The sequence below is a fragment of the Engystomops pustulosus genome, chromosome 4, assembly GCF_040894005.1.
Source record: "Engystomops pustulosus chromosome 4, aEngPut4.maternal, whole genome shotgun sequence".
Taxonomy (NCBI): Eukaryota; Metazoa; Chordata; class Amphibia; order Anura; family Leptodactylidae; genus Engystomops; species Engystomops pustulosus.
Genome location: NC_092414.1, coordinates 68,522,881 through 68,594,969, shown reverse-complemented (window position 1 = coordinate 68,594,969; position 72,089 = coordinate 68,522,881). Strand labels below are relative to the sequence as shown.

The 72,089-nt window shown below is 41.8% G+C and overlaps 1 protein-coding gene across 1 annotated transcript; it reads right to left on the bottom strand.

Annotated features, from left to right (window-relative positions):
* Positions 1-50,735: 50,735 nt before the first annotated feature.
* STC2 (stanniocalcin 2) lies at positions 50,736-66,975 on the bottom strand. The gene is made up of 4 exons (XM_072146165.1): positions 66,663-66,975; positions 56,254-56,396; positions 54,323-54,534; positions 50,736-53,228 (listed from the first exon to the last, which is right to left on the bottom strand). Exons 1-4 carry the CDS (start codon positions 66,817-66,819, stop codon positions 52,826-52,828), a joined length of 915 nt encoding a protein of 304 aa, XP_072002266.1. The 5' UTR covers positions 66,820-66,975; the 3' UTR covers positions 50,736-52,825.
* Positions 66,976-72,089: the final 5,114 nt, after the last annotated feature.

Sequence of the window (72,089 nt, the reverse complement as noted above, 5' to 3'; positions counted from 1 at the left end):
AAATAAGCTCCGGCACCAGCTCACCCTGAGCTGGTGCTCGGTATGTCCTTCTTATACCTACCACTTCAAGTGGTAGGTTTCCTTTAAAGACATCTACCAACGAATTTACTGGTAGTGGACTGTCCCCACTGTCATGCTCGTTACCTTAGGGGGTTTTCAGATTCTTTGTAAGGTCCGTTTGTCCAAGAAAATGATTTAATAAAAATATGGTAATGAGCCAGAGGCGCTCAGGTATGTGTCAGCCAAGAGTCACGCCCCCATAATAAAAATTCATTTAATGGCCCCCTGCAAGCGCAACAGACAGCCACCGGCTGTCTGAAAGTCTTGCGTATGCGCAGTAGCATTTTTATTGCGCAGCTGGCTGGAGACCAGTGCAGCTGTGCAAGGAAACAAGAAAAGTGCTACCGCACATGTGGCAAACAGCAGGGTGACGTCACCGGCTTTCTGCAGCGCTTGCAGGAGGGACGTAATATGAATTTTTATTACGGGGGCGTGCATAATTTATTAGCGACCGGAGCCAGGAGATGCTCGGCTGAAAAATCATTTTCTTGGACAAACTAACCTACAAATAAACAATGCAGAACACCCCTTAAGGCAGTGGTGCCAGGACTACAAGAGAAGCAAGAAGGTGTGGATAGAGATGGATTGTCATTGGAGCTCCTGCTCTGGGTCCCCTGATTCTTCCTCCTCTGGGGACCCTGGAGGGAAGCTACAATCCAAATTTCTCCATCATCTTTCTATTGTATTGGTGAACTCAGGACGCCAATACAATTAAAACCTGTGATACAGCAGGGGTCAGTAAGTTACTGCTTAAAATGTCATGTTGGCACTTTCCCACATAAGTGGGTTTTGGTTGTAGATTGGGCACTTGGTCTCCAAAAGGTTTGCCATCAATGCCTTAAGGTAATGAGCATGATAGTGGGGAGAATCTACCACCAGTAAATCTGGTGGTAGATGTCATTTAAGGAGAATTTGCTATTAAAGATGTGTGGAGGCATAAAGGCCTGAGTGCTCCACTAGAGATTCTGGGAATTAAATTTGCCAATACATTTTCCAGTGTGGGATAAGGAACACTTCTAGTTACCTCAGAAGCCTTTCACCTAGTCAAACTAGTTTCCTATACTGCACTGACAAGATGCAAAAACAATGAAACAGTGCTGTCCACACAGTTGGTATCCTGCTTCTTTTGGAATAGACTGGTTCAGCTATTATCCTACGTCACTTTCACCTTCTAAAGGTCATACTTGATGTAAAGGGGGCTGCCTTACAATGTAATCAGGAGGCTATATTTTCCTTCTTCCACCTCTGTAAATGGATTTGCATGTTTCATTCATATGACATATTTACAGGAAGATGTCACCTCTGTGATTTGAACCTATCTGAAGAACAGGGGTTCAGTGGAGGGGGACACATAGAGAATTGCCTGTGCATGCACATCCACTCTACATTCATGTCTATAAGAGCCTTGAAAATACCAACATCTGTTTACTTTTCTATTTATGGTGCTCCAATAGACTTGAATGTAGAGTTGCTGTGCATGTGCCCACAACTATCCAGTTGGCCTGGCCGCAGGACAGGGGTCATTGGATCCCCATTCTTGATGCAGGTCCCAGAGGCAAGATCAACATCTATCCAGTATTATTGACATATACTGTGGATATGTCATAAATTCTTCTCTTTTCAAAAGAACGGGGACCGGCTTAATTGTCAAGGAGACAATGAGCTACATCACTCCCTGTTAGGTTCGACTGACAAGCTGCTCAGCCTGATCCCCTCCAAATGGTGAGCCAAATATTGCTCGCATGACCGCATGGATAGATGAAGCTGCTCTCTGCCCGTCTGGCTATTTAAAGTAAGTTTGCAGATGCTTATAACTTTGCAGCAGAAGAAGCTTATGAAGGGGTACCATAGGAAAGGTCATGGCTAGATGCTTCACATCCAGGATGGAAATAACAACTGGCAGGTTCACAAAACCATAATGGCAAAGCATACATTTTGCGTCAATAAGATCAGCTTTCAGATGCACTTTGCTTAGTATATCTCTCATAAAGTCTCAGGATATCATAGTCAAACTACATGTCACCTGCTGCAGAGAGAGATGACACAATGTTGTGGCTACAGCAGAATGGAATGTTCCTGTGGGACATACATCAAAGATCTCTTCTGAATGAATACAAAAACTTCCTGTCCACAAACTGTGGGGGATTTATCAAATTTGGCACAGGGTCCTTGTTTTTTGTGCACAAATCGTGCTAAAATTTTCACCAGGAGGTTAAATTATTGGTGCATGGGGTTGATGAATTGGCGGCGGACTGAAAAGGGTTAGAACTGTCTCCACAATTATGACGGTGAAATATAACCAGTTTATTTGTAGCTCTAATTTTGTGTGAGAAAAATTGCGACAAAAACGTGTAAAAAAACAGGAAAAGTGTCGGCTATATGTTGCAACAGGCGCAGAAAGGGAAAAACACCTGTTTTCCGTCTGAAAGTCAATAATTAATGCCCCCCACTGTGTCACTTGCTGATCAAGGGGCACAGGCAGATTACCCTCATTAAAATTTATATCATGTATCTTTCTAGAGAACCATACAATGAAATTGTTGTGGAATTTGTACTTTTTGGTTAAAAAGACCAATCCATGTGATATTTCCTTTTTTGACTATGGATAAGGCTTGCCTAAATAATATAAACTTAAAAAAATTTCAATAGGGTTTTCAAATGTTAATTAATAATCCACTAATATGCAGAATAAAAAAAGTTATATATCATTAAAATTCCATTCAATGCTTATGTGACTTCCTAGTGACGTTACATCTACATATTCTAAATAGACATTCTGCAGTAAGGCAGCCTAATAGTGCTGGTTGTTAAAGCGGCTGTAAGTCTTGATATTGCCAAACAAGAATTCCATAGCCATTGATCCACAGCAGAAATGTCTTGCTTTACCTTTGCAGCATGTGGATAGGATTTGTATATAAGGGTATGATGTACAACACTCCTTTCATGCAAGTTGGATGGTTTTTAAAGAATTGTGGGATACCTGCTGGACATATGCGGTTAGAAAACGGACACCACTGGTCAGGAAGTCTGCTGGATTCTGCTCTTTCTATCAAAGGTACTGGAAACAGCTGCCCTGGATCACATCTATAGGCATGTTAGTATGTACCATATTTTGTGCATTACAGTATTCCAAACACAAACTGACAAGTAAAAAAAAACATTTTTAAAGGGCTTTTGATTTGATGTTAATAAAGCATTATCCCATATGAGGTCACATTTTGCATCTTTCATGCTTTATGTTTCAATACTTTTCTGTTTTCAAGATCTTTGTTGCCATGAATGAGATCCTTCATCATTTCTATTCATCTGTGGTAAATAAAAGTGCAGGACATTTCATGCAAATGCTTTTCAATTTAAATCCATCAGCAGCAGCACAAATCTCTTAAATAGTTTGCTACACTGTACTGTGTTTACTGAATGTATCAATGGATGTATCACATCACTAAATGTATCAGTCAGCCTAAAATTTCTCAGCTGTGAGGGATACTTGGGCTTTATATTTTCTCAGCCTCTGAATGTCAAACTTTGTTTTTATCTAATGTCAGCAAGCAGAGGTCATGAAAATGGCAAGCAACTGAAAGTTTATTTCAGACTGGATTCACATATGTAAACTGTATCCATCTAGTGCTGGTCTTAGGCATGTCACTACTACACCTAAAGGGAAAAAAAGAAACAGGTTAATAAACAGGATTTCTTGTACACATTTTTCATCCATTTACCAATAATATTCCAAGGGGAATCTGCATGGAAAATAGGCACATACCTTTAGCTGCACCAATACCTGTGCATGTGGGCACTAAATAGATTCTGGTTAAACATCTGTTTGTTCCACAAATCTGGTTCCTGGTCACATCCAGGCAGTACCAGGTAGTAGTGGTACCACTATCAGGCAGTTGGCATTCATTACAATAAGAGGCTGGTGACAGACAAAACTTCCTTGGCACATGGCTGGCACCAGCCAGAGAGAGCTATGGCACTTGGTACAGTTCTTGCTTCAGTACAGTAGTACATGCACCAGAAGCAGTAGAAGGGGAAGACTCGGCACAATAGAGACCCAGCAGATAAGATAAGGAAAAGACAAGAGGACAAACATTTTAAGATTAGAATAATAAGACTTATCTCAGGTCGATTATTTCCCTCCAGAAACAGCAATGCGCATAAATCTCAAGGTTATTTTTATCCTGTAGTGAGTTATATTAAAAAAAAATTAGGTATTTATCTACATACACAGTGCATGCCATATACATTAATACATATACATATAAATACTATCAGAGCTGCAACACTATAGCCAGGACTAAGCTCCAAACAGAAATATAGAGACTGATACAAATGCGGAATAGATGAGTTATTAACTGACTTGACTTCTCCTGTAAAGACTGACACCAATTTATGCTCTTACCTTTATAAAAAGCATAAAAATAAAAATAATCCTTATCTATTATTAGAAAAGATACAATATATGTATATCTATCTATCTATCTATCTATCTATCTATCTATCTATCTATCTATCTATCTATCTATCTATCTATTTCTCTGTACACTACCAACAAATGTAATTTTTATATTGCAGTGAAATAATGATAATTACAATATGTAACAAAAATATAACGAGATTATTAACTGCAGTTTTATATCTCTATCTATCTATCTATCTATCTATCTATCTATCTATCTATCTATCTATCTATCTATCTATCTATCTATCTATATATAGTGTGTAACAGGTGATAATAAACTATAAAATATATATTAAATAATCACAACTGTACACTGCACTACTAATTACACAGCAGGATAATTATATTATTTGGACAACGAAAAAATACTGCACTATTACTTCAAACTGCAACATAATATATTATTATTTTCACAATGCAATCGAACGCTTGTGAAAAAATGAATTTCGTGGAATTGATGACCCAATTTTTATTGTTAATATGATAAGTATTCATATATTATCATTATTATTGTATTAATACTAAAAGAGACGAATACACAAATATAAATCGAATCTATTAATTTATTTGAATAAGTCACTTCTTATATATTTTCTTTTACAATGATCTGGTCGCATAAGAACAGGTATTGGGAGCTACACACTAAACTAATATCCATCCATATCTATCATTTATCTATTATAAAGCATAGATATAATTATTCCCACATCACAATGGCTGTTTGTACTTGAGACGTGACTCCTTATCTATTCCTCACATTTTTACTAATCCATTTCTAATGGTTAATGAGCTTCAATCATTGGAATCTACTTTTCTGCTGCCGGGAGAACAGTGATTGCTCTTGATGATACTTTCTACATATTCATTTTATCTATTAGACTATTATCTTTTTCTTTTTGCTAATAATTATTTCTGTAATAACCATAATAAGGATGACTAGTTAGTCGCAACTATTGTTATTATTATTTTTATTATAAAACAATAAAACCATAATTATACTACTAAAATTATTCCTTAATATTATTATCGTTAAAATGATTAATGTAATTGATTTTAACGAAAAATGCAATAATGAAAATTAAAGCACCAGTTAAATTCTTCTAATTTAATTAATGCATCTCCATTACTTTGAAAAGGTAAAGCTTATCTTTACATCTAACATCTTGTGATGCATTTGAAATAGTTTTCTCATAATCATCACATCGTTAAGATTCAATGGCACTGTACATTCAAAGAATATTAATAATAATCATGACAATTAATTACTACTTACATTACCCAGGCAAGCATCGTCTTTTAATGTTGAGCCGTGGTTTCTAGGAGTGAAGGAGTTAACAAGCGGCAGCAGGAAAGTCTCAGCAGCACATTGTCGTTTCCATTCTCTTGTAGTAAGCATGTGGTCAGGGGGCAGATTAGAGGACTTTGCCTCCCTCTGCTGTCCCTGTGCAGAATAGCAGGGGGGAACTGGAACTGTATCTGTGATGTCTCCGAAAATATTAATTAAATAAAAATCACCAGCAAAATAGACATCACAAAAAAATAACTTCTTTTTTTTTACGTTTTAGGCCTCTTGCACAAGAAGTGCACCTTCTATGCAGAAAATTCACAGTGTAATACAGTAGAAATGTATTTTATGTGATTTATGAAAATCTTATAAATTGATAAACTTATCATTTACTTACTGTGGATCTGCAATGCAATGGTTGATCTTTGGTGGTCTTCTGCTTGCAAAATGCACACAGCCGTTATGGGGGTAAATTGTGGACAGATCACAGCGCCCATAGAGGTCTACAGCACCTGTTCACGGTGCAGGGAGCACACTGGGGGGCATTCATCAATTGTGGCACAGGATCCATTTTTTGGCGCACAAATCATGCAGCAATTTACACTGGGATGTTACATAGCAGTGAAAGGGATTAATGAATTGCAGGACTGAAAAGGTTCTGAACTATCTCCACATTCATAAAGGTGAACAAGAACTTGGTAGACCACTTTTTAGATCATCTGTGTGTAAAAAAGCGCAAAGCGAAGGAAAAGTGTCAGGATTGCTAAGCTGCGATCAAATTGAGTGACAAAAAAGGAGTGAGTGTTGGAAAAGGAGCAATATTTTATCATAAATATGGATGCATAAGGTGTGGCAAGGGGGAGAAAAATCGTCCAAAAACTGTCAGAAAGCCAATGATGAAAATGCCCCCCAATGGGGCACATTTAGTTAACCGGTCCAGTCGCGATCCCGCGGCGCGTTGTTCCACGAGGATTCGGGTCTGCCAGGATTCACTAAGGTCGTGTGCTCGGCATCCAGCAGGTGTCGCTGCTGCACCGAGGTCCGCCGGAGTTCACCTTCTTTTTCCTGGTGCATGTGAGTGCTGATCTTTCGACACAATTCTTTATTTAAATTCCGCGGTTTGTCCGAATTCGTCGAGTTGTCCGATGGCCACGCCCCCCCATTTCTGTTGCGGCGCCGATGCGCCACAATTCGATCGCGTGCGCCAAAACCCGGGGCAATTCAGCACAAAACAGCGCGAATCGGAAATATTCAGGAAAACCCGACAGAATCGCGGCCGCAGGACCCTTAGTAAATGTGCCCCAGTGTGTCTCACCCTAATGTGGGCAGCTTCCAGCTTTCTTTGGAGAGGGTAGGAGTGAGGAGCGCTCACCTCTCTTGCCCCCTGTCACATGCTGGCCCGGGTTAAGGTTTGGGCGAGCACACATTTGTGTGCTAGGGGCCTAACACATTAGCAGTGCATCCATCTCCCACAAACACTGTGGACAAAATCTGCTTTATGACTTACAGTATGTCATTCATCTCCTGCAGATCCTGGTGTGGAAATCAACCTTTGCAATGTGAAGGTTTAGCTCCGTCCCCTGTATCAAAATAGCGGCATAAAACACATCAGAAACCAGACGATTTTTCCTGGAATTACTCTTTAAAGGATAATGCAAGGAATCTAAAAATAATTTAACCACAGTACCAAATTCAGACAAATAACAGTTGTTTTTACCATATTTCATTTGTCAATTTTTAGTACCTTTTAAAATATTGCTATGACATTTTTTTGTCCTTATTTTGAACATACCTAAAGCCCTAAAACCTCTATTCAACATTAAGGTTAAAGTTTAATTTTGGGCACTGCTATTTGGTGGTACTGTAGAAGTACTGTGACTGCCCAGCTTAGAAACAGCTTGGCAGCTGGGGTGGTTAAAGTGCGGGATGTAAGTTTGTGATGCAAGGGATGAATGATTTGGCACACATACAAAAACATTTAGAAATAATACTTTGTGCCAAAAATAGCGCCACAAAATGTGTCAAAAATTAGCAGCGCTGGAAAAGTGTTGGATTCCCAATCGGCACAACAATTTTGCGCCCCAAAGAAAGAAAAAGTCGTGAGTGACGGAAAAGCACTAATATTGCGTTGTCGAAACTTCATAAAAAAGGTGCAAGAGGTGCAGCAAGGGAAAAAAATTCTGCCAGTTTTCAGTTTCAAAGACGATAATAAATGCCCCACCCCCCTTGTGTGCTTCAAACCCCTCAGAGTCACCCAGGAACATAGTGACCACATCTAATCAGATGGTTTCCTTGGGACTTGACCCTGTCACCCCTGAGGGCACAGTTTATCTTAGATTTACATGTTAAAATAGGATGCAGATAGGGTCCCACACATAAGTAAGGATAAGAGCTGATAATAGCTCAGGCATATGTCTAGCTAGTCAGTTTGTCTCTCTTTTTTTATTGCACAGCCTACTGGAAGTTTTTAAAACATGACTGATGGATCATAAGATTTTTATTAGCATATCTTATTTAAAAAAAAATTGTGCACATGACACGGCTGCATCAAATGCAATCCTTGAAGAATACACATATCCGTTATGTTAACGGACCGTTTTCACTGATGTTGTCCAATAGATGTCAATGGGGCACATGTGTATTTAAGAAGTGTCTGTGTCCAAGAAAAGATCCAGAGCTGCAGTTTCTCCCAAAAGTGCCTTCAGGATTTTATGTTTAAAAACAATAAAATTACATCTATATTTCTATATTTATAGTCTGGTTTAAAATATAAGATGCGCTTCAATGCCCGGACCGGACTGATGACAAGCCTGGTCCCGGCATCAAAGTGTGTCTCATATTTTAAACCAGATTTGAAACATAGATTTATACATGTAATTTAATTGTTTTTAAAATTCTGTAGTTTTTTCATGCCAAGTGGTAGTAGGTTAGTAGGTTGTGACTTTCTCCCAACCGACGAAGGTGAGCATTTACTAATTCTTTACCAAATAAGACACTATCATAAAATTTACTGCACTATAACATCGCTTTCCGGTTTTTTGTTTGTATGCACTCATATGTGTTGCATGCGACCCTTTTGTGGTGCGGCTGCACTATTATTCACGCAACACTAATTTCGTAACTGAAATGGGCATAACAGTGCACAGTTGGACGGTGCGACACAGAAAAAGTTGGTGCACTCTTTTGGAACAGTGAAGGGTCTCCAGATTCAGAAAGAACGGACGCCGCAATTTCTGACTCTGGCGCCCTCTGCACACTTCACAGGCAAACTTCACCTATTGCAGTCTGCACTATTTTTAGAAAATGTGCCCCAATGGGTCCTTAAAAAAATGGACAGCTCTCAGATATTATCTGAGTGCTGTCCATTAAAAAAGGATGGTTGCTAGGATACACTATTAAATGACTATAAAAATCATCCCTTTTTGAATGGAAAAAACGAAAGAGACAAATAGTTGCCACTTAAAACGGACGGTTGTATACAAAAAGGAAGCCAATCTAATGCAAATCAGATAATTTTGCCACTGCCACTGTATGCATGAAGCCATTTGTTCATACAAAAAGTTACATCCGTATGTTATTTGCTTTTTAAGGAACCTCATCATGAAAATCTGTGAAAATGGGTACAGACTAGGAAAGGCTTTTCCCCTTAACAGCAGCGGAAATTCCTTCCACGCAACGACCTATCATTTATTGTTACGGATGATGTAATGCCAAGATTGAGATCCTTCCACTGTCCACAATAGAATTGCGCCATTTTACACTTTAGAAACATGATCAGTGGAGTAGACGACAATTCAGTGCGCATGTTTGGTGCCAGATTTAAATAGAACCGTCACTAGAAATAAAGGGACAGGGGCAAGGAGCATTTCTTTCATAACATGCGAGAAAGCGCCCACATTACTCAGGATTCTTTCCTGGTAGGTTTTTAAACTGGATTTTTTAAGTGAACAGCAGAAGAGATTATTAAAAGGAAACTATCATAAGTTTTTTGACCCCCCCCCACTAAGAATACAGATCTCAGGTATACCTTTAGTTATTGGATCTGAATGCTCCATCACTATTGAATTTAGTTTGCATAATTATACTAATTAGGCAGAACTGTGGAGAAGCAGTGATGATATTAAAGGTAGAGGTATCATTGGAGGGGACAAGGTAGAAGAACTGTGGTGGGATAATTTATGCTCTGTTTTCCTAATCAGAAAAATTATAATAGGGATAGAGCAGCCATAGCCTCTAGATAAAAGTATGCCTGGCATATGTATTCTTATATCTACACTTGAGTGGTGAGAGTATAGGGGGAAGGTTCCCTTTTGACCTTATGTGATTTTTAATTCACCCTGCTACCCTGCTAAATTACCAGCCCCTCAGGTATGGTATAGAAATTGTTTCCATTTATTCCCAAAGTCATTGGAAAATGAGAAGAAAATTTCTCATCCTCTCCATAGCGCCTTCTCCATGTCAGGATCTATCAGGTGAACCTGCGCAACTCACCCAGAAGCTACAGCATGGAGAACTTAGAGATTGTAGCTGTAGCCACTGCCTGGTAAAGCAAGAGTTAACAATGCATCATGCTGTTGTCCAATTAGGTTCTTGTAAAACATGCTGGAAGCTGATTGGAGGAGTGCTACCACCTGACCAGGGAAGTTTATAAACTTCTGCTAGGTGGAAGCTCATGGGTCTTTTCTAGAGTCTTCAGAGAGAACCAGACCTCATGGTCTGGTTGCGATAGCAAGTGTCCTAAAACCAGGAACTACGGGTGCCTCAGGCCTCTGCCTAGCACCCAGGGCAAGTCCGGAGACTTAAGCCCAGAGCTGAGATCCACCACCCGGACTCAGCTCCATTTCTACCAGCCCAGCCTGAAGCTACTACCAGGCTGCGGGTAGCCAGCCTGTGGAAAAAGCTCTCCACGACTCTTCCAGCTTGCCACTTCTGCTGCTAAAGTTGATGTTAATCTTTTGGCCATCGTCTGCTGTTGAATAAAGAACTGTCAGTTGATTTGCACAACATTGCCTCCGTCGAATCCCTGGATCCAGGCTGCTTACCACCACGGGCTTCCCCATCCATCACCCAGGGATTCATCCTACAAACACTTCAGGGGTCGCCCCAGAGAGAAACCTATTGCAACAGCCTCTCTCTCCATATTTTTTCCACACATCACCTGCTGGAGACCTGCCAGGGTGTAGGTCAACCCTCCGGTCCCCATACCAAGCACCATGACCACAGCATGCCCAAGGCCGCACTAGCCAGCCACTCGGGCAATCTCGGCCATGGCTGACTCCTTGTGTCTCAAGTTTTGTAGCTGTGTCTCACAGATAGTATTTGAGAGATGAGATACATAATTATGATAATTATTAGAATCATGGTTCAAAATGCTGTGAAGCCAAACATACAGGTATACAGCCTTTAGTACCATGGTTCTGGTATCAGAGTAAAGATGAGAATGAGAGGTAAACAGGCGAGATTGTCCAAAAAGGGGAATACTAGAAAGGCTATATTATACCCTTTATGAGGGTGCAGATAGTTTAGTGGGATGAGTGTTGTAGGTGCCTGGTTCCATTTAAGGATTATCGAGTGTTTTTGGAGCATGTTTGGAGTTCATTTCCTTTATTTTGTTTGTCATATGTATTATAGTGGTCAAAACAGCTTGGTAAATTTGGTTTAAATTTCACATATTGGAATACTTATTTTACTGTTTTTGCCTGTAAATTGAGCCACAAGGAAACTAGAGTGATTTTGGAGCTCAATTCACAACGTTATATAAGCTATCATGCATGTTACACTCATGTTTTTGGTTATGTAATGGTTTATCCACAAAGGTGTGTCCTTTGCGCAAGACCTAAAGTTGTTGGCCCTCGCTTGGAAGTCTATTGAAACTTAAAAAATACAGATACCACACAGATGTCGCCTGTGTGCAGTCCGTATTCGTGGATCAGTGGCTAGATAACGCAAATATTTGACATTGTTAGGACAAGGTAGTGAAATAATTTGCCAAACTTCAAATTTGATTGCGGTTTCGCAAAAACAGAAGACATATGGATGAAGCACTGACCATTTTTGCGCACTTTGGGGGATATTTATCAGGACCTCTGCGCACCGCCAGTGGCGCAGAGGCCCTGAAATAATCGCAAATGCTAGCTTATTGCTAGCTTTTGCGATTATTTTCCCCAATCCGCCACCTTCACGCCAGTGGGGCGTGAAGGGGCGTGAAGGGGGGGGGGGGCGCAGCCGAACGGGAGTGGGCTGGCGCGGGGCGTTACTGTCCCCGCGCCTGCGCACTCGCTGCTGCCGGCGACTTTTCACGTAGGACTTTTTTGGCGTAGGAAAAACGCTGCGCAGCTGGCAGCCCGATACATCAAGAGGCAGAAGCCTCTTCATGTATCGGGCTACGAATTTGCAGCGGCGGGGCTATCATACGCTGCGCCAGCTTATGATAAATATCCCCCTTTGGCTCAGCAACTTTAATGAAAGAAACTTTCATTTGCTGATGAGTTGCTTTTCTCCATTACACAAACCCACACATCTCTCCCATTTGACCATATTATTACTTACCACTTTTGGTTCCATCTTGGGCCTTCATATCAATATGGATGAGTCTGAAGCTTTATTTCTTCATCTCCCCACTCCAGACATGAATGCAATTGTCACAAACTTTGGTTTTCAATCTCAACCACGTTATCTTACCTATTTAGGTATTCGTTTTACATCCATTTAAATGGATGGATAAATTCATACTATAGAAATCATGTCTTTGCGTATGCTTTGTGTATCAATTTTTTCCCTCTCTATCCTCATACCAGTGAGAATTTTATAACTTATACACTTACAGATCTCTAGATTTGTTTAGAACAACAGAAGACCCCACATATCCCTGAAAACAATGTTTGTACATAAATGGGAGGTCTTTCTTTCTCCAATTTGTATGGCATCGCAAATTACCCAACTGGCCATGATTTTTGTAGGGAAAGGTACCCCGCAGCGAGTATCCCTGGAGTCGCATCTTAAGGCACGATCTTACTGCCGGGTCTCCTTCTGTCTCTCTGTTCTCTCATCACTCTCTCCCACTTTGGTGCTCCATGAGATTCCATTTCAATTGGAGTCCAACCCTTACCTCTCCTTAGTAATATAGTGAATAAGGTTGGAAAAAGACATTGGTCCATGAAGTCCAACCTATTAAAAGGGGTCTCCACTGCCATAGATTGATTTTACAGTACTTCATCGATATATAGCATTCATATATATAGCAAAAATTGCTTGCTATTAAATGTATTACACCACTTTCAAGATATCAAATTTATACCTTTGTATAGACCTCCCTTTGTGTACTCTTTGATTTCCACTGTAACAGCTTATATTTGATCTCCAGTCAAAAGTCGTGTGTGTCTGCAGTGTTGTCACCTTCTTCCTAGCTTGATGCGTGCCCGCTAGTTTCTCTCTGCTCTCTGAGAACTCCCTTGCACGTTGTGTTCACAGCAGAGATTGGTGAGTGCGGCTCCTTTCTGCTCATAGAAGCGATAGAACACTTGACCACATGTGAACGAGCACTACCGACATGAAAGAAGAAATGCATGGCAGGAATTGTAGTATTTCAACAAAGCGGGGCTTCCATCTTTAATAGAAGCAGAAGCGGATCAGACCAAGTAAGCTAAATCAGCTGATCAAAGTTGATGTAATAAGGGTTATATCCAAGATAAAAAAAACACTATAAGCAATTAGCTATAGTGATCGGAGAACCCCTTTACAAAAAATAATAATGTATATACACAAGTATAACATGAGTTTATTGTTGGTTCCTGCAACGGAACATTCAGGGAGAGCTGAGTTGGGGGAGGCTGCTCGATATATTATTAGTGGGGGAGGCTGCTGGGCATGAGTGTAGGAGGCTGCTGTGCATTTCATTAGTGAGGGGAGGCTTCTGCTGGGCATTTCATCAGTGAGAGGAAGCTGCTTAACATTTTATTAGTAAAGTGAGAATGCTGGGAACTTTATTAGTGGGGGAGGCAGCTGATGGGCATTTCATTAGTAGGCGAGGCTGCTGAGCACTTTATTAGTGAGGGGAGGCTGCTATGCATTTCACTATGTGGGGGAGGCTGCTGAGCATTTCATTATTGAGGGCAGACTGCTGAGCATTTCATTAGTCGGAGAGGCTGCTGGGCATTTCATTAGTGAGGGGAGATTGCTGCTGGGCATTTCCCACCAATGGCTTATACTACAGTCAGTAGATCCAAGTTTTTTGTGGTCAAATTAGGTGTTTTGTCTTATATTTGGGTCAGCGTATACTCAAGAATAGGTAATATGGAAAGTAAGTAAATGGATAAACAGAAATTATTAATAAAAAGATTTTATTCCTATAATACTTGATGTTTTTGATATTCAGAAGGGCAAGCAGGCCTCTCTTGAACATATTAAACTTTGTAGCCGTTACAACATCTTGTGGCAGAGAGTTCCACAGTATCACTGCTTTTACAGTAAAGGATCCCTTTTTTAGAGCGATGGTAGAACCGCCTCTCCTCTAGTCATAGAGGATGTCTCCATGTCCTGGTAATAGCCCTAGATATAAACAGGTCATTTGAAAGATTTCTGTACTGCCCATTCAGCTATTTGTACATAGAATTGAGGTCTCCCCATCTTTTTTATGATAAATAACCTCAAGATTTGTAATCCATCAATGTATTCTAGTCTGCCCATGTATTCACTGGTGCCCAAAACTGTACACAATGGGATGTATCACTGTGTTTGGCTTGTTTTCTGTAATTTTTTTGCAAGTGATTGGTCAATCTCAACCATGTGGCTACTAATTTGTCATTGAGGTCTGGACCCCAAATGGTGCAATGAAACTTCAAGCACAAAAAGACACAATAGTACAGAAGGCCCTTATATTTACTGAATTCGGTCCTACACTCCGAAATTATTTGGAGATAAACCCCCTGGAATCCATGATAAAGCACATTGCCTAATCCAATTTATAGCCTTAGCCACATGGAAAACATGTATGCTCTCCTATGAGTCAGTCCTCAACAGGATTAACCTGATTATGCTCTTTAAAAGGATTGAAGTGCCTTAAACTGATACTTACTCCCTGTTTAAGAAGCCTAGCTAACTTAAAGGAAATCTACCATTATCCAAAAGTAAAAAAAACACTACACATACTTACCAGTACGTACTACTCTACTCTTCTTTAATGTTGGTCACCTAGAAAAAAGATTTTTAACTAGAAGGCCGGAGCATGCGGACTAGATGTCCAGAGCTGCGGGCTGCTATTTATGCATGCCTTTGCCCCCTTCCTCTCCCATTGTGGGAGAGGGAGGTGATATCACACAAGAGCTGTGAATTAACACCTCTCACGTGATGTCACCAGCCTCTCCCATGCTATTAAAACCTTATGATTACTGTACACACTACCTGCTAAGATGGATGTATCAGATGCTATCATTCTCCCCTCTTCCCAAGACAGTGGGGGAAGGGGAGTCCTGAGAAAGGAGGAGACATAGCACACACCAAAGAAAATAGTCTTCAGTGTAAAAGACTGCTCTGCTGATCCTTCCCTTACTCTTTACTGACCCGACAATAGCCTAGTAGAGAGATGGCGCGAATGGCCAAGCATGTGAAAAGACGTCGGCTATGTTTATTTCTACACCAGGTCCTGCCTGACGTGGAATAAACACTGCTCAGCCCCTTACCCGATACATCAAGAGATGGAAGCCTCTTGATGTATCGCACTGCGAAAATGTGAAAATATTCCCCAATATATCTGTCCTTTTTGTGCACCCTTTAAACAAAATGTATTAAGGCATTTACAAACTATTTCCTTTATCACTTAGGTACACATATAACAATAAGCAAACAAACTAGAATATGTTTAATATTTTAGGTTTTTCCAAGATTCTTCACTTCTACTAGTACGTCACACCTCCCATAAGCAGTTAAGGGATTAAATATTTAAATAAATAGACTGATAAATAATGCTGAATCAGCCAGTCACAGAAAGCTATCAGTATTTAAATAAACCAGGATGCATCTGTCTGCAGAGAAATCATCTGTCTGTGGTTAAGAATGGACGATTTCAAGAAATGTTTTTGACGTGTAAGGGACTGGAGTGTGCATGTCATTGTATGTAATGCACAAATGAAAGGTCAGACGGGGGGCCTGCTGGTGATACCCCCTATAGAAATGGAGATGTCAGGGTTAGGTTGATTAGTAGATGGTGGAAAGGCAAGAAGTGCAGGATCTGCGTGGATCTCGGCACAGTGCAGGATCGCCAGGGAACGCACGTTGGGGATCGCGACTTGGACAGGTAAGTAAATGTGCCCCAATATCTGGTGTTCTGCAGTAAAGTAGGGGTGATATTATGTGCACAAGTATATAATTGGGTATCATCTGCATAAAGATGGTACTGAAAACCAAATCTGCTGATGGTATGTCCAATGGGGGCAGTATAGAGGGAAAAGAGTAAAGGGCCTAGGATTGAGCCTAATCCTAAGAGAGCACAGTGTCCTTCAGTCCAATTAAATGAAGAAACCTAAGGAGGAGGAGTGGTCCACAGTATCAAATGCTGCGGAGAAATACAGAGGAGAGAAGAGTTACCTTTGGATTTTGCAGTGAGGAGATCATTGGAGACTTCAGAAAGAGCAGTTTCAGTGTGGAAGTGGAGTGCATAGTGTGGAAACCAGATTGTAGGTTTTTCAAGGAAGGAGTTAGCAGAAAGATAACGGGTCAGTCGAGAATAGACCAGGAGTTCCAGGAGTTTGGAGATTACAGACCGGTTGGTAGTTAACAGCACTGGATGGGTCCAGGGAAGGGTTTATTTGAAAAATGGGTTACAACAGCATGTTTGAAAGAGGAGGAAAAGTCACCAGAAGAAAGAGAGATATTACAAATTTTTGTGAGGTAAGAAGTAATTGCTGGGGAGAGTGACTGTATAAGATCTGCGGGGATGGGGTCACTGATGCAGGTAGTGGGAAAGCAGAGGAAAGAGACCTGGACCCTTCATAGACTGTTACTGGCTCAAAGGAAGAGATTAAACAGAGTGAGGTACAGGAGGAAATGCGAGCCATGGAGCTAGTGGATTTGGAAATTTTATGTTGGATACAGTCAATTTTGACCTTCAGCCCTGAGTCCTGTGACAGGTGGCTGCACTTTTGGTATTAGTAAGGAATGAAGAATATCAAAGAGTCTTTTAGGATTATTTGAGAAAGAAGAGAATAGATTGGTATAATAAACCTGTTTAGTAAGGTGAAGGGCCGAGTTATAGGTTCTGAGCATAAATTTGAAGTGCAGAAAGTCTGCAGATGTGCGCGATTTTCTCCACAGACGCTTGGCACTCCCCGACAGTTCTGAAGGAAACAGGTATGGTCCATGTGCCAAGGTTGCCTGAATGTGTATCGAAAATTGTGGATAGATAGTGGTGCCATCTCATCCAGGGCACTTTTGACAATATGGTTTTAATTGTTGGTAGGCAGGTTGGAACAGGTAAAGGAGGAGATGGGGAACAGTGAAGACTGCAAGGTTTCTGTGAGTTGGTGAGTTTCAATGGTAGGTGGGTTCTGGTATATACGATGGGTTTGATGGATTTTGGTTAGGCGATGAATCATTGACAGTAAAAGAAAGGAAGAATTAGTAAAATTAGATAGTGAAGAGAGTTGGGAGAAGATGAGGATGTTTTTGTCATTATGAGTGGAAGAATCAGAGAATTGTGAAAGACCTATAGAGGTAGTTAGTGATAAGAGCTGAGAGGCGGGAGGAGAGATGTGGGTGAGGAGTACGCCTACTCCTTCCTACCTGCCTATTGTCAGGTCTGGAGTAGTATATTAAAATCAAGTGGGGATGGGGCAAAGTATATAATTAGTGCATTTCGATTGGACAACCATTTAAGATTTGTCTGTTTAAAAAACTGCCCTGACCTCTATTCTCTTTTTTAATTTAATTTTTAAATGGGTATTTTTTCTAGAGGTTTAGTGAATGCTCATCTGATGTTTTAGTTTGTATCCCTTATGCCATGATTTATTTTACTTATTCCAAAGAGTTCAGAGTGTGCTTGTACTTTGGCTTGTCCTTTTCAATTACTTTTTTTCCACTGTTAAAGAAAAATAAAAAACAGGGCATATTTCCATTGATGAGTCCAAATAAATCCCATAGGTTACAGCTGGATCCATCCAAAAGAATGTTATAATCTCGGCAAAAAAATCTCAAAAATGTAACCTGAAAGAAAAAAAACAATAGCTGTTTTGTGAGTCACATTATAACATAACAATTGCTTCTATAAATACAAGCAAAAATACCAAAAGATGTTCACATTGCATTGCTTAGTGTTCTTGTGAGGTTTCCAATGAACAACTCCCTAGATTCCCTAGCCCCTTAGCTCTCTGCGCCGTAGCTGTACTGCGCTGAGTCCCGCGATTAGCGCTCAGCGCAGTACAGCTACTGCGCAGAGCCGATGCCGGTTCAGCGCTGTATAGCAGCCGAACCGGCATCGTTAGCCGTGGGATTTCAGCGGTAATTTACCGCTGACATCCCCGGCTAACACCCGCGGTCGGAGTGGGCTCCGATCGCGGGTGTTTAACCCGTTAAATGCCGCGGTCAACGCGACCGCGGCATTTAACATGCCTTCTGGGGGTCTTTTCCCCACGATCGGCCCCCCCGCACCGTTTTCGGGGGGGCGATCGCTGTTTTGGCTCCTCTGGGGTCCGATCGGGACCCCAGAGAAGCCTGGAGGGTTTACCTTTAAGATGGCGTCTGTGACGTCATCTTAAAGGCAAAGTGTCAGCCTATGCATCTGCATAGGCTGGCACTGATAATACCCTGCAATACATTAGTATTGCAGAGTATTATCAAGAACAAGCAATCAGATGATTGCTTGTTCATATCCCATGGTGGATCATGTAAAAAATGTGCAAAATAATGTTTTTCAATAAAAAATTACTTTATAAATCACTAAAAATGCCCATAAGCCCCAAAACATATAAAGAGACATATAACGCTCAAAAAAGTCTAAATCATAACACAAACCCCACATATATAGTATCACAGCGTCCGTAACAATCCATAGAATAAAACTAAATAACTATTGAACCCATATGATGAACGCTGTAAAAAAAAAAACGCCAAAAACCTGCCAAAAATTATGATTTTTACCTATTATATCCCACTAAAAATGCAATAAAAAGTGATCAACAAAACATATGTACTCCAGAATGATAATGTTGCAAAGAACAACATGTCCCGCAAAAAACAAGCCATCAACCAGCTCTGTAGCCAAAAACGTAACAATGTTATGCCACTTGGAAGACGGCGATGCAAAAATGATAGATTTTTCCCCACATTAGGGTTTTATTTGGCAAATTTAGTAAAACATAAGAAAAAATATTCATGTCTGGTATCCCCGTAATCGGATCGACCCATAGAATAAAGATAACAGGATTATTAGGCTATACGGTGAACACGAAAAAAAAAAAAAGTAAAAAATCCAGTACAAAATTGATGCTTTTCTACTCATGACCTCAAAAAAAGTTCCAAAATTTTCAACAATAGGTGATACCAACCCCAAAATGGTAACACTGGAAAAAGCATCTCGTCCCGCAAAAAAAATGCCATCACATGGCCCAAATAACGGAAAAGCGAAAATTTTATAGCCTTCAAAAGGGGGCAACGAGAAAACTAAAATCCTGGCAGCTGCAGGGTGCTCCTTCCCTTCTGCGCCTCGCTGTGCCCCCATAACACAAGTAATGTCCACATGTGGGGGGTCGCTGCACTCAGGAGAAATTGTAGAACAAATTTTATGGTGAGTTTTCTCTTTTTATCTTTTGGAAATGTGTAAATTTTAGGGCTAAATGAACGTATAACCGACAAAATTTGACCATTCTAAATTTTACCGCCATTTTGATTCAATTACTATGAAGATCTCAAGGGGTTAACAATCTTTGTAAATGCTGTTTCTGATAGTTTGAGGGGTGCAGATTTGAAAATGGGTTGGTTATATAGGGGGTTTTGTTGCTAAATATGCAAAATTTGATTTCAAACAGTATTTATCCCCAAAATAGTCAATTCCGAAAATACGGAAAATCGATATTCGATTTGTAGGCCGCGTGACGTCAAAATAAATTATCCAAACATTTCAAAAATTATGAAAATGTAAAGTAGACAAATGGGAAATGTTATTCTGCAAGTTATTTAGGTGGTAAATCTATCTGCCTTTTGAATTTCGAAAATGGCAAATTTTTCTAAAAATTCATCATTTTTTTCTTTTTTTTTGTAAATAAACGCAAAACTTATCAGCCAAAATTTACCACTAAAATGAAGTACAACATGTGGGGAAAAAACAATCTCAGAATCGCTTTGATAAGTAACAGTGTTCAAAAGTTATTACCACAGGAAGAGACACTGGTCAAATTTCAAAAAAAAGTTGCGAGCCTTAACCTGCAAACAGGCTGCGTCCTTAAGGGGCTAGAAAACTTCCCTTGTTTTTGCCTGGCTGCTCCTGTGGACAGTGTGCCAAAGTTTGGGTGCTTTGTTTTTCACATTGTGGAGGTTCAAGAGGTTTGTCAGTCCCTTTCTTTTTCATTTTTCAGCTTGGTCTTGGTAGTAGTAGTAGTACCTGGGGTAGTTAGATTTCTCCTGCTCTGGCAGCTAATGACAGGGCTATTGTCTGTGTTTCCTGTAGGCCTCCTGCACATGAATGTGTGCCTTTCACAGGCCACAAACAATGATTATGAGGTTGTATGTTTGCAGCCTGTGTGAAATAAACTAATGAAGTATCCTCACAGACTGCTGTAGTATAAAACACTGCCTGAGCCAAAGCTGCCTGAGGTGAAACTCGGGTAAGAATGGGGCATGCTCCGAGATCTGTCACTTGGGCAGTCACCTCACACACTGTGTTATCTGGCAGTCATCACAATTATTCTTTCTTCATGCCATCTCTATGCCAAGAGGGCATGGAGGGGTGGGAGGTTGGTGCAACTGCCGGTGGAGTGGGCCAGAACTGTGCGTTGCTGCCCTGTTCCTGTACACTCGCTGTGGCCTGCAAACTTTCATGACTGAAGCAGGGCCTAGAGAACTGTGTGCTGAAGCCTTCTGATGTATACAGAGGTACTGGAGGGATAGGTCTTTTTGGCTTTTACACAATGGCTGTGTGTATGAGCCCATAGAAATATGCAGGGACGTGTGCTAGCTGTTGAAACAATGGCTAGGACACATGTAAAAAAAATGTTTTTGTGCAGGGCAGGTGGCCTAACTTACAATAGCTGATGTTGACTCACTGGGGTGGTCCTTACAGAACATACTATTTTCTACCAAGTATGAACATAATGATTAGGCAAAGAACTGAACAAAGCAGGCATACCCTTAAATAAAACCTTTGAGAAACATGCCTTTGCTTTTATACAATCTTTCCCCGAAGACAGCATGTCACAATTTATTATATGTCTGCTTTATTACATGATTGCATCCTTCATCTTTGGCCCCAAATCGCATAGAGAAGGGGCTGGGGACTGCGGGGGATTTTGGTGCCAAATTTAAAAGATGCCTTTTAGGTGATTAGATAGGAAATATAACAGAGACAGGTGGGCTTCTATGGTGCAGTACCCTTGTTTAACAGATCTGGATCAATAGTTATGAAGCTACTAACCTTATGGGGTTTTATACAGTGATGCCTTCCTGCTGCCACGCTCCTGGCGATTGGACCCCTCCCTCCTGTGCGGCCACCAAGACTTTAGAGGAAAGTCTCGCTCCCACCCTGTCCTCAGATTTAAAAATTTTATTTTCAGGATAATCTTGTCCTTCCGGTTTCTGGCTGTTTTCCTTCTGTTTCCTTCTACCTAATATCCTGCACCCCACACATACATACACATTATTAAAAACATGGGGTAAAGTGGACAATCCCTTTAATCTGGCATTGTCTATTATACTTATAGGAAAGTGTACAGGTACACGGACACAACAGGTAACACTCAGATTTCAACATACATATCAAATATTAGGAGGGATAACAGAGGAATCAAAATCTGGTAACAAAGATAACTATTGTGGACAGAGGTTTTTGACCTATGTATAAAACGATTCTTGACTGAGTTGCCTTTTAGGAATGAATGTGCTCTATGAATGTTCCCTTCCGTTCTGCCTCTAATGCAACTTTGTTTTTGATGAAGAGTAAATGCTAGAACCACTTTACAGTTGACAAAACATAATTGAAAAGAGCTGAACAGAGCACTTTATCTGACCTTCTAGTCTGACTTATATGATAACACACATGTTAATACCGGCAGAGGAAATGCACAATTAAATGAATAATACTGATATATTTCATGTGAAGGAGAAAGCATTGAACTTCACATACATAATCGTGTGTCTAGCCATTTGTCGCATGTCATCCTTTATGACATCACCTAATTCAGCAGTATAATAATAAACAATTCCAATTCATTTCCCCTATGTGACATAGTACAGACCATAGCATCTGACCTTCAAGGCTAATCTGAAATATATCTGAGACTAATGCAGCTTTTCTGTATACATTGTGTATGACATTATCCTAACACTGATACACTTTGGCATGGCTGGCAACTAATAACAGATTCTCAGATTTTGAAGAGGAAAGGCACTCTTTGAATTAATATGTATGTATTTGTATTTCTGAGATGAACAGTTTACGGAAGGTTTATACTTAACTTAATCAATCAATCCATCAAGCTTTCTCTTCCTCCTCGGTGGGAGGTTATGATGTTGGCAAGGTTTCTCCAGCTATGGTAGCAAAGTGCCTGCTTTACAGAGCTACTGTAGGGAGTTTAAAGGGTTGCCCATTAACATTAACCCACTTACCCATTTATTGATATAAAAACTTCAGGCCACTTTGGCCACAGAATCTCCCCTCTATTACATTTATAGCCACATTCCAGAGGTTACTCTTCCCCTTGTGTTACTTCTTTGAGGGTGCTGTTCATACAAAATATGTGCAACCCATCATGGGCGTAACTAGGAGAGGCAGGGCCCAATAGCGGACTTCGGAATAGGGCCCGCTCAAGAAAATATGCATATTTGTATACTCACTTGTGAGTTAAAATCACATACATTTATATACTGCATAAACATACATACAGTATATACACACCATTTTTACATACATACAACATATTCACCCACATACATACAGTACGATATACACACATACAGCATTACATCCACAAAAATCACCTTTTATCTTATATTACCTGGCATGAGAGGGGGCGTGTCCTGCTTGGCTGGCCCCTCCCATCTACTCAGCCTCATGCCTTATGCTTCCTCACTATTTAAAGTTTATGTCATGTGACCAGGGTGACATAATCTCAGGTCCTTTAGCCTCTTAACAATAGCAAACTATACCCCATGTATGTATCTGACCACATGAAGTCACAGCAGCCTTTATAAACTTCTACTCCTCTTCATCCGCCATGAAGCCTGCTGCGATTTCATGTGATCATATATACACGTGAACATACATGTGCAACACCCCTGCCGATGCATAGAAAAGATAAGTGTTGCAAAAGTTTCTCTCTCCTTGTCAGGAGCTGTCTGGTGAGCCTGTACAACTCATCCAGGTGCTCTAGCATGAAAACCTTAGTAACTCAAGCCTCTGCCTGGAAGGTCATGGGTTAAATATACTGTCCAATTTTATGCTCTGTAATTGCTGTGAAGGAAGGAGTGTGCTGGTTGGACAAGTGCCTGTCACCTCATAAGGGGGAGTTAATAAAATCCCTTGTGGGTGGGAGCACATGGTCAGTCTATGGTCCTGTCTGTGTCAGGAAGTGCAGATTCAGAGTTTCTGAGCCAGAAACCGGTGTGCAGCTCAGTGCTGCAGTGTTCCAGACCAGGAAGCAGAGGTGTCTCAGGCAGAGATCCACCATCAGGACTCTGTTACATCTTTACCAGCCCAGCCTGAAGCCATTATCCAGGCTGAGAGCAACCATCTTCCTGCGGACCTGCAATCCGTCCAGCTATCTCCTTCAGCTAAAGTTCTGCTGATGTTAAAGCTGTTGCCTGCTATTTGAAGTTCCAATAAAGGACTGTAAGTTATTTAGCACCAACGTGCCTCTGATTGATCCCTGGATTAGACTGTTCACAACACGGACTCCCCATTCTCCATCATCAGGGATCGCTATCTACAAATCAGGGTTGCCCCAGGTAGAAACCTATTCTATCAGCCTCTCCCTCCATCTTCTTGCACACACCACCTGCTGGAGACCTGCCAGGCTATGGACAAGGCCTCCTCTCCCATATGTCAAGTACTGTGACGATAGCATGCCCCAGGCCGCTAAAGCCAGCCACACTGGTATTCCAGGCCCCGGCTTCATCTAGGTCACAAGAAAGGCTAGGCCCCAGTGGTGGATGTTGCGCATGGTGTACAACTTGCTATTGTTAGAAGGCTTAAGGACTAGTGATGATGCCACTCTGGTCACATGACATGAATCTAGCACAAGGCACTGTGTCAAAAAATTGAAACAATATTTCCTATAAGGAAATAGAATAGGTCCGTAGTTGAATATTAGCAGACAGTCCCTCAGTACAAGGAGGCAGGGCAGTGATTTGAAGAGCCACAGAGCTGCCAGTCACAATAATGGGGCATGGTTCACTGGCAGCCTGGGAGAGAGAGGGAAGAGTCGAAGCCAGCAGACATGAGTCAGGAAAGCTAATTTGCATATCAGAAAAATATCTATCTATGTACTAATCTGGGTTTTGGCGATGTATCTATGTAGCAAGCTTGCTTGGTTCTGGTAACATATCAATGTTTTAATGGTGTTTCTGTTACCGCATCTATATAGTTGTCTTGGTTCTGGTGACATATCTATGTTACAAGCTTGGTTGTGGTGCCGTTTTTATGTTGTAATCTTGGTTCTAGCAATGTATCACAGTATCAATATAGTAATTTTGGTTCTGGTACCATTTCTAATTAGTAATCTTGGTTCTGGTAATGTATAAAAGTACTGTTTAAGCATAGCCAGATGATCTAAAAACTGTATTAAGGGGGCTACAATCTCATGCCTCCCAACCTCTGGGTTGAAGAAAGAGGTAGAAAAAGAGAGTCACATGTATTGTGCCGCTAATTTTTTTGCTTGAAACCACACCCCTTGTCCCTCCCCTTATCCGACCCCTGAGTATGCCCACACAGTATAATACCTAGAATAATGGTTCTTACAGAATATATTCTCCCCCTGTACAATGCCCCATTCCCCCTCCCCTCTGGTTCCTTCCTCTGCTTCCTCCCAGGACTACGTGGGAACGATGGAAATGTGAGAAGGTTTTTTTTGTGTTGAAACACAGAGGAGGCAGAAGGAACTGGTCCCGCCTTCTGGTCTCAGCTCTGTCGGGGAGGAGATCAGGAGGTGGGACATTGTGGGACAGCATAGTACATTGTGGGACAGCGCCCAAAAACAAGCCTGTCCAGCCAAATCCAGGACAGTTGGGATCTATGCACAATCTCTTTATAGCCCCGGCCCAAAATAGTCTTAAACTTATACTACTACACCAAATCACAAACATACGATGGTAAACTAATGTGTGCTGATTGTCGGGCCCATTAATTACAAGTGGCGGCCCTGCCTGTCATTGTTCCTGGGGTTCTGTGACTGTCAATGCTATGTGGGTACTTTAGCTTAAAGTAAAAGGAAACAGTTTAAAAAAAATTAATAATGTGTGAATTCAGTGTGATAAGTGATCATTTGTTGACTGCAATAAAAAAAAAATGAACAATCATAAATTGAGACTGATCTTTCTTCTTTTAGAAATGTGTGGTAGGTTCACCTAAATAAATTCCTAAATCTAAAAGTTCAGCAAGTCATGTTTTTTTAATGAAATATCATATTATAGTCTGTATCGTATTATAGTATTAATTCTGGCTGTACTGGTATCTGTCTCTCCACACCCAATAGTCTGGTGTAACTCTTGGCTGAATGTGTCTAAATGTATTTCTGTCTATATTAATAAAATAAAAATTATTGACCCCCTGGGGTACTGGGGTCCATTGTTTCTTTCCAAATTAACTACCTTTGAGACACGCATACTGGGTTCTTATAAGGGTCACTGTCAGATCCTTGTGATAAAAGTAGACCCAATAGAGTTATTAAAAAGACATAAATGTGATTTTTTGTGATTTTTCATTGTTTAGGCAGCATGACTATGTTAACAGAGAAGAATCTGTTCTGTCTGAGAGTGACCTCTGGTGGGTATAAAGTAGTATTACAAAACTGAGCAATACCTGCAAATACAAACAACAGTATTTTAATTCCTAAATCATCTAAACTCTTTACATCATTCCATATAAATGATATGACATCTCTTAATAATGATATCTATTAGAATAAAATAAGAGTTTGAAGGTCTAGCTTCTTACACATCAAGGATGGGGCTGTTTTTGGTTATGCACTTTGGTTATGCGGAGTGTCTGGTAGAAATGTAATAAAAGGTTTACTTTAAATTGTGAATCATCCTACAACATTTATAACACTTACCTCCTCAGATTTGCTATTTATTCATAAAAGGTTTATTAGTTATAATAAAAAATAACGGAGAGTCACAATAAGTATTACACATTGGCCCAGGTATATTATTGTGTTTGTGACGTTTTTTTTGTCTATTTTTGCTCTAAAAAGAAGGACTTTATGAGCTTGCACATGTATTGTGCCACTTTTGTGTTGCGGTTGCACTTTGTTTGCACCATTACACTAAACACATTTTGTACTGGGGAAAGGCTTTAGACAATGAAAAAGAAAAAGAAAATGAACTTAAATGAACAATCTTTTAGATTGGAATGGCTGGCCAATACCTAAGGGCCAGGCGGAATTTCTCTACTAAGACTGAGAAAGAATGTATGGACCTGTACAGTTGGTTTATTGAAAGAGGTTACCCAATGAAAACCCAATAAATTGGGTTGTTGGGTATGATTCCTATTCGGAGGAAGTGGAAGGGATACTAAGATCGTTATGGCTTCTATCGAGTATTAACAAAGAGTTACAACCAGTATTACCCACAACCCCTAGTATTACCTATAGTAAGGGGAAGAAATTCCAAGACCTATTGGTACATTAATAAGGTATCAAGTGGTAGCTTATGGCACCAAAGCACTCTGAAGAGTTAATTCCCTTTATTATTCTCCTGATAAAAAAATCTTATGAAATAAGGATGTATGTAATCTGTAAAACCACAAATGTAAAGGCGGTTCAATAAGTAAGAAGTGTTTCGTGATTTTTGCAAAGATGGAAAAAGAGCAGTATCGTTCGGTTTTTCGCTTTTTGTTTTTGGATGGGAAAAAATGCAAGGAGATAAAAGCAAAGTTGGATGCTGTTTATGGGGATACTTCGCCATCTATGACCACAGTTATATATTGGTTCAACAAATTCAAACATGGGCAAACATCCGTTTTTGAATAGGAGCGACAAGGATGCCTGGCAGACGTTGTTACCGAGGAAATCATTCAAAAAGTCCACGACATAATACTCGCTCATCGACTAACGAAAGTGCGTGAAGTAGCAGAGGCCGTAGGTGTGTCGCCCGGGCAGGGGCGCACCTGCCATGAGGCGAGTTGAGATTCTCGCCTCAGGCGGCACGCCTCCTGCTAGATGAGGGGGCGGCGTCGGGCTCCCGTCTGCCGGCATGTCCTCCGGCCGACACATGGACCTGCCCATAGTAGCAGCGAACCGCCCGCTGGCCGGCACACTTTCGCGCCCATCTCATCCACCCGCCCGCAAATCGCCCCGCGGCCCGTCCATCACAATTACCAGCATGCTGGCACTTCCCCCCAGCGGACCACCCATCACATCTCCCCGCATGCCGGCACTTCTCCCCTGCAGCCCGCCCATCACATCTCCCCGCATGCCGGAACTTCCCCTCGCGGCCCGCCCATCACATCTCCCAGCATGCCGGCACTTCCCCCCCGCAGCCCGCCCATCACATCTCCCCGCATGCCGGCACTTCCCCTCGCGGCCCGCCCATCACATCTCCTCGCATGCCGGCACTTCCCCTCGCGGCCCGCCCATCACATCTCCCCGCATGCCGGCACTTCCCCTCGCGGCCCGCCCATCATATCTCCCTGCATGCCGGCACTTCCCCTCGCGGCCCGCCCATCACATCTCCCCGCATGCCGGCACTTCCCCCTCGCGGCCTGCCCATCACATCTCCCCGCATGCCGGCACTTCCCCCGCGGCCTGCCCCCAACACGCCCGCCCTTCACATACACCTGCCGACACTTTCCGATGCCCGCCGGCACAGGTATCTACCCCAGCCCAAAGTCCACGCTGGTTTCCCCCACAGGCTCTGATTCACCCCTCCCCCCGGACCGATTCCCACCTCCCCGGCAACCCCCTCCCTCCACTCCCTGGAGGACAAGGCCGATGATGAAAGAAGAAAAAAGGTAAGGTAACTTCTATATATGTTTTTGTATATGTAAGTATATATATATATATATATGTCTGTATGAATGTATGTATAGATGTGTGTTTGTATATATTTGTATATATGTATATTCTGTATATGGTAAATGTGTGTATATTTGATGTACATACTGTTTATATATGTGTATTTGCTGTATGTATACTCAGTATGTGTGTACATTCAGCGTACCACCATGTAAAATATACTATATGGCGGCATGCTGTATGTACTATATGGTATATAGTGGCACGCTGTATGTATTATATGGTATATGGCAGCACGCTGTATGTATTATATGGTATGTGGCGGCACGCTGTATGTATTATATGGTATATGGCGGCACGCTGTATGTATTATATGGTATATGGGGGCACACTGTATGTATTATATGGTATATGGCGGCATGCTGTATGTATTATATGGTATATGGCGGCATGCTGTATGTATAATATGGTATATGGCGGCACGCTGTATGTATTATATGGTATATGGGGGCACACTGTATGTATTATATGGTATATGGCGGCACGCTGTATGTATTATATTGCATATGGCGGCATTCTGTATGTATTGTATGGTATATGGCGGCACTCTGTATGTATTATATGGTATATGGCGGCACGCTGTATGTATTATATTGCATATGGCGGCATTCTGTATGTATTATATGGTATATGGCGGCACTCTGTATGTATTATATGGTATATGGCGGCACTCTGTATGTATTATATGGTATATGGGGGCACACTGTATGTATTATATGGTATATGGGGGCACACTGTATGTATTATATGGTATATGGCGGCACGCTGTATGTATTATATTGCATATGGCGGCACGCTGTATATATGATATGGAATATGGCGGCATGCTGTATTAATTTTATATTATATGGCGGATTGTTGTATGTATTTTGTTCTTTATGGTAGCTCCCTGTGTTTATTATATAGTACATGGAGGGATGCTCTATGTATTTTGCATTTCTTTATTTTCACATTAAATCAATATGATTGGGTCTGGTCCTGACACTCCATGATTTATTACATATATGGAGTCGGGGGGGGGGGGGCGTTTTTTTATAGCTCGCCTCAGGCAGCAGAATGGCTAGGTGCACGCCCGGGAATGGCAATTAATATTTGACATGATAAGTTGCCAATGAAAAAATTGTCAGCCCAATGGGTGCTGCAATTGCTCACGGTGGAGAACAAGCGGATGCAGCTATTAACTTCGAAGCAGTGTTTGGAGAAATTTAACCTAGATCCGCAGGAGTTTTTGCATCAAGTTGTCACCGTTGATGAAACCTGGATTCATCATTACACACCAGAAACTAAGCAACAATCAAAACAATGGATTTCTCCCAGTAAATCTGCTCCAAAGAAGGCGAAGACGGTCCCAGTGGCCGGAAAGGTCATGGCGACGTTTTTTTGGGATGCGAACAGCGTCATCCTAATGGATTTTTTAGAAAAAGGAAGAACGTTACTGGACTGCTTCAACCAAAAATTGAAGGAGACGCGGCCGCGGTCGCAAGGAAAGTGCTGTTTCAACACGATAACGCACCAGCACATTCATCCGGAGTTGTCACCGCCAAACTGCATGAATTGCGTTATGAATTGCTGCCACAGCCCCCGTATTCACCAGATCTGGCTCCCTGCGACTTTTTCTTGTTTCCTAACATGAAGAAATGGCTTGCAGGAAAAAATTTTGCTCAAACGAGGCAGTCGTCCCCAAGACAACTTCATCTGGTGTCTTCATTTCTAACACAAGTACTTATTGAGACGCCCTCGTATGTAGCCCAATGTAGCTGCTCAGCTTCTAGCTGGGAAAACCATTAAAGAGTTTAGGAGGAGAATTTCGATGCATCTGAGTATAGTCAGAAAAGGACACATCCCTGGAAAAACATGTACTCCTGAGACATGACGGAGACATGGAACATTTAAAATTCTGGGGCCTTGAAAACAATACACAACATATTTTGGTATCAGACATCAACTATTTTTAGACATTGGGGCAGATTTATCTATTATCAGGTTTTTCTGTTTTTTGCACCTAAAATTTCTCTATTTTGCACCATATTTGTCTAATGTCAAAATTTGCTTAAATACATGTGATCATGTATTTGTTTTTGAGACTTTTTCATATATTTGTGACTTTTTGTAAAAAGTCTCAATGAGAAAAAGTTCTATAAATCAGCTTCAGCTGACAAAATATAAAAATCAAAAATGGCTGGTTTTAATTGTAAAAATACAGTTTCAACTTTGTATATACAGTTGTCTTACTGTATCACTGTGGGGCAGATTTACTTACCCGGTCCATTCGGGATCCAGCGGCGGGTTCTCCAACGCTGATTTGTGTCTTCCGGCGACTCACTAAGGTAGTGCGCCCGATGTCCACCAGGTGTCACTGCTGCGCTGAAGTCCGCCGAGGTCCGGCGGAGTTCACCAAGCTAGGCTGGGTGCAGGTAAGTGGGTGTCAAGCGACACATTTAAAAAAAAAAATATGTCAATTTTTCCAAATCCGTCGGGTTTTCCGATGGCCACGCCCCCGATTTCCGACGCGTGCATCCTGGCGCCGATGCGCCACAATCCGATCGCATGCGCCAAAAACCCGGGGCAAAAACGGTAATATTTGGGAAACACGTTGGAAAAACGCAATTCGGGTCCTTAGTAAATGACCCCCTGTAAGTCCTGTAAATGGTGCGGCTGCAGTCACCACTCCTTTATCAAATACGTTATAAGCAGAACTTGTGGGGCACAGCAACATGTCCTTACTATGTATATCACTAACGTATCACTGTGTGTATATAGAGGGCGATACTCTGCCTGATCCTTCTCCCTAAATGCAGGGGAGGAGTCAACCTTGGCAAAAGATAGTGATTGGCTGTTGCCATTGTATTTTCCAGTTTCCAATGAGGTCAGTTCCCATATATGTGGATTGAAATCACTGGGGACCTGATATGTGTTCAGTCGGGATGGAGGGGGAGGGGGTGAATGTGAACAGCCCCATATTATGATGGTTTATATTGTTAAGCTATCATCATTGTTTTCTGTTTAAAAGAATACAAATAAACATGAAGTTACAAACATAAAAAAAAAAGTCCCCCCCTTCATTGAAGTCTATGGGAGAGTGAAAATCTGCATCAATGTGCAGTTTCCATGCAGAATTCTCAGTCAAAAGGGATGGGAAAAAAGAGGAAAAAAACACTTGGGGGAAATCTGCATTTAAACCGCATATAATAAATGCAAGTACATATTGAATGCTGATTTTGTGTATGACAATCTACAACATGTGCATGAGCCAAACACACAGGCAGTTTTTTAACCTATATTTTAAAACCAAAAAAAGAAGAAAGTTGATTTATAAAATGTGATTGTTGTTTTTGGTTATCTGCACCTGCTCTGTAGAGGAGCACTTTTGAGACTTTTTTGAGGCATTTTTAAAAAAAGTCGCATATCATAAATTAGGAAATACATCTGGATTCCTAAGTTAAATAAGGCGTAAGTGTCTAAAATTCATGCGTGGCTTACTTTTGAAATGTCTCAAAAAAGTCTAAAAAAAAGGCACAATATGCTACAAATACATGCTTGAGCCCAAAAAGTTGCAAAAAACATACCAAAAAGTCTCAAAAATAAGATGATACATCTGGCCAATTAGTTCCAGCATTTCTCCACCATCCTCCACTGGTAGAAGCACTGGGAGAAGCCCAGAGGCAGAATAAATGTGTGGTACATTATATTACACAAGTTGGGCCAGATTTATTGTCTGGGATCAGAAAAAAAAATATGGTCGGGGGATGGATTAAAATAATAAACATCTTATTCTTACCTCTGTATACTCTCCCTGTCTCCTGCGGTAATGGCCGTTACTGCAGGTCCCTGTTCTTATATAGAGGCCGGCAGTGACATCACAGCGACAGTACAGCAGTACTACAGCTGGGTAGTCAGGTCGCAGGTTTCGATGCTGCATCATTGCTATCCTCTATATACCAACAGAAGCTGGTAGTAACACTCATTGAGGCAGGATAAAATACATCCTCTCTTATAGAGAGTATCCATAAACAACAATGAATGAAATATGTCTGGCTGTAGAATAGAATAATTTGAAAATAATAGACTTAAGAGTTCTAAATTCTTCGGACAGGTCGAGCTGCAATTACAGGCTATTGGTAATAAGACCATTCTTTGAGCTTTAATTCATGAGGTGCTGTGATTTTCCTGCAGCACCACAAGATGGCAGCATAGAACAAGTTACTTTTCATCTTACTTGTGGCGGATACCTGCATGGGAGAAAACTTCTCTACAGGCCAAGTAGCAGAGGAGATATCTAGAAAATAGTCAGGATGCAAAATGCTTGGTTTCTATGAGTAACAGGTTTTTTTTTTATTTATATATTTCTTTACTAGTAACTTCACTATGTGTGGTGGTTGAATTACATGTTTCTGTTTGGGTGAGGCTGGTGTAGTAGCATTTGATAGATGTTGCCTTTTAGGCCCCTTCCACACTGGCGTTGCAGATCACGTCAGAGTTTGCTCAGGGTGCGATCAGGGTTTGGTCAGTGAAAAACTGACATTTTGCATCAGAGTTCAATCAGTTTTCAGTCAGAGTTTGTTCAGTGTCTCACTTTTTCACGTGTTTTCAATGCAATTTCAATGCGTTTCTCATGCGCGTGAAATGGACTCAGGACTGAGCTCTATCTTTTCTATGGCAATTGCTGTGTGAAAAACGCATTGCACTTGCAAGTGTCTCAGAGTGCAATGCGTTTTTGATGCATCTCCATAGACTGTATGGTATGTTTTTCACGCAAGTAGAGCATGTCGAGATTTAAATGCGCGTTAAAAAAAATGCAAGTCTGAAAATACCCATTGATTACAATGTGTCAGAGTGCAATGCAAGTTCTGCGCGTCAAAAGCACGCGCAGAAAACGCGCGTGATAAACACAAGTGTGAAAGGGGCCTTAGTGAAATTGAATTTTATTAAATCTGAACAGGTGGGTGAAACATAGACACATCACACACAGTATAGATAGACAGGTCAGTCTATAAGGGCTTATCCAAAGTTCATGGAAAGGTACAGATATAGTCCAGAATGTAGATTCTCTATGAAGGAAACTAAGCATCTGTTACTTTGTGCTATACTGTAGGGTGTGTTGGTAAGTGCCTTTATTGTTTGCACTGTGGGTGATATGTCTTTTACTGTTTGATCATTGCTGGATTGTATGCAATGGTTTTAAAATGAACAAGAAATCTTTTTCAGTAAAGTACCTCCATGTGTGTATTATGTGCATTTGTTGAAACCCTTAGGTAAATGATCCCACACAACAGGTCAATTTAGTTCCTTTGATATATTTTAAACGACAAAAAAAAACAAAATAGCACAGTAATATGAATAAAAATGTATTCACCAGGTGGTCAATTTGTAGTGAATAAAATTGATATGCATTTTAGAGATGACCTGTAGAAAGGATATGGACAAAGACAATAATATATTCTTATTCTTGGTTATTCATTCAGTGAATAAAAACGCAAACAGAATGTTAATGCACATTGTAATAGAAGAATTGATCCATGATTTGTGACCTGGTCATAGGCTGTAATCAATATTGTGAATGGCCTGGCCAAGCATTACATGAGGATACTGTTTCTAAGCCAAATACCCCTAACTCAAACAAATGACATCAAAGTGAACCAAAGACATGATCAAACACTTTGCTGCATGAGCCTAATGTGAATACACCCTTGGGGCATGACATGTAACCCGTAGGATACACATACTACAGGGTGAGAATCTGGGATGTAGAAAAAAACATACACACTAATATTAGACATTTTTATAGTAGAGCCATGAAGGATTGTTTTATTTACACATTGGGGCAGATTTACTTACCCGTCCCATCGCTATTACCTCCGTGGACCCTTAGTAAATGTGCCCCATTATGTTGAGACTCTGCACATAATGGGGAACATTTACTTACTCCGTCAACGGAGTTCACCGAAAGATTGTCCGTCTCCAATGCACAGTATTGAGCTTGCGGTAGGAACATCAGGGATATAGACAGCATACAAAGTGGAGGGAGTCTCCCCTTTGAGTAAATGCTGTGATCAGGGGAATAACTCCGTGGGACAAAGGACATTTCTGTGAGCAGGGTGGATTTTCCCACAACTGATCCCATGCATTTGCATGAGCCCCAGGGGATAAAGAGGATCCACATAGTGGGAGGATGTAGCCGCTCCCCCCCCCCCCCCCCCCCGGCATTTTGGGGACCTGTTGAGAAGTGGAATGCTGACCCAGCTGTTTTAATATCTCTATAGAAGAAGCCATGGCTGAGCAGAGAGAAATAGACCATTTGTTCTATTTTTTGTGGCAGAGCTATGCATTATTGGGGCCCCAGAAAAGCAATTGACTGTGAGGCTTGCTTATAACATAACATTGTTAACTGAAATTGAACACACACTATAGGGAAGGGGAGGAAAAAGGGGTGATGAAGATTGCCAGTGCGCAGAATCCACGATAATGTAATTAGCCTTCCCTGTAATACTACTCATGGGGCTTGTTGGAAAACATTAATCAGAACCTATCTTTCAACCCCCAAACAAAGAGGGGTGAAAAAGACCAACATAAACAGCCGAACAACGTTATTGATAGTACAAAGTATAAATTTTATTGGGTCAAATGACAACAAAAGTGGTTTAAAAGTGAACCCACTATGGGAGGGGACACAAGCAAGAGTTGCATTGCAGGCAACCGATCATAACACCTAGATGAATAATATGTAAGGGCAACAGTGGCCAAATGGGGATGTAAAATCAATCATAATGGGAAGCGTGGAAAATAAAGAATTGGTAACCTAAAATCAATACATATGAATCCTTGTGACGAGCTTACCCATATTGTGATCGTTGCCCAGGATAGCAGCAACCCCGACGCGCGTTTCGGCTGATGGAACAGCCTTCGTATGGGGGTATAACATAACATGATAAGTAATTCATGTACAGTAACTTTGCCATTTTTTTGCAACAGAGCCGTCTTATAATGGAATGAGGAGTTAGTTTGCTATGTCCTTAACCCCTTCCCACTCTGTGCCCGATATATCGGAAGCTAAGTGCAGTGACTTAGCGCTCAGCGTCCAATATATCAGACGCAGAGCCGATGCCGGTTCGGCTCAAGATCTGAGCCGAACCGGCATCGGAAAACACGGGGTGCTGGCTATGACTGATTGGAGTGAACAGGTGTTTAACCCGTTAAGTGCCACGGTCAATGCGACTGTGGCATTTAACTTGGCTTTGGGGGGTCTTTTCCCCACGATCGCCCCCCCCCACGAGCCGTTTTTGGGGGGCACCGATCGTTGCTATAGGAGTTCGTGTAAGAACTACCTGTAAGATGGTGTCAGTGACGTCATCTTACAGGCACAGTGTTAGACTATGCATGTGCATAGGCTGACACTGCTAATACCCTGCAATCAGATGATTGCTTGTTCATGTCCCATGCTCAAAAAACAAGCCATCAACCAGCTCCGTAGCCAAAAAAGTAAAAATGTTATGCCACTTGGAAGACGACAATACAAAAATTATAGATTTTTCCCACATTAGGGTTTTATTTGACAAATTTAGTAAAACATAAGAAAAAATATTCATGTCTTGTATCCCCGTAATCGTGTCGACCCATAGAATAAAGATAACATGATTATTAGGCTAAACGGTGAACACCAAAAAAAAAAGAGTAAAAAATCCAGCAATAGGGGATACCAAACCCAAAATGGTAATACTGGAAAAAGCATCTCATCCCGCAAAAAAAATGCCATCACATGGCCCCAGTAACAAAAAAGCGAAAATTTTACAGCCTACAAAAGGGGCCAATGAGGAAACTAAAATCCTGGCAGCTGCAGGTCCCTCCTTCCCTTCTGCGCCTTGCCGTGCGACCATAAAACAAGTATTGGCCACATACTTGTACTCAGGAGAATTGTAGAACAAATTGTATGGTGGGTTTTCTCTTTTTATCTTTTGGAAATGTGTAAATTTTTGGGCTAAATGAACATATAACCAACAAAATTTGACCATTCTAAATTTCATCTCCATTTTGATTCAATTACTATGGAGATCTCAAGGGGTTAACAATCTTCCTAAAAGATGTTTCTGATAGCTTGAGGGGTGCAGATTTGAAAATGGGTTGGTTATATTCGGGGGTTTTTTTCATGCTAAATATGTAAAATTTCATTCAAAACTGTATTTATCCCCAAAATAGTCAATTCTGAAAATCCGGAAAAGCGATATTCGATTTGTAAGCCGCGTGACGTCAAAATAAATTATCCAGACATTTAAAAAATTATGAAAATGCAAAGTAGACATATGGGAAATGTTATTCAGCAATTTATTTAGATGGCAAATCTATCTGCCTGAAAACGCAATGATTTCAAATTTCGAAGATGGCAAAAAATTCATCATTTTTTCTTTTTTTTGTAAATAAAACTTAGCCACAATTTACCACTAAAATGAAGTACAACGTGTGGGGAAAAAACAATCTCAGAATCATTTTGATAAGTAACAGTGTTCAAAAGTTATAACTAGAGATGAGCGAACATGCTCGTCCGAGCTTGATGCTCGGTCGAGCATTAGGGTACTCGAAACTGCTCGTTACTCGGACGAATACTTCGCCCGCTCGAGAAAATGGCAGCTCCCGCCGTTTTGCTTTTTGGCGGCCAGAAACAGAGCCAATCACAAGCCAGGAGACTCTGCACTCCACCCAGCATGACGTGGTACCCTTACACGTCGATAGCAGTGGTTGGCTGGCCAGATCAGGTGACCCTGGGATAGACTAGCCGCTGGCCGCGCTGCTCGGATCATTCTGTCTCTGGATGCCGCTAGGGAGAGAGCTGCTGCTGGTCAGGGAAAGCGTTAGGGTGTTCTATTAGCTTACTGTTAGGCAGGAGTGATTCTCAAAGAACCCAACAGCCCTTCTTAGGGCTACAATAACGTTCTACTTTTTTTATTTTAATTTGCATCTTTTACCATTTTGTGAGGAATTAGCAGGGGGACTTGCTACCGTTGTGTTTAGCTCTTAGTGGCACACATATCCATAGCAAAGACCGAAGTGGCAAAATTCAGTAGGGGTTGGATTTCTATTAGGCAATAACTCAGTGTCATCTCATCTGGCATAGTAGTGTGCTTCCTTTGATACTTGGCTAGAAAATAGCCATAGGAGAATACAAACAGCTTCTTGAAGCCTACAGTAGCGCTCTATATATTTGATTTCTGGTTGATCTGCTGGTGGCTGTAGTTTCTGCAGTGCATGTACTTGCCAATTCTGAGCAATTTGTAGTGAGACTTGCGACCGCTGTGTTCTGCGCTTAGTGACGCACATATCCATAGCAAAGGCCGAAGTGGCAAAATTCAGTAGGGGTTGGATTTCTATTAGGCAATAACTCGGTGTCATCTCATCTGGCATAGTAGTGTGCTTCCTTTGATACTTGGCTAGAAAATAGCCATAGGAGAATACAAACAGCTTCTTGAAGCCTACAGTAGCGTTCTATATATTTGATTTCTGGTTGATCTGCTGGTGGCTGTAGTTTCTGCAGTGCATGTACTTGCCAATTCTGAGCAATTTGTAGTGAGACTTGCGACCGCTGTGTTCTGCGCTTAGTGGCGCACATATCCATAGCAAAGGCCGAAGTGGCAAAATTCAGTAGGGGTTGGATTTCTATTAGGCAATAACTCAGTGTCATCTCATCTGGCATAGTAGTGTGCTTCCTTTGATACTTGGCTAGAAAATAGCCATAGCAATAGGATAGGATTGTTTGGTTTTAAAAACTCAAAAAAAAACAAAAAACACAAAAAAACACAAAAAAAAACAAAAAGAAGTAAAAAAAAAAAAAAAAGTTATAACTCTCATTTTAAAAATGTTTAACCCGAGGGCTAGGGGTAGAGGACGAGGGCGGGGACGTGGGCGTCCAACTACTGCAGGGGTCAGAGGCCGTGGTCCTGGGCGGGGTGAGACACCACCTGCTGATGAGGGAGCAGGGGAACGCCGCAGAGCTACACTCCCTAGGTTCATGTCTGAAGTTACTGGGACTCGTGGTAGAGCACTGTTGAGGCCAGAACAGTGCGAACAGGTGATGTCGTGGATTGCTGACAATGCTTCGAGCAATTTGTCCACCACCAGTCAGTCTTCCACGCAGTCCACCCATGTCACCGAAATCCCCACTCCTCCAGCTCCTGCACCTCAGCCTCCTCCCCCCCCAGTCTGCCCCCTCCCAGGAAAATTTGGCATTTGAACCGGCATACTCTGAGGAACTGTTTTCTGGACCCTTCCCACAGTCACAAACCACTTGTCCGGTTGCTGCTGAGCAATTTTCCGATGCCCAGGTTTTCCACCAGTCACAGTCTGTGGGTGATGATGACCTTCTTGACGTAGTGGAAGTGTGTAAAGAGGTGTCCGACGATGAGGAGACACGGTTGTCAGACAGTGGGGAAGTTGTTGTCAGGGCAGGAAGTCCGAGGGGGGAGCAGACTGAGGGATCGGAGGATGATGAGGTGACAGACCCAAGCTGGGTTGAGAGGCCGGGTGAACACAGTGCTTCTGAGACGGAGGAGAGTCCTCGACCTGAACAGGTTGGAAGAGGCAGTGGTGGGGCCAGACGGAGAGGCAGGGCCAGAGCTGGTGCATCAGCGCCACTGTCAACTAGTGAAGCTCCCGTGGTGAGGGCTCTTGCGGCGAGGGGTAGATCTTCAGAAGTGTGGAGGTTCTTTAAGGAAACACCGGATGACCGACGGACTGTGGTGTGCAACATTTGCCAAACCAGGCTCAGCAGGGGTTCCACCACTACTAGCTTAACTACCACCAGTATGCGCAGGCATATGAATGCTAAGCACCCCACTCAGTGGCAACAAGCCCGTTCACCTCCGGCCGTGCACACCACTGCTCCTTCCCCTGTGTCAGCTGCTAGTCAGCCCCCTGCCCAGGACCCTGGCACAAAAACCCCATCGTCGCCTCCACGATCCTCCACAGCATCCACCAGCGTTCAGCTCTCCATACCCCAGACGCTGGAGCGGAAACGCAAATATAGTGCAACCCACCCGCACGCCCAAGCCCTTAATGTGCACATCTCCAGATTGCTTAGCCTGGAGATGCTGCCCTATAGGCTAGTAGAGACCGAGGCCTTTCGCAACCTCATGGCGGCGGCCGCCCCTCGGTATTCGGTCCCCAGCCGCCACTACTTTTCCCGATGTGCCGTCCCAGCCCTGCACCAGCACGTGTCAGACAACATCATCCGTGCCCTGACCAACGCCGTTTCTGACAAGGTCCACCTGACCACGGACACGTGGACGAGTGCTGCCGGGCAGGGCCACTATATATCGCTGACGGCACATTGGGTTAACTTGGTGGAGGCTGGGACCGAGTCTGACCCTGGGGCTGCTCATATACTGCCGACGCCGAGGATTGCGGGGCCTACCTCGGTCCAGGTGTTTCAGGCCTACTATGCCTCCTCCTCCTCCCACCCCTCCTCCACCTCCTCCTCCGAACTACCATCCGTGGGCACGGCGCCATCAGTCGGTAGCTCTAGGCACAGCAGCAGTGCCGTCGCTAAGCGACAGCAGGCGGTGCTCAAACTGCTGAGCCTAGGCGACAAAAGGCACACCGCCCAAGAGCTATTACAGGGCATCACGGCGCAGACTGATCTGTGGCTGGCACCGCTGAACCTCAAGCCGGGAATGGTTGTGTGTGACAACGGCCGTAACCTGGTGGCGGCTCTGCAACTCGGCAGACTGACACATGTGCCATGCCTGGCCCATGTGTTAAATCTGATAGTGCAGCGTTTCCTCAAGACATACCCCAATCTGTCTGATTTGCTCACGAAGGTGCGCCGCATCTGTGCGCATTTCAGGAAGTCCAGCCCAGATGCTGCCACTCTCAGGGCAGCGCAGCGCCGCCTCCAACTGCCCGCTCACCGACTGTTGTGCGACGTGCCCACGAGGTGGAATTCAACACTGACCATGTTATCCAGAGTTTACCAGCAGCGCAGAGCGATTGTAGACTGCCAGATGTCAACTTCCACCAGAACTGGTAGTCAGGTCAGTCAGCTTCCTCAAGTCTACAATGAGGAGTGGACGTGGATGTCTGATATCTGTCAGGTGCTGAGTAACTTTGAGGAGTCAACACAGATGGTCAGTGGCGATGCCGCCATCATCAGCCTCACCATCCCGCTGCTTGGCCTGTTGAAAAACTCTCTGGTCAGCATGAAGTCGGAAGCTTTGCGCTCGTCACAAGAGACGGGGGAAGAATATTCCCTTGTTGATAGCCAAAGCACCCTGAGGTCTGTTTCTCAGCGCATATCGGAGGAGGTGGAGGTGGAGGAGGATGAGGAGGAAGAGGAGGAGAATGTTGGCGAGACACAAGAGGGGACCATTGTTGAGTCCTTCACTGTTCAGCGTGTATGGGCAGAAGAAGAGGAGTTGGAGGAGTTGGAGGAGGAGGAAATGGACAGTCAGGCCAGTGAGGGGAGTGAATTCTTACGCGTTGGTACTCTGGCGCATATGGCAGATTTCATGCTAGGCTGCCTATCCCGTGACCCTCGCGTTCAAAGAATTTATTCCAGCACCGATTACTGGGTGTTCACTCTCCTGGACCCACGGTACAAGCAAAATCTTCCCACTCTCATCCCTGGAGAGGAAAGGAGTGTGAGAATGCATGAATACCAGCAGGCCCTGGTGCACAAGCTGAAACAGTATTTCCCTTCTGACAGCGCTAGCGGCAGAGTGCGTAGTTCTGCGGGACAAGTAGCGAGGGAGAGTAGGCGAGCAGGCAGCTTGTCCAGCACTGGCAAGGGTACGCTTTACAAGGCTTTTGCCAGCTTTATGTCACCCCAGCAAGACACTGTCACCTGTCCCCAGTCTCGGCAGAGTAGGGCTGATCTTTACAGAAAGATGGTGAGGGAGTACGTAGCTGACCATACCATCGTCCTAAATGATCACACAGCTCCCTACAACTACTGGGTTTCAAAGCTGGACATGTGGCACGAACTGGCGCTGTACGCCTTGGAGGTTCTTGCCTGCCCTGCCGCTAGCGTCTTGTCCGAGCGGGTTTTCAGTGCAGCTGGTGGCATCATCACCGATAAGCGTACACGCCTGTCGACTGACAGCGCTGACAGGCTGACGCTTATTAAAATGAATAAAGGCTGGATTTCTCAGAATTTCCAATCTCCACCAGGTGAAGGAAGCTCAACCTGAATAATTGATCCACTCCTCCTCCTCCTCCTCATTTTCCTCCTTCTCCTCCTCTTTGTACAGTAAAGCAGAGGAAAATGGCTATTTTTTGACAGGGCCCACTGGCTCTTGCTATAGTACTTCATGCATTTAATTTTTCTGGAGGGCCACCTACCCGGTCCTCTGTTTGAAACAATTTTTGTGAGTGCCACATACAGGCACTCAATCTATTCCATTTTTCTGGAGGGCCACCTACCCGGTCCTCTGTTTTAAAAAATTTTTGGGACTGCCACATACAGGCACTCAATCTATTCCATTTTACTGCAGGGCCACCTACCTGCTCCTCTGGTTTGAACAATTTTTGGGACTGCCACATACAGGCACTCAATCTATTCCATTTTACTGGAGGGCCACCTACCTGCTCCTCTGGTTTGAAGAATTTTTGGGACTGCCACATACAGGCACTCAATCTATTCCATTTTACTGGAGGGCCACCTACCTGCTCCTCTGGTTTGAAACATTTTTGGGACTGCCACATACAGGCACTCAATCTATTCCATTTTACTGGAGGGCCACCTACCTGCTCCTCTGGTTTGAAACATTTTTGGGACTGGCACATACAGGCACTCAATCTATCCCATTTTACTGGAGGGCCACCTACCTGCTCCTCTGGTTTGAAACATTTTTGGGACTGCCACATACAGGCACTCAATCTATTCCATTTTACTGCAGGGCCACCTACCTGCTCCTCTGGTTTGAACAATTTTTGGGACTGCCACATACAGGCACTCAATCTATTCCATTTTACTGGAGGGCCACCTACCTGCTCCTCTGGTTTGAAGAATTTTTGGGACTGCCACATACAGGCACTCAATCTATTCCATTTTACTGGAGGGCCACCTACCTGCTCCTCTGGTTTGAAACATTTTTGGGACTGCCACATACAGGCACTCAATCTATCCCATTTTACTGGAGGGCCACCTACCTGCTCCTCTGGTTTGAAACATTTTTGGGACTGCCACATACAGGCACTCAATCTATTCCATTTTACTGCAGGGCCACCTACCTGCTCCTCTGGTTTGAACAATTTTTGGGACTGCCACATACAGGCACTCAATCTATTCCATTTTACTGCAGGGCCACCTACCTGCTCCTCTGGTTTGAACAATTTTTGGGACTGCCACATACAGGCACTCAATCTATTCCATTTTACTGGAGGGCCACCTACCTGCTCCTCTGGTTTGAAGAATTTTTGGGACTGCCACATACAGGCACTCAATCTATTCCATTTTACTGGAGGGCCACCTACCTGCTCCTCTGGTTTGAAACATTTTTGGGACTGCCACATACAGGCACTCAATCTATCCCATTTTACTGGAGGGCCACCTACCTGCTCCTCTGGTTTGAAAAATGTTTGGGACTGCCACATACAGGCACTATCCAAATTAAATTGTCTCCATAGCAGCCTCCACACGTTGTCTCCATTGCTACCTCCAAAAGTCGTCCATATAGCTGCCTCCATACATCGTCCCTTTATCAAACGAGGTGTGTCAGGCAGAAATTTGGGTTGTTTTCATGGATTCCACATCAAAGTTGTTAACTTTGTCGCCACCCTGCTGTGTTATCCACAAAATATACTGGCAAACTTTTACCATTTAGGGATATTATTTCAGCGCTTCTTGCGCATCTGTTTACATTCCCCTCACCCGGCATATCCTAAACTTATAAGAACGCTACTACACTTGATCTTATACAAAAGGTTCTTAGAAGTGCTGTTTGGGGAGTAGCCTAGAGACAGGGGCTTGGATTGGCGAAAGCTCGCCTGGCAGCGGAACGCCAGCTCCATGCGCATCATGCGCTTCTTGCGCATCTGTTTACATTCCCCTCACCCGCCATATCCCAAACTTATAAGAACGCTACTACACTTAACTTGGTGCAGGCTGGGACCGAGTCTGACCCTGGGGCTGGTCATATACTGCCGACGCAGAGAATTGCGGGGCCTACCTCGGTCCAGGTCTCAAAGGCCTACTATACCTCCTCCCACCCCTCCTCCACCTCCTCCTCCTCCGAATTACCATCCGTGGGCATGGCGCCATCAGTCGGTAGCTCTAGGCACAGCAGCAGTGTCGTCGCTAAGCGACAGCAGGCGGTGCTGAAACTGCTGAGCCTAGGCGATAAAAGGCACACCGCCCAAGAGCTATTACAGGGCATTCCACATCAAAGTTGTTAACTTTGTCGCCACCCTGCTGTGTAATCCACAAAATATACTTGCAAACTTTTACCATTTAGGGATATTATTTCAGCGCTTCTTGCGCATCTGTTTACATTCCCCTCACCCGCCATATCCTAAACTTATAAGAACGCTACTACACTTGATCTTATACAAAAGGTTCTTAGAAGTGCTGTTTGGGGAGTAGCCTATAGACAGGGGCTTGGATTGGCGAAAGCTCGCCTGGCAGCGGAGCGCCAGCTCCATGCCAAGATCCAACTAACATAGTTTTAACTGCAGCACCTTTAATCTACTACTAGTTCACTGCCTCCATACATGGTCCCCTTATCAAACGAGCTGTGTCAGGCAGAATTTTGGGTTGTTTTCATGGCTTCCATGTTAACTTTGTCGCCACCCTGCTGTGTAATCCACAAAATATACTGGCAAACTTTTATCATGTACCGATATTATTTGAGCGCTTCTTGCTCACCTCCTTTGGTTCCTCTCTGCCACCCATTGGTTTGAAGCCTGAGTCCATTTAGGGTATGTCGCCATGCCACTCTCTAGCCTTCCGCTGCTGCCGCTGCCTCTGCATGCCGTCCCCTATAGTGTCAGGGTCAATTATTGGATGTTTTAGATGCTATCTAGCTTCATTCTGTCACTCTGTCATGGCCATGCTGTTGCCCATAATTTTGGCATAATGGTGCGATTAGGCAGCCTCAGAGGCATCCATGCATGCTGCCCCTGCTGTTTCCTGTCCATTTCCGTGGTGTTTCCATCCTTTTCTGAGGTTCCCAGGTGTTTGGCCAAGCTTCCCTGTGCAGAGCCTTGGTCCCCTTGAAAAATGCTCGAGTCTCCCATTGACTTCAATGGGGTTCGTTATTCGAGACGAGCACTCGAGCATCGGGAAAAGTTCGTCTCGAATAACGAGTACCCGAGCATTTTAGTGTTCGCTCATCTCTAGTTATAACCCTATAAAGAGACGCAGGTCAGAATCCAAAAAATGGGGCTGAGCCTTAAGCTACAAAATGGCTGGGTCCTTAAGGGGTCAAAAACTTTTATGGAAATACAATATTGATGACACAAATCATGAACAGCTTTATTTGGACTATTTCCGCCACATTTTTTTCTCAACCCAAATCCCTTTTTGTTTGGATTTTTGGTGTCATTTTTGCAAATGACACTTTGACTAGGTGACTTTATTGGGAGCCAAAGACCTTTAAAACAGGTCATAACCTTGAAGGAGCGGTGTCTGCATTATAAACACTTCTGTTGGCTGTAGTTACAGTATGTACCAGATATCTTCCCTAAGGAGGAGAGCTTACTGTCCAGCAATTTGTAACGTCAATCTCTTTTAACTTGCCAAACTGTGATTTAAGTACTGAGCTATCTGGTATATCTACTGCATCATCAGGACATGTTTCTCGTAAGTTATTCAAAGCTCAGTTATTTCTACCATAATTTACATTCACACAGCACTAGAGTTACCTTAACATTCAATTATGACTATTTCTTATTATTACGCTGGCAGAAAAGCTGTCGTATATATGGTGATACATATCCTAAAGATATTCAATTAATTCTTATTAGCTCCTTTATGAGGAAAATATGGAGGAGGACATTGAATAGTTGTATGTAGTCAAATATAAAACAAAGTGGTTGCCTGGATTATGGCCGTGTGCCAAAACTAAAATCGAGCATCAAAAAGTGACACCTAGCACCAAAAATAATAAATGGTCGCCAGTGTGTTTAAATTGGGGAGTTCTTCTGCATAGAAATTGCAATTTCCTAATCCACAGTATGTAAATTTTCTGCATTTTAATATGAGAGAAGTTCTCGGGGAATCTGCAGCAAGACAGTTATTTTTAATATTTGAAGATTCACTGAGGACTGGTTATGTTCCACAGGACTGGCGTATAGCAAATGTGGTACCAATATACAAAAAAGGATCAAATAGCGATGCTGGAAACTACAGACCCGTGAGTCTAACTTCTGTGGTGGGGAAAATATTTGAGGGGTTTGTTAGAGATGCTGTCCTCGAGTAACTCACTGTGCATAACCTTATAACCCAGCATCAGCATGGGTTTATGAGAGATCGGTCCAGTCAGACTAATCTGATTGGTTTCTACGAGGAGGTAAGTTCAAGACTGGATCTGGGGAACGCTGTGGATGTTGTATATCTGGACTTTTCAAAGGCATTTGACACCGTGACACATAAAAGGTTGGTATATAAAATGAGACTGCTGGGAATAGGAGAAAATCTGTGTATTTGGGTAAGTAATTGGCTTAGTGATAGAAAACAGAGGGTGGTCATTAATGGCACATTCTCAGATTGGGTTGAGGTTACCAGTGGAGTGCCACAGGGGTCAGTATTGGGGCCACTTCTTTTTAATATTTTTATTAATGACCTTGTAGTGGGTTTACACAGTCAATATTTCAATATTTGTAGATGATACTAAGCTGTGTAAAGTAATAAATACTGAGGTCGATAGTTTAGCATTACAGAGGGATGTGTAGAAGCTTGAGGAGTGAGCAGAGAAATGGTTGATGAGGTTTAATGTAGATAAATGTAAAGTTATGCACTTGGGCCATGAAAACAAAAAGTACAATTATGTCAATTACTTGGTAAAACTGGAGCTGAAAAGGACTTGGGGGTATTGGTGGATGGTAAACTTAATTTTAGTGACCAGAGCCAGGCGGCTGCTGCTAAAGCAAATAAAATTATGGGATGTATCAAGAGAGGAATAGATTCTCATGATAAAGACATAGTTTTGCCCTTATACAAATCCCTGGTCAGGCCACACATGGAATATTGTGTACAGTTTTGGGCACCAGTGTATAAAAAGGATATAGTAGAGCTGGAACGGGTTCAGAGGAGAGCAACCAGGATTATTAGGGGAATGGGGGGATTAGAATACAATGACAGATTACAAAATCTGGGATTATTCAGTTTAGAAAAAAGACGACTGAGAGGAGACCTCATTACAATGTACAAATAACTGAATGTACAGTACAAGGATCTCTCCACAGATCTTTTTATACCTAGGCCTGTGACCAGGACAAGGGTCATCCTCTACGCCTAGAGGAGAGGCGATTTTACCATCAACATAGACAAAGGTTCTTTACTGTAAGAGCAGTGAGACTATGGAACTCTCTGCCGCAGGAGGTTGTTATGGCGGACTCTATGTACATGTTCAAGAGAGACCTGGATGCCTTTCTGGAGAGACAGAATATCACGGGTTATGGGGATAAAACATTTATTTAATTCTTAAAGGTTGGACTTGATGGACTTGCGTCTTTTTATAGCCTTATATACTATGATACTATGATACTATGAAGACCTGCAATATAATAGGGCTGCACGGAACACGCACGTTCTTCATGGCTAAAGCGGCTTGCACAGGTATTTAAGAAGTGTCTGCGCTGGGATTGTGTCGCATGCTACCCTTTTGTGGCTCAGACAGTCCCCCTTTTAGGGGGTGTGCTGTCAGACAGTCCAACTGATTTGGACTAAGCACCGTATTTAAAATTCACATTGTGTTGCACACCCTATGTTAAAGGTGCACCACTAAAAAGATGGTGAACTCTGTCGGACCTGAACGGGGAAGTGATAGATTCCTGATTTCAGGCACACAATCTTACTGAATCGCGAATGCAGAATTATACTGTAGATGGATATTGCACTTTTAGTGAACTCGAGTGGCCTTGTAAGTAAATGTGCCCCAATATGTGTATTACATGCAGGTTTTAAATCTAGATTTCACTCAAATTACATGTAGAGTCTCTGCAAACTGGGTGGACCTGAGATGAACAGAAAGGGAATCAAAGATGACATGATTAGTGATGGGCAGACCCATTAAAATTCAGTTTTGGCCTGATTTTTAAAAAATGTGTTCAGGTACTGAACCCAAATCCAATTCCCTGTTGACAGAGGTGCCAATGGAATTTAAATCTATACAGGACAAGTGTGCTACACCAGCACTGATATGCCACTGGGCTGCACACAGCCATTTTGGGGGGAATTGTCTCTAATGATTGTCACGGGTGGTCCCGCGACCCACATCGCGGGTCGCGGGCTCACCCGTGCCGCCCTGCCCCCGCCAGCGCGCCGCCAGCGCATCTCACCCATCCCGGCTCCTGGCTCGCTCCCCTCCGCTGTGCGCGCGCGTCCCCGACTGCTAGGGAGCGCGCGCGGCACCTTCTCCAAATTTAAAGGGCTAGCGCGCCATTAATTGGAGCTGGCCATATTGCCCAATTCTTCATAAGCCTGCCTCTTCCTGTTACCCTTGCCGGATCTTTGTGCCTCATAGCCTTAGAGAAAGCTTACAAGCGATTATTCCTGCGTTCCTGTGTATTCCTGCGTTCCCGTGTATTCCTGTGTGTTCCCGCTCCTGTGTCCTGTGTTACCCGAGTTCCTCCGTGTTGCTGTGTTCCGTGTGCCTGTGTTCCCGTTCCCACCTGCCTGGACCTCCTGTTGCTGACCCCGGACTTGGACCTGACGTTGCATCTCTGCCGCCTGCCCTGACCCTGTGCCTGGACCTGTCTACGAGATTGTCTTCCGCTAAGGTACCTCGACCTCGGCTGCCACCGTGGGCTAGTCACACCTGGGAACGACCTAGTGGTATCCTGCCGCAGCAAGTCCAACCCGCTTTGCGGCGGGCTCTGGTGAATACCAGGTGCCGCTGGGCTCCGGTTCCGGGTGTTGGCTAGTTACATCTCCCGCAGTGGTCCAGAGGATCCACTGATCCTAACAATGATGTCTTCATTAGAGAGTGACAATCCTCCCCAATATTGTGGCGCCCCATGCCCCCGGTATGCTGGTGCCGGCATGCTTGCACTGCATAGATTTCAATGCTACAGGCACCTTTGCCTACAGTATTTAAAGGGTATTCCGGGAATATGAATGTCTGACACAAAAACGCATGATGACATAAATAAATGAATACAACAATACTCAATGTCTTTAGTCACAAAACGGAGCTTAAATAGTTTGATTTTATGATTTACATAATTTAAGGCCTCTCTAAAGTAGGTGGAGTTATCACTAAGATGGCCGCCACTGGAAACTACAAATCCCAAGATCCTTTAGTTCTCAGTAACTCCTCCTCCCTTGTATGCTCTGCTCCCGGTGATGATATAACAGAATTTCTTGCTCTGTTACTATAGTAATGATTTGTAACTACCATCACCGAAACACCGGCCATACTGGATGCACTGCAGCCAAACATAGTGGTGATCACATGACCTGCCCAGGCGGGTGCAGGACATGTGATGTGGACATGTGGACATGTGCTTATTCCTAGAATACCCCTTTAAAGAGTAATGGCTAGAACCTCCCCTAACACAGTGGGTGGGGTGGAGGCCAACATGACGGGGGGCAGAGCGAGGAGATTGGCCCCTTTGAATTTTTGGGGAGGGTTAAGACAGTTGGGGGGAGGAAGGGGGGAGTTTAGAAGGAGCAGAGAGCGGGAAACGAGGCAGTCCAGTGAGACACAGCGCCGAAGTCCTACCCACCCGCCCTGGGTTACAGAATTGGGGTAGTTCTTAGATATTTAGTTGGGGTTTGGGCAGAGGGGAAAAAGGGGTTAAGGGATGAGGGGTTACTTGGGATTGTAAATTGCTTATCTGTCACGTTAGCCGTGGCGGGTAGAGGGTCCTCAGGGTTGGTAAAAAGTCTATCGGGAGGTGAGTCAGAAGTGAGTGACACACCTCAAAAAATTGTTGGATGATTGTTTTTGGGTCAAGGCACACTGGTTTGTGGGCTCGTACAAGGGGGTGTCCTTGGGGAGCCCGGTAGAAGACACAAGCCACTTAAGCTGGATTGCATTTAATGTTTTATATTGTTTGTCAATAAATATTGGCTGCTGTGTTCAAAAATTTTCCAAAGAAAATGGTGTTATGTCATTATTCAGGGAGGTGGTTATAAAGGGGGAGTGGGCCGTCACGGCAGCTTAAGTTAAAAGGTGGAAAGGGGGAGGAAAAGAACTGAGTTGATGCTCCCCAGTCGTGTTGTATTGTGTGGCTGTTGTGAAACACTAAATTTCCACTATGGGGACAATACAGTCTATCTATCTATCTATCTATCTATCTATCTATCTATCTATCTAGTTTCAGGAAAGAAAGCAGCACTACAATTAGTGTTTCAAGGCAGGGTGATCTTTATTTCAAGGATGCAACGTTTCGGTGAGTGTCCACCTATGCTTGAAAAAAGTGGACACTCACCGAAACGTTGCATCCTTGAAATAAAGATCACCCTGCCTTGAAACACTAATTGGAGTACTGTTGCCTTTCCTGAAACTATTATAGGATCCTTTGCCACAGATTCACAGATATTGCACCCAGCTATACAGGTTGTGCTGCCTTGGACTTTCTCGTTTTATCTATCTATCCAATTAACATGTATCCTTTAACTTAAGGCTAGGTTCAAACTACTTTTGTTAAAGCACTATTATTTTGGTATTTGTTTGTCTAACACATCTTGATATGGCTCTGTGTAAAATGCATTGGGGCACATTTATCAAGTGTCTGAAAGTCAGAATATTTCCAGTTGCCCATGGCAACCAATCACAGCTCCCCTTTAAAATATTCATGAGCACTGGTAAAATGAAAGCTGAGCTGTGATTGGTTGCCATGGGCAACTAGAAATATTCTGACTTTCAGACACTTGATAAATCTGCCTCATTGTGTATACTTTACAATGCAACCATATGTGTACCTCATGAACGTCACTGACAAACACATTTGGGCATTTATTATTGTCTTTTTTTATTATATGTCGGTTTTACAATTCGGCTTCTTTTCTGACACAACATCTGTTTTTGTCACTCAATGTGGGCGTAGCTCTTCAATCCCGACACTTTTCCCGCACTTCTAGTTTCCTGACACTTTTTTGGCACAAAATTAGACCAACAAAAAGCCAGTCTACCAACTTCTAAACCCCTTCTTTATTATGTTTTCACATAATGTCATAATGACACTTATTTGTTCTTCTTACGGTGCGCCCAATGCATTAAGGTAGTGCACCACAATTTAACATCACAGTGCCAATCACGGCTACATCCGATGCATTGTTTTGGTTGTAACAATATAAGGAAAATAAAAAATCAAAACAGACAAATAAAAACAGTGCATATGTGCATAAAACTCTGATTAAACATAAAATGTTTATTATTAATAAAATAATTATAGCAATAAATAATGTGTTATGACAAGAATAACATTACACATCTGCATAAAATTATATTAAGTTGCTTATCAAAATATACTACTAGTGGCGTAAAATATGTACAACACAAGGTGAGAAAGATGTTGAATGTTAAATAAGCTGAGCCAGAGACAATGAGGAAGATGTACCAAAACGGATGCAAAGTAAAAGTGGAGCAGTCATTAATAGCAATCAGTGTCCTCCATTTTTCGGTGGCACCCGTTATAATGTATTTCCCTCAGTGTACCTGTGTTTGTACATGTGTATAGTAGAAAACATGTGCGCACAATGTGCATGTTTATAGATATATGTATGTACTATTGTGTCCATAATGAAAATCAATACAATAAATAGAAAAAATATATACAATATGAAAGACTGAACCAGTAGATATACATGTAAACATACATTTTACTTCATTCGAGCCCTCCATTCAATCCTAACCATAGTAATGTGTGAGATTAAAAACACATATAAAAGCTCACACGTACATATACATGTATACAGACACCCACATTCACACCATGGCAGCAATATCCATTATATAAAGATAAGGAAATATATCCTTGTCATATGAACTAATAATTTTATATGATGCATGCTGAGGTGATCTGTTGAACAAGATATTCAATGCTTTGCATGGACTGTTTTATCTGTGATATGCCCATACCATGAATATACTGGATAGAATTACCCATTGACAATATTCACTGGTTTTTAGGTAGTTAAAGGACATCTATCACCAGATCAAGGATTGTAAACCAAACATACATACATACTGGTATGCATCCCACCCTCTGGCAGGATCTGCTGTTCTTTTAGCATCTTATGCCGTGTTTTTAAGAAAAAAGGGCTTTAAAAATTATGCAAATGCACCCGAGGGGCTCCAGGCTCCATTGACTCCTATGGAGCCTGGAGCCCCTCAGGCTCTTTTGCATAATTCTTAAAGTTTTTTATATACCAGGGCATAAGAAGCTAAAAGAAGAGCAGATCTTGCCAGAGGGGACACGCACCAGTATGTCAGTGTGCTTGGTTTACAATCCTTGATCTGGTGATAGATGTCCTTTAATTCGGCAATTTGGTGAGTTTCTTAAACAAGAAAAAGCTGAAAGCCTCCTATTAAAACTGTGAAAATCCTACTTTCTATGAATTAAGGTTAAGGGATAGGTAGAATAAGATAGGAGCAGAGGTTGGTCTGGTCCTTGTAGATGAAGCACTGGTCCCAGTGTTATAGAGAAGGGAAGAGGAGGCTTTACATAAATATGGGGCAACCAGGAGAAAGTTGGAATTGGTTGTGAGGTTTACTATTTGAAGAAATTATAGATTCCTTTCTACTCATAATCATTTATCCTTCTAAATGTATGTAACAGACTAGAGAGAACTGGACACCCGTAGATTTAATACTTCTGGGTGGAACCTCTTAGCTTATGGTTACATTTGGTTGTCAAAGCTAAGATGAAAGGCCACTATTTATGGACTGACTAATAGCTTTAATATTATTATTTTTTTAAATTATACATCAGAAGGTTTTTAGAGCAGAAAAGCAGGGACATAACCCTAGGCAGTGCAGAGGGTGCAAACGCATTAAGGCCCATGAGCAGTAGGGCCCATAACTTGTCTCTTCTCCAAAAGAATAGACCAGTACTATAAGCTATACATTAAAATTGGGGGGGGGGGCTGGTACAAATTTTGCATCAGGGCCCAGCAGCTTCAAGAAAGGTATCTAATATAGCTTAAAAACTGCATGTTTGTAACAATGACACCATAGTTTGCAATGTAACTAAACAGCTTTAATCACATTTACATAAATCTTGTCTAACATCATCAATCCCTGAAAGTGAAATGAGCGGAAGAAGGTAAAATATTGAATGTCTGCTCCACTTTCTCCTGGGGTAATGCTGCAGATTTTGAGAAGGAACTGCAGGCAAAGCATTGCCCTCTTGTATTATAAATGCCTTGGAATGTCCTTGATCGGAGATATGATACTTCTTGGTGGAGGAAAATGGAAAAAAAGTGGGAGTAAGACAATTTCACCTTCTGACATCTGTTAAGCCAACCGGTTTATCAGAGCTCTCAGTGGCACTAAACATCATTTTGATGAAGCTCGTCTTTCCACGATTATTAGGTTGTAACTTGTTAATTTTTTCACTTTTTGTAGCTTTAGCATCTCTTTCCAGATCAGATTGAGAGGAAGAATCACTATGGCTGCGAGAGAATTTCCCTGTGTCTCCTTTCACTATATCTCCTTGTTTTCTTGCTGGACTGGCACTGGACCCTACAGAAGCATCTCCTTGGATTGCAGAGGTGCAAAAGCTAAGAATATAGCACAGGCTTCCCCAATTCTGTGCACACTGGGCTTGGACACTACGTGTGATTGCTTCTTTCACCTCATCTCCACAGGTCAGGAGGATGTTGACTAAATCAACGTAGGGCCTAAATAAAACAAAGATTTTTGTCATATGAATGAATAATAAATATAAGACTGTATATTATACTGTACTTAATTTCTTATCATTTATATCTACAGAAAGGAATTTTACATAATTTAGAAAACAATTTATAAAACAATTACATATATTGCCCCTTCAAAGAAAATGTGCCATCAAAAAACAAAATGATAAACCAAGGACACTTACTCATAGATTCAGGAACATTGACTGACTTATATGTGTTATCCATGGCCTCCTTCCTTCTAAAATCAACTTTTAAAATTATGCTTATGAGTCTGAAGGGCTCTGGGGCATTACCAGAACATACTCACCCTCCTGATCTCTCCTTTCTCCCACTGTCTGTGTAATCTAGCAGCAGCAGGAAGTGCAGGGGGGAGGGGAGACTTTCTCTGCTCATTGTAACAGCCTGTGAAGCTACAGCACTTAAGGACTCTGGAAACACCCCCAGAGCCTTTCATTAGAATAATTATAAAAGTTGATTATAGAAAGAAGGAAGCCACAGATAACAAATATAGGAATATTACCACAGTCAATGTGGCTTAGTGGTTAGCCTTGCAGCAATGGGGACCTGGGTTCAAGTCCCGGGGGACAACATCTGCAAAGAGTTTGTATGTTCTCTCTGTGTTTGCGTGGGTTTCCCCTGGGATCCACTGTCCTATTGGCACCAGAAACGCCCCTTTAGATGCAGAATATTGTGGCGCGGCAGAAACAGTGCAGCCGCAACACAAAACTGCTGCAAACACGTCATAAATACATGTACAAGCAATTTGCACGTTCTTTTCGGTGCAAAGTCATACAGAAAACTCGAGCAAACGCTTTAAGAAATGTGTCCATTTTGTTCAGAAAAGTATGCGTGATCCACTAAAGGTTCTATATTTAGGAAACAAATAGAAAATCTATCCAAAATACATGACTGTTAAACTATCATTAACAAAAGTGTCAGTTCTATGTATGACTTGTATTTCAAATGTCAGATTTATGCTACTAGCAAAAAACTTTAAATGAGGAAATTCCAGAACTAATGGAGAGAAAATGCCCCTGGCAGAGCTGCAGCACTTCCTGGCCATCATCACTTACTCATGTAACAAGAGGTCTTTGAAGTGAATCATCTCCACAATCACTTGGACATTTTCCTTGGCAGCAGAGCAGAGGTCATGCTTGGCATAGCATTCCTTTTGGAGCTGGTGCACCATTTCTTTAATGGCAGGGCACTTACGACTGATGCAACTAAATTTATGTCTCAGTCCATGAGCTTTGCATTTAAGGGCATCCTTAATAAATGATTTTCCCTGTAATACAAATAAAATATAGCGATTTGCAAAGTTTTATAAAGCAATAAGAAATATTTGCAGTTACTCCAATAAAAGGGAACCTGTCACTGGAGAGCTAGTTTTCCCTGGGGACAGATTCACATAGTCTTTGTAAAGTAGTATGCAGACATGCTTTTATCATACCTTTGTCTTCCATTGTTCATGAAATGAACGTTCTATAACTTTACCCAGCTCCCTGCCAGCATCTTCCTGCAAGTCCTGGGGGAGGCTCCATTTAAAAATCTAACATGTGCTTTCTAATTACCATATTTTGTATCTTTGCCCCGTGGCTAATCAATATTCAATTCATTCTCCTCCCACATCCTCCCTCTCTCCATCCATCCCCTTCCGACCATGGTGTTGGCTCACTGCACAGCAAACCCTGAGCTTGTGCAGTGAAACATCTACCTCTCACTGCTCACTGTGCCCCATCCCTACCCTCTGTAAATAACTCTGTCTAGTTACCTCCGCTCTGCATATCTTCAAGCTCAGCGAGCCGTCTCGTTGCCCAAGGTGCATGATCGAGCTGATGTCATGAGGGGAGGGATGGACAGAGCGAGGATATGGGAAGGAGGTGGGTTGAATATTGATTAGCCGGGTGCCGAGGGTACAAAATATGGTAATGAGAAAGAACATGTTAGATTTTGAAATGGAACTTGGAGGAAGATGCTGGCAGGGAGCTGGGTAAAGTTAAATAATGTTTATTTCATGAACAATGGAAGACACAGGTATGTTAAAAGCATGTCTGCATACTACTTTACAATGTCTATGGGAACCTGTCCCCAGGGAAAAATAACCCTCTGGTGACAGGTTCCGTTAAAACATAGGTTTTTTTTACATGTCTATTAAGGTAATTACAAATATCACACTTTTGGGGTAGCTTGTTTTAGAATTCAGCCTTGTGTCTCTATACACTCTGACATCGTAGGCCGTGTAGGGAAGCATCCTTTTGAGAAAAAGAATGTTAACACCCTGTCATCTCTTAATGTATACATTTGTAAAAGAAATAAAAGAAAAACAGCAAAATGAAGAGTTCTTGAAAAGATAGAGTAAAATTGTTGCCTTTAGAAAAGATAAAACAACCAAGCGCAACCTTGTGATCGTGGCAGTTCTAGAAAAGGGGTCCTACAGCAAAGAACAAAATGGTTTCCACAATAAAATGCCTGGTTTTGTCACTCAGGACCGGATATTTTAGAGGTGGTTCTGGTGTATTGTGTCTTGTGCACCATTTTATCGACTTACAAGGCTAGAACTTTTTGCCACTTTGTGCCAAGTGTCCCAATTTTAAAACAAAAAAATGGCTCCGATGGGAGAGGAAAAAGACAACTAGGGTGAGGATGCCCCGTTTATTCTTATTTTCTAGAACCTGCAACGAAAACCTGGTGCAGATTATAGCTCAAATCAATCTCAAGGTTGGACCTGGTGTAGATTTCAATTCCGATGCACAAGTGATGCACCAGTCCCACTGCGTATTTCTCCGTCCTTTAGGGAAGCCATCTTCCCTTTCCTAACAAGGACAAGCAACTCAGAATCAGAAAGGTGAGCCTTGTATAGATTCTATCCAACGTGGTCTTATTGCAGAACATGATTTATTTTGTCGTGTGGGTCCATCGTATCTGGGAACCTCATACATATTAGAATATCATCAGTTCTAGCAAAAAGTTCCAATTACTGATGTTAATAAAAGCAATATAATACCTGTGCATCAAATCTACCAGCATTGTGCAGAAAGGTCATGCAGATTTCATGTAGTCCTCGGATCTCGCAGGAATTGTTCTCAAAGCATTCAAAGACTCCACAACCAACATCTCCAGCATTGACAAGACAATGTTGAATTTCAGCTGAAATCATAAAGAAAACTGTTTAAAACTGTGCCAAGTAAACATTTACAACATCAGCAAAAAAGAAGAAAGTCATACAGGTTTAATCAAGTGCTAACATAAAATAAGAAGTGGAAACCAGCTCATTGCTAAAGGAACAATGTTATATTAATAGCAAAAAAAATTCTGTTCCTCTACTGGCTATGGGTTGCCAGTCAGTTTTCTAATGCATAAATGGACAATTAAACCCTCGGAAAACCCATCATATAATTACATACAGATCAGCTACAGCTTTATTGCCCCATGTGGAAGTATCATGCACAAGATACATATTCTGGGTCTGTGAAGGAGTCTCTGTTTTGGTCTGGTTGGTTGCTAGTCTTCACTTAGTTTTGTTATTTGTAATTGTGTTTGTATATTATGACCAGATAGATACAGGTGCTATATAGAGAAGTGGGCCCAGAAAAAAGGGCCCGTGTCCATCAAAACCACTGACCAAACTTGATATTGACTTAATACTTAGAGATAATTAGGGCTATTGATCATACAGCGGCTCTCCAGCCCCTTGAGGTATCTGAAGGGGTCCTGTGTAGTTTTTCTCTGCTGTTTATTTCTATACCACTCAGAATTTGAAAAAATATGAAAATTGCTTGGCTGTGGACAGGAACACCCTTCACCGGCCCACTCCCCACCGGCTGCGCCCACCATGGTTCCCACTTCACACCAATCTACGCCCCCCTGGCATGGAGGTGGCGGAAAAGGGAAAAAAGCCTGGCGCAGAAGCCCTGATAAATACCCTCCAATGAGGCAAACTATCTTCAACCCTACATCCTCTGTATTGTTACTCTTATTCTGTAAATATGTACACAGTGAATTACTACTATTCTTCTGGATGGCAACTGCATTGTAATACTTTTCTGCATATATGGGCACTGAACAGAACTACTACTACTGCTTTTAACCTGCATATATGGAGCAGTACTGCAACAATCATTCCATATGTATATATATAATATATATATATATATATACACAGCACTATTACTCTTATCCCGCAAATACAGGAACTACAAAATACTACTACTACTTATGCTACACAGCACATGTCTGGTGCTGTAACTATGCAATAAGTGTAAAGTTGTAATGCTTTCCAGCTCATGCTTTTCAGTGTTGGGGTGAGGGGGCACAAATCCATCCCTGACTATTTGTAAAACTAACTGTTATTAATATTACTATTGTACCAATCTGTTGCCTCCTGTTTCATGACTATAAATTATTTTTCTCATGGGTTTAAGGGTCATCTGACAACAAATTCCTCTGCTCTTGAAAGCCCGAAGTAACATGAAACACATTTGGCTTCTCATATTCCACTTGTACACCCTCTCTCTCCAACTGCCTTACCAGACATTACAATGATGCTGAACATCAGGAGATGTATTATTAAAGATGTAATTCAAGCAGCGGCTGCGGGGTCAAGTGTTCAGCAGTAGTCCTCAAAATACATTGTAATGTATAATGGAGGATCTAATATGAACTGCGTGATCACAACTTCACATTCTCTAAGGCTGAGTTCACACAAACCTCAACAAATGGACATTTTTTTCATATCTATGTTGAGACAGTATAATTGTAGAAGAGATGGAGACATGTCACTTGAGACAATTGTGTCTAGCAGTCATCTGTGTCACTGACCAAAGACAAGCACATGGTCCACATTGTGGCAAACTTATTAGCCATTTAGAGTCTGTTGTTCATACAGACAGACTTGGCCATGTGACAGATTTTTAGTATTAATGGATGCATGATGGTAAGCCAGAAATCTGGCTATATAATCCTTAATTGACCTAGATCCATATATACTGATATTTTTTGGCGCTGCAGTCACAGTGCAGCTGCGATACAATACTTGCGCATACACTTAAATACATGTTTGCACATTCTTTTTTTTAGTGCAAAGCTGGGGTCCTGGGTTCAAGTCCCATCCAGGTCAACATCTGCATGTTCTCTTTGTGTTTGCTTGGGTTTCTTATGGGTCCTCTGGTTTCCTCCCACACTCTAAAAACATACTAGTAGGTTGATTAGATTGTGAGCCCCATTGGGGACAGGGACTAAATGATCTGGCAAGCTCTGTGTGCGCTATATAAATAAAGCAATTATAATGTGGGCCAATGTGTAAGAAAGCCAGTTCTTTTTATTAATATATTGGTATCTGAATAATCACACATTCGTAGTAAAGAATCATCTCTGCTTTGATCTAAACTTTTTTGCCTTTGATGAGAATGAGAAAGGACATTTTAGCAGATGAGTGTTGATTCTACCTTCTACAAGCAGTCTTATTGATAAATCGTCTTTGTATAAAAATGTTATCAGCAAGAAAATGCAACAAAATGTTCCCTTGTAACCTGTAGGTATAATACCAGAAATACTGTGGGAGGACTCAGTAATGTGTCGAAGAACTCGACAACACTAGTCTTTTGCTGCAACAGATAATAATAATTCTTTATTTATATAGCGCACACAGATTACGCAGCGCTGCACAGAGCTTGCCAAATCAGTCCCTGTCCCTAATGGGCCTCACAATCTTAACAACCTACCAGTATGTTTTGGAGTGTGGGAGGAAACCGGAGGACCCAGAGGAAACCCACGCAAACCCAAAGAGAACATACAAACTCTTTGCAGATGTTGACCCTGGGACTCAAACCCAGGTCCTCAGCACTGCAAGGCTGTAATGCTAACCACTCAGCCACCGTGCTGCCCAGATTCATCATTGTGATCCTACTTTTAGAGATGCATTTCTGGGTGTGGCCACATTCCTCTAGGCCATGCCGCCTTTGTTAGACGAGTTGTAAAAGAGCCAAAAAGTGGTCTTAAAGCCTTGATAAATGTCTCGGAAGGTGTTTTAGTCTTTTGGTCCAAATCCGCTAGTAAATCATCTTTAACTTTAAAGAAGACCTGTCAGAAGAATTCCACCCCTCACACCTGTAATACCTGCCAGTAATGGGTTAAAAGTCCCCCATATCACCTAAAATGGTCTACCAATGAGGCACAGTACCTTAATTACATTATTTTTTTTTATATGAAAATTAGTAGACGAGTCAAATTCTGAATAGAAGAGTCATGTTTCTCCTGGCTTCCAGTGAACCCCATGTTCTTCTTTTGATTGACAGCTCATTGCCTCTTCATAAGTAGACAACAAGTTAAATTCTGAATAGAAGAGTCATGTTTCTCCTGGCTTCCAGTGAACCCCACCTCCTTCTTTTGATTGACAGTTCAGTGCCTGAGTAGACAGGAAGTCCTCTCCCTGTTTGCTTCCTGTCCTTGCTGCAGATCTTCTCACCCTGCATCCCATGATGGACAGAACCAAGTGGTGATGGGCAGAGCCAAGCGACGTTGGGCAGTGCCAATAAAGACTAAGTTAGAAAAAGTTTGGGTAGTGATTTTACTAGTGGAAGGAGGCTGATTTAAGCTTGGACACCTGTGCTGCAGTTTTCAAAAAAGGCACCACAGTGGTTTACTGTTACTGTTCTTGAGTGCAGGTTCCCTTTAAAACATATTTAATATACACTCACCGGCCACTTTATTAGGCACACCATGCTAGTAACGGGTTGGACGCCCTTTTGCCTTCAGGACTGCCTCAATTCTTCGTGGCATAGATTCAACAAGGTGCTGGAAGCATTCCTCAGAGATTTTGGTCCATATTGACATGATGGCATCACACAGTTGCCGCAGATTTGTCGGCTGCACATCCATGATGCGAATCTCCCGTTCCACCACATCCCAAAGATGCTCTATTGGATTGAGATCTGGTGACTGTGGAGGCCATTTGAGTACAGTGAACTCATTGTCATGTTCAAGAAACCAGTCTGAGATGATTCCAGCTTTATGACATGGCGCATTATCCTGCTGAAAGTAGCCATCAGATGTTGGGTACATTGTGGTCATAAAGGGATGGACATGGTCAGCAACAATACTCAGGTAGGCTCAACGATGCTCAATTGGTACCAAGGGGCCCAAAGAGTGCCAAGAAAATATTCCCCACACCATGACACCACCACCACCAGCCTGAACCGTTGATACAAGGCAGGATGGATCCATGCTTTCATGTTGTTGACGGCAAATTCTGACCCTACCATCCGAATGTCGCAGCAGAAATCGAGACTCATCAGACCAGGCAACGTTTTTCCAATCTTCTACTGTCCAATTTCGATGAGCTTGTGCAAATTGTAGCCTCAGTTTCCTGTTATTAGCTGAAAGGAGTGGCACCCGGTGTGGTCTTCTGCTGCTGTAGCCCATCTGCCTCAAAGTTCGACGTACTGTGCGTTCAGAGATGCTCTTCTGCCTACCTTGGTTGTAAAGGGTAGCGATTTGAGTCTTTTTTTGTTTGTTGCCTTTCTATCATTTCGAACCAGTCTGCCCATTCTCCTCTGACCTCTGGCATCAACAAGGCATTTCCGCCCACAGAACTGCAGCTCCCTAGATGTTTTTTTTCCTGAACCATTCTCTGTAAACCCTAGAGATGGTTGTGCGTGAAAATACCAGTAGATCAGCAGTTTCTGAAATACTCAGACCAGCCCTTCTGGCACCAACAACCATGCCACGTTTAAAGGCACTCAAATCACCTTTCTTCCCAATACTGATGCTCGGTTTGAACTGCAGGAGATTGTCTTGACCATGTCTACATGCCTAAATGCACTGAGTTGCCGCCATGTGATTGGCTGATTAGAAATTAAGTGTTAACGAGCAGTTGGACAGGTGTACCTAATAAAGTGGCCGGTGAGTGTATGTACTTCATGTAAGAAGTTGGAAGAGTACTATGAGGGACGGGGTTCAATCATCATAGCCCCAGTATGGTTATGGAGGGTTGAGAATGTCTGCCTGCATACCATAAAACCCCAAACCATAAAATACAAAACAGTTTTCAGTTTCCAAAATGAAGAAGTTAAAAGCTTCCAAACTTGTACAATGCGTCTAGATTAGCTTCTAACCACAGAAGTAATATCTCATGAATTTTGGAACATTGTACTAATTGTCGGAACAGGTAGTTCCATACATACAAGAGCGATTTTAACCATGAGGATTTAACCATGTACAACGATCAAAGTGTATTACATTTACATGAACTATTGTGTTCATTTTTATAACTGGATTGGAATAGTTATTTTTAAGAAAACAATATTCAGAAGTGACCTAGTTTTCACTTGGACTTGAAAACATTCCCTCAACTGTCCATGCTGCAGTGGTGAGTGCCAGCTCATTCCTCATTCACGTCACACAAGTGAATGATCATATTAGGAACTTAGTTACATAAATGTTTTCAAAACATCCCTCTTGCCCCCCCCCCCCCATTGATGACTATTAAGTGAACTATGAGTTGTAACAAATACTTCGCAAAATGCTGACCCTATGACCTATGGGAGCAATGTATTTTTTAAACCTCTGCTGCAGCAGCCAGGAAGTGTGACCCTACTTGTACTTCACTTGGCTTTTATACTTAGCAAATATTACTTTACTAAGAAAAACCATATTGCTGAGAATTGACTGTTCTCACAAGGTACTGAGCCATGTTCTACTATTCAAAATATGCTGCTTTGTCTGGACTGTGACTTCATCTTTAGTCTGGATAACCAAGGGCGTGAGGTTATAAATTTACAAAAGGCGTGAAACTATGTGTAAATCTTCTCATATTCTTCTCCCCATTGAGATATTGCTCAATGTGATAGTATATTCATCAGACAACTATTCAGCAAGTACAATGGTACATATATGTGATGTCATCAGTGGGCGCCGCCATTGGCTTGAGAAAGCGCCACTGAGCGCGAAACGGCCCTGTTGCCAAGGCTTGCTTCTCCCTGCATGTGATTTTATGCTTCTTCACCTGAATAAAGGACATGACACTTTTCTATCAAGTGGGTGTACAATGGTACAAAGTATGGACTTACTACTTAAGAGAAGGATCAGCTTAATTGGTGAATGTAGTGCAGTCATCAGTTATAAAGTTACCAGGGTTAGCTACATTTACTTTTACTATGGGTATCTTCTCCAGCAAGTAGTAGGGTGAAGGGTTTCTATCAAAGTGTGGTCATCAAGTGGACTATTGCACAGATTACAAGGGTCCCAGCAGTGAATGTTTTTTGATCATTTTATAAGGAAAACCATTTATGAGACCGGTTATGTGGGTTACACATTGATTTTTGGGTAGGTTGCTTTTATGGAAAGGTAAATAATTAAAGTCATGACGTAAAGGAATTCTCCTCTCAGCATACCTGATGGTAGATGCCAATACTCACCCCCCATCCTCTGCCGATATGCAGTGCCGACGTAATAAAAAAATAAATAATAAAAATATGTAAATGGTCTCTTCTGATTGGTAATTATGCATGGCTCTTGACATGGCTGGCTTCGTCAACACAGCGGTCAGAGAGACGGCTCTCCCTCTGCAGTTCTTATGCTGTGTGTGATCATAGCAGAGTGTATAGATGTAATGCTATGATCACGCATAGCACGCAAACTGCATAATTACTAATCAGAGGCTAATTTACATATTTTTAAAACCCTTTTTTCGTGGAGTACTTCCACCCTCCCTCTATGTGCTCACTGCTGCTGAGATTACAGGAAGTGCCGAGGGAGCAGGGGGAGAGGAAGACTGAGATGTGCTGCTGCAAAGTGTAACAATAACCTGTAAAGCAGGAGCACAGAGGGGCTCTGGTAGCACCCACCAGAGCCCTACTAGCTCATTAGCTGATTTTAGAAGGAAGGAAGCCATGGGTAACAAATAAAAGATTACCGAAGCCACAGTACCTGGATCTATGAGTAAGTGTCCCTGGTTTATCATGATGTATTTTATTGGTAGATTTTCTTTAAAGACTTCTGATAAATTTGTAAGGAACTGTCTGATAAGAGGTGGTAGAGGTGCAGCATTTCTCTTTAGAGGGAGTTAAACATTTCAAGTGGATTTGCATTACTAGAACTTCAATGTCAAATAGGTGAGCACCAACTAAGATTTATTTTGGATGTTACCACGTTTTGATGAATACATATAGTTTTGCTTCTGTGGTAAAGTGATACATTAGACTTTAGTAGTCCAAGGTTTCTTACCAAATGTTACTACTATTGTTCTGTCGCAAGGCCTACAAGGTACCATGCGACTAACACCACATTGCATATCTATATTTAATGTATTACTCTGTACTAAGTATATATCACAGTATATATCATTGTAGTACTTTATATTTGTAAGAGAACTAGGATCAATTTATATTTTATTTAACGATCCTGTGAGATCGCTCTTTTACTATGTTCTAAGGGTCGCGCGGCTCACTTTCGTCGGACTGTTCGCTGTTTTTGGGATTTGCGCAGGTTTGACAGGTATTTATTGCGTTGGGATTGTGTCGCACGCAATTGGATTGTGGCGCTGCTATGCTGGCTTTCATGCAACAGAAATCGGGTGCGTGCAGTCGGACGTTCCGACTGTTTCGGACTCAGCGCAGGATTTTAGATTCAAATTGTGTCGTAAGACAATGCACTTACATGAACCAGGATGAAAAAAGTTAACTCCGTCGGACCTGAGCGGGAAAGCCGCACATTCAGGATATCGGGCGCACAATCTTATTGCGGCACAGTGCATCGTCGGACAATGCACTTTCTCTAACTCTAAGGAATGGGTATTTAAATGTGCCCCATTGTCTCATGCTGGTGTTTGTACAGTTATGTAACAGTCCTACTTGGGAATAATTGGTATGGATATTTTCTATTAATATTACACATACCGTAGTGTGTATTGATTCTAATAATACTAATAAGGCTTTTTACTGCCTACTGGTTAGGGGGTCTTCCAGTTTCTTACAATACAATCTATACTATTTTTGACAAGAATTGCTAGCCCTATGATGTATACTGCATCATAACATACAAATTCACAGAATTATTTTAATGAATAATTAAAGTACATTATGACATAATATTCCATCTATGTTTAAAGTAGATACTATCCAGGAACCAAATACTTCTTATCTTATATTACATATACCACAGCAAACTCCTAGAGTACAGGGATATTAATAGTTATCTGGGAGTTACCGTACTTGACCACACTGAGATTACATCTAGTTCTCTCCCATGAGACAGCTTATGTTGATCCTTGAACTTAACCAAGTTTTCAGACTTAAAACCAATTTGCCAATTCCTAAAAACTGGAACACCCAATCCATGCTTTTTTAGACTATTCTATTGAGACTGGAGTCCTGATGTTGCTCATAGCCAAGTGAGAGCCCCAAAGTTCTGACTGACAGTCAGGTATAATAAAGATGCAAAAATAAGTTCTTTTTAAAGATCACCTGTTTCATTTTTTTTCTAAATATTACAGAATAAAGTGAATTAACTATCATTCTTTCTTCCATTTCCAAACATTCTGAGGAGCTCCGTGGGGCTGTGGTTAAAGTTTCTTTGTATGACTGACTAGAGGAGCGCTAGAGAAGAAGCCAGGAAGTAAAAAGCATGTCCAATGTCAACTAATTCACACTAAAATAATGATTGAGAGGCAATAATAAAAAGAAAGGTAGATCATAGCTAGAGGTTAGAATAGTAATAATAAACCTATATTAATTAATATTAATTAATTAAATAATATTTATATATCACCATCAAATTCAGTAGAGCTTTACAGATTCTGGGGAACATATTCAAATAAAATAAGACATTACAGAGTAACAACAGTCATATAAAACAATCGGAGTGCGGGCCCTACTTGCCAGAGCTGACATTTAAATAAATAGACAGGTGATAGACAGATATGAGATAGATAGATAGATCTCACAATTTGCAGATTTATGAAATCTATTACTATGTTCTTCATTTGTTAACTATTTTACAGCAGACAAGAAATGATTGTCAGCTCTGTGGAGAAAGAACAGGCACTTTCCCACTCATTGCTATCCACTTGGCACAGTGTAAGCCAGTGGCTTGTAAACAGAATAAATCATTATCAAGCCTAGCTTGCTAGGAATGTAACTATGCCTGACACAGGCACAATCGGGCTTGGTTATGTAGACCACAGAGGTAATGCAATGTTCCCCTAAGGGAAAACTGCAAAGAAATGCATAGTGTAAAGCGAAAATGAAAAGCACATTACATGTTTAAAGTTATGTTTTTAATCCTTAAAAAATTGGGTTATGTAAATATGCAAATTATAATTCTCAAAATCAGCACATACCATTACACTCAGAATAGACTTTACAGTACAAGCTTTCTGTGTAGAATGGTTTCTTGGGCATCTCCCAATCACCTCAAAGTACTAGTGTTACCCAAATTGGCACACTGGATTTCACTGACATGTTTGCTAAGCATCAGACAGGGCATTTCTTGTAAAAGATCTCAGCCTTGGTCTTTTCAGACAAAACACCCAGCTATTTACTACTGCAGCCTGTCTGGGGATGTGTGTTTTTTTCATCCTCTGGGTTGAAGACATTAACTCTGCAATCCCCATGTGACTGGAGTAACATTCCAGCTCTGATATGCACTCTTAGCACGTGGTTTTATACAGGCATTGAAGAAGCATACTACACACTACAAATCACAGCACTTGTCATCAAGTCCCATTTTATAACTACAAAATGAACTGCACTTCTATTGCAGAATTCCTAAAATATGTGCTATATCCCATTTACCTGACAATGCTCTCTCTATGCTGCCCCATAGCAGAATACATACAAAATACAAAATGTATCTGTGAGTAAATAATAAGAATATTTAAGGATTTTCAGGAATGAATCTGTTAACTGGTGATATTATACAGTGATAATGCACACTGCAATATCTGGGCAAATGACATAATCCACTCACTTGCAACCCCAGCTCTGCTGCATACCATCAGGGGAACCAGCAAACATACAAAAATGCAAAACATGGCAACTCTAGCCTCCTGGAGCCCAGATGTACAACATGCTTGTCCCAGCTGTGTGATGCTCTCAGAGTCTGGGACATCCCATATTCCAGACTGTCCTGGCTGTAACATTGCAGCCAAGTTGTAGTTAACCCTATGACACAGTCTAATATATAGTATTACTATACTATTACTAATATTACTGTATTTATTTCTAGCAATTTAAAACATAAACAATGTTTATAGCATTTTAGCTCATTTTAAGCAGAATAGAAATATAAATGTAAGAAGTACCCAGCATTACAGAGCTGAGTTTGTCACTAGATTGCAGGTAAAACAGAGAAAGAGACCAAAGAAGTGAAATGACACATGTGACACATTCAGCCCCACAATTGCTGAGCCATAAATACCTGTGTTCTGCAGGGAGAGCCTTCCTTTCTGATTTGCCAGCTTGTCTCTATCCTGGTTACTGTCAGGCAGATCTGTAGCATCTGTCCCATAAACTGCATCAAGGCTTGCAAACACCAGCCCAAGTGTAACTAGTCTGCTGAGGAGTTCCCTGCACATGGTCCTGCCTTACTGTAGTGAGAGGCTGAGAAGAGAGATCAGCCTGCTGTGCTCTATAGCCCTTCCACTGTCAGTACAACTGGAGCAGGGAATGATGAGGATCTGGAAGGGAGGGTGCCTCAAATATCCCCTGGAAGCTCTGGTGTCACTTGAATGAAGGAGTCAAGCAGGTGTTGTCTTCAGGGGGAACCAATAGCAGCATGCAGGCACTATGACAAGACACACAGAGGGAGGGGGATCCAGCCCACATACTACTACTAAGAGGAACATGCATGTGCTGTCAACTTGTCCCATCAACCACTACTTGCCTCACCTCTTCAGAGCCTTAACTTCTTATACATACACTTTCTCAGACACTTCTATCTGCTTTTTGTTCTTGCTTCAGGTCAGTTTGTCAATTCACTAAACTATCCAGAAAATCTCTTAAATCCTATGTATACCAATTAACTATGTATCAATTTCTTGATATCTGCATAAAGCTTTCTTTCTATCAGCTTTCTATCTTTCTACATTATTGTATCTTTCTAAGAATTTAACTATTGCTTCTATCCATCTATCTATGTATCTATTATATATTCATCTATCGATCTATCTATGTATCTATCTATCTTTCTATTATATATCTATCTATATTCTATCTATATTGTATCTATCTATCTATCTTGTATCTATCTATCTATCTATCTATCTATCTTGTATCTATCTATCTATCTATCTTGCATCTATCTATCTATCTTGTATCTATCTATCTATCTATCTATCTATCTATCTATCTATCTATCTATCTATCTATCTTGTATCTATCTATCTATCTATCTATCTTGTATCTATCTATCTATCTATCTATCTATCTATCTATCTATCTATCTATCTATCTATCTATCTATCTATTCACTAGGCTCCCTTAAAGCACAGACAACACACAGAGAAGGAAAGAGAGAGAGATGGAGAAAGAAAGCCAAAAGAGATAAATGCAACAGTCATAAATCTTGTAGCTGATTCCCTTTCTGCGCTTGTACTCTTGTTATGCTGCAGCTATGGTTAGTTTACTTTTCCAAAATTGTTCACATCTCCTAAAACCAGAAAATTCATAACTATTCATAACTATTCATGCACTTTACAGGGATAGTAGTGAAGTACGGTAATGAATGGAGTTCATGTAGTTGTCCACTAGGGTCAATTTACAGATGATAGACCATTGAGCTGCTCAGAAAGTCATTTTTTTCAGTAGATACCTGGTTTTTCCAGATATTTTTGTGTTCAAAAGTATTACCTACTTTAATAGTGATATAAATGGTTATTTTAAAGAAGAAATGTCACCTCTTCTGAGACGGCTGTTTTATTAAATACTGTAATTAATTACTCATACCTTTTTATAACTATTTTAAGTTTTTAACTTGCTGCCTGTTAATAGAAATAATTAAAAATAAAGTAAGCATAAACATGTGGTAACAGTTAGGGGTTTGCCCTGTACAATTTAGTTCAGCATCATCTAAGAAGAAAAATGGACTGCGCACAAATGTCATCAGTTTTTGATTTACATTGGATTCCGTGGTTCCAAATGTGAAAAAGTAGGACATGCTCCAAATTTTTTTCAATGGACCGCTGATTTTTTAAAATAAAACAGAAATGAGAATAAACACATAGGGGGAGATTTATCATTCGCCAGCACACATGTGCCAGCACATGAAGTCTCAGCCCCTCGGGCACTGCCAAGGCCTTGTGATGTTTCCAAAACGGCTTGCGCTGGTGTATAATTCTATGCCGGACCCTGCCTGCTGTAGTAGTGTGACATAACAAGTGAATGTTCAGCAAGACTGCAGTTATGGGTCTGGAACGCCTTGTGCCGGCCGCACCCCCTTCACACCCACTTAGCATGGAAGTGCTGTAAAGGGAAAGGATAACAATTAATGGTTGTTCACATGTAATTGCACTTATTTCTGAGCTAGTACCCCAGAAAACTGGAGTACATGTACCTGATAAATGTCCCCCATAGTCTTGACACTCTGGGATCACCGAGAAAAGAAACTTATAATAAGCTGATCATAGCGTTGGGAGAAGATGTCCGGCACTACGCGCTACTAATTTTAAGTTTTTTTTCTAGGTGATCCCGGCATGTTACAACCAATGGAGGACAGTGCCAGGCCCAACATCAAGATGAGCAGAGGTGAGTAAAAATAAATACCTTATGTGTACCTCTTCTATCCATATTACCGCTCCTGTACTGTTAGGCCAGCGGCACATGGAAATTGGCCATGTGCCATCCCTTTTTTTAACCAGTCAGCACACGGTTACACTAAATGCAATACTTTTTAATGGAGTGCAAACCATACATCAGGGATCACTAATCTAAACTGTTCTAGTTGCTCATAGCAACCAATCAGAGCTCAGCTTTCCTGTTATAAACTGTGACAGCTGAGCCCAGGTTAGTAGCCATGAGCAACTAGACCAGTTTTGGTCTTGGACAGGTTTTATCTCGCCGCTAGACTATAGTTTATGCGTATCCATGAAAAATGGATGCCAAAATGATTTTTCATGGTTGATTATGGACACACTCATTTTTAAGTAGCATTGCTCATTCATGCAGCAGTGTATACGGGCCATACACATGTGGCAGCTGCATTCAACAACTGTCCAGTGATTTTACATGACTGTTGAGGCCAGTGAGTGGCTGCTGCAGACACGTGTGCATGTAAATCCAGCCATTACTGCAGTAAGAAATGAAAAAAAAGTGAAACTAAATACCAGATGTCATTACAATTATTAAACACAACATTTCATTCCTAACCGTTCATCCGCCTAATGTCAGGATTTATCCCATGGACATTTGGCAACTATTACCGCCTTCAGTCAGTGTGGAAAGGTTTCTACCAATGTTGCACTATAGTTTTTTTTCCCGCTCGGCCAGATGTTGTACTACCACTATGGAGTATGGGCTTGCGTCACTTTTGACTTCATATTAATGCCAAAAAAGTGTCCTTGAGATATGTTTACAAATGTTGCTCGTGTTGCAATGTTGTTGCACATAAGAAAAAATGCAGTGATTTAATACTTTAGATAAATATTGTCAGATGATGTGTAAAACAATATGTTTTTCCAGCGAATAGTGGGAGTTCTGACATTTTTCTATTTTTAACTCAAATTTAGGGATTACATTATAGCAATAACAGGAAGATCTGTTTTTATTTGGCATAAAATGTCCTCAGACCCGCAGGAGGAATTCTACACCTTTTTATCCCATTTTACACATTTTCCAAAAAATCATGTGCCTTTATCTTTTTGATCAAATATGATTCCTATAAAAAAGGTTTAATGTATCATTAAAGTTTCAACGAAATTGCATAACTCTATAGTGCAGATGATAAAAGTAAACTCAGTAATATATGTTATTAAAAATATTTTCATGTTTTAGCTCTGTATTTCTTCCTTATTTAAGCAGTTTATGTAAATCAGCTTTCAGTCATGTTCTCCACTGACAGCTGAGAGATAAAGAAACCTGATAATGTTCCTTAAAGTGTAATTAAAGTTTCAACAAAATTACATAACTCAGTTGTGCAGATGATACTAGTAAACTCTGTAATATATGTTATTAAAAATATGCTCATTGGTCCTTGTTTTAGCTTTGTATTTCTTCCTTATTTAAGCAGTTTATGTAAATCAGCTTTCAGTCATGTTCTCCACTGACAGCCGAGAGATAAAGAAACCTGATAATGTTTCTTATGAATAATAGATAACCTGCTTATCTTTCTGAATTGGACAGATCTCAGAAGGCTTTCAAATACACTGCTCACTAAAGGAAGATAAGAAAAGGGCACAGAGAAGTTGTTTTGCTTAACCCCTTCAAGACCAAGTTTTTCTGTTTTTCTCCCCGTTTTTCTGTTTTTTACTCCGTTCCTTCCAAAAGCTGTAACTTTTTTTTTTCCAAAGCTATGTGTGGACTTTTTATCTGCAAGACAAATTGTATTGACTAGTGGTGCCATTTAATATTCTGTGCTGGAAGAATTTTCATATTTTAAAACTTTGTATTGCAGTATTTTGTAGATATACTGCTTCTATATTACAGACTGTCGGACAGAGACTGTAAGCTAGAAATCCTAATGACAGTTCTGGGAACCTTAAGCAGGACCCCAGCTGTCATTGCACCGATTGACGCCCTAGGATGACATCACAGATTTCACCACCAGGCATTTAAAGAGGACCTGTCACCTAAAATTTCGGCACTTGGAGCTGCTTACTAAAGTAAGCAGCTCCTAGTGCTTGAACAAACGCCATAGTGTTAGAAGGATAGCGTTACCGGAAACCTCCGGTAACACTATCTAACACTGCAGCGGGGTATGATGTATTCATAAGGGGGCGGGGTTAGGGGTGGTGACTGCCGCATGACGCGCAGCAGTCAGCGCCGGCCTATGGAGCGAGCAGGGCGGTCCGGGGAAGAGGCAGCCCCTCGGACTGCCCCCTCATGAATACATTGGACCGCTTTGCAAGCGATCCGATGATTACACTGTACCCCGCTGCAGTGTTAGATATCGTTACCGGAGATTTCCGGTAACGCTATCCCTCTAACACTGCGGCGTTTGTGTGATTTTATTATTATTAACTTTACACTGGTCTATAGGTGGAATTGCTTATTTAGTAATACCACAGAGAGTGGAACCATGATGCTAGGAATCAAACCAGAGGGAATGAGTCCAGAGGCCACTGGACTATGAGCATAAATGAGGTTTTGTAAGCCACTCCTAGTGCTGAAATTTTGGGTGACAGGTCCTCTTTAAAGATGATGTTGTCAAGGAGCAGATCTGACAGGTTAAATGGTTTAAGCAAAGAAAGCTAAATTCATCTATTACAACGTATTGTTGGAAGTCACTAAAGATGTGATTGATTTGCTTTTCATGCTAGTAAATACCAATAAGTCATTGCTGGAATATAAATGTTCACTTTTTAAAAGCAAAATTAGGACAAGAGAAGGAAGACAGAGTAGATAGTTGCCAAGAGCAATATTAGAGAGGGGTCATACTTAGCTTTATTTAAAAAAAAATCTAGATTTATATCTATATTTATGTATAAATGTCATTGATTAAAGAATTTTTTAAAGAGCTATTATGTATAGAGAGTTCTAGGTTAACTGCTTTAATTCTTGGCAAATAAGCTGCTGGATACCCAATGGTTTATTTGCTTATTTACTGTTCTGGTACATGTACATGTTTGAATGTTGAATGATACAAACAGTAATCATAAACTTGGAAAACAGAATATTCTCAGCACAGCTTATG

What these genes read in the sequence shown, in the direction of transcription:
- STC2 (XM_072146165.1), bottom strand. Translation starts at nt 66,819, where the DNA reads ATGTGCAGGGAACTCCTCAGCAGACTAGTTACACTTGGGCTGGTGTTT. An exon ending in GCTCTCCCTGCAGAACACAG is followed by an intron (nt 56,397 to 66,662) that starts GTATTTATGGCT and finishes TTATGATTTCAG; the next exon opens with CTGAAATTCAACATTGTCTT. An exon ending in AAAGACCTCTTGTTACATGA is followed by an intron (nt 53,229 to 54,322) that starts GTAAGTGATGAT and finishes TGTTTTATTTAG; the next exon opens with GCCCTACGTTGATTTAGTCA.